At 40.1% G+C, this 72,089-nt stretch overlaps 2 protein-coding genes and 1 pseudogene across 2 annotated transcripts; 1 reads left to right on the top strand and 2 right to left on the bottom strand.

Annotated features, from left to right (window-relative positions):
- Positions 1–993: 993 nt before the first annotated feature.
- On the bottom strand, positions 994–2,372 carry LOC130725138 (spermidine coumaroyl-CoA acyltransferase-like). The gene is made up of 2 exons (XM_057576391.1): positions 2,210–2,372; positions 994–2,126 (listed from the first exon to the last, which is right to left on the bottom strand). Exons 1-2 carry the CDS (start codon positions 2,370–2,372, stop codon positions 994–996), a joined length of 1,296 nt encoding a protein of 431 aa, XP_057432374.1.
- A 39,848-nt stretch (positions 2,373–42,220) lies between these two features.
- Positions 42,221–43,600, bottom strand: LOC130725137 (spermidine coumaroyl-CoA acyltransferase-like). Its single transcript, XM_057576389.1, has one exon. The coding sequence runs from the start codon at positions 43,598–43,600 to the stop codon at positions 42,221–42,223; it is 1,380 nt and encodes a 459-aa protein (XP_057432372.1).
- A 6,946-nt stretch (positions 43,601–50,546) lies between these two features.
- LOC130723880 (uncharacterized) lies at positions 50,547–50,965 on the top strand (annotated as a pseudogene).
- Positions 50,966–72,089: the final 21,124 nt, after the last annotated feature.

The following is a 72,089-nucleotide window of genomic DNA, read 5'->3' as shown; positions in this document are numbered from 1 at the left end:
ACCATCGGAACATCTGAACCTTCAGTGTTTCTTGGTTGTCAGAACTTCTGGATCATCAGAGCTTCTAGCGACTGAGTCCTCATCAGAGTTTGTATAGCTTCAGATCTTCTGAAGCTTTTCCACTGTTCATACTGAACATGGTGAATGCGAAAGCGTTGCTTGGGTTACCCTTTATACACAGTGCTTCTGATTTGTGTGAAATTGAGTCAGGGTCAGAGCCTGTAAATAGCACACTCAGAAAAACACGTTAGAGTACCACAATTGTTCATATCAAAAGGTTAACTTGTAATCATCAAAACATAGAGTTGTACTACTAGATCAAAACTTGATCTTACAGAAATCACCTTAACGGGTGGACTGGAGTAGCTTGAGTGATTTATCAAGTGAACCAGGATAAAATCCTTGTGTGCTTTTCTATCTCTTATCTTTAGCACTTAAGTTCTCGAAAGATTTGTCAAAATCTTTAAGGTGGAAGCTTTATCTTGAAAACGTTATTCAAACCCCCCCCCCCTTTCTACCGTTTTTCATACCTTCAGTGATAACAAGTTATTCATTCTTATCATTTTTAGAGTTCTATTTGAATTCCTTAGAACGTCTCTTAGACGCACAACTTAAGTGTCGTAATGTCTTATGCAGGTACATTTCCACGCCATAGATCTTGAAATTCTGCGGTGACTTTCAAGACCACCATCATGCAACTTCTCTGTGATTCAAACACCTCAACTTACATATAATTTTCGAAAATATATAAATATGAAACGAGTGTAAAATGCTAAACAAAGCTTGATATTAAATTCAATCCAACTTAACAATATTTTTTCTTGATGAATAACGATCACTCTCGGAAACGAAGGAGTACACGTTCTTCTGCTTATTAAGTCAATCTCCTCACACACCCTAACTAGTTTCTATGCACCAAATCACAAACTCATTAAAGCGCAACAATAATAAATCACAAAGAAAAAAAAAATAAAGATATGATACATCTTATGCTCAGATCGCATTCATGGCTTCCATTTCCTTCCTGAACTTTGCCACAGCATCAACTGGGAGCGTGGTGAAAATTCTAACTCCTCCTTTCATTGACGGATCATCCAATTTGTTAGGAGGCGCGAAGATGCACGAAGGCGGACCGCCAAACAAGCCGCTAGGGGCAGGTACCATATTCACAGCTTCATTCCCTCCAAAATCTACATCTTGTGAGAAACCCACATGCTTCCACTCAGTTAGAAATATGATTGCACCGTTACCATACAGGGTAAAATCCACTACTGGATTGGACTCCTTAGTGTTCATAAAGTTTTTAACATAATCCGCAGCAAAAGCAGCTTTTTTAGCTTCTTTGATACGTTTCACAATATCAGAGAGCGACAGTTTGTTGAGCTCCTTTACTGTCAGTACTACGTACGCATCCACAATCGCGTTCCCGTAGTACCCTTCTAGTAAAGGAGACTCATGCAACAAGTGCTTTCTTGCTCCCACAAGGAAAGAAAACTGCGTTTTACCGTCGTTGTTTTGTTCCAAAGCTCTCGTTCTCGACCTCCACACGTAGGCTCCAAGTGATTCGAAACTCGTCGCGATACTCCCATCATTACTTTCCTTTTCCAAACTCCACTTGAGTCTTTTTAAGGTCTCGCCGCTCACCTTAAAACAGACTTGAATGAGTTCATCTTTTGGCAGAAACGGTGAAACCGCCGAAGATGCGTTATCCATGGGTTGCCGTGTCAATGTTTCTTCATCTGTGATTGATTTTAATCCCACCAGTCTGTGTCTCTCCCACACAGGCTTCACGGAGGGCTCGCTTCTTCCGCTCGCGAGTTCAACAACCGCGCGGAAGAATTGAAATCCTCCGATGCCGTCAACAACACTATGTGACATTCCCAATCCAATTGTGAAACCTCCACAAAGAAATTTGGTCAACTTGATCACCAATGGGTATTGGTAACCTTGTTCATCCTCAGTAGGAAGATCAAACACCAAGTGTCTTGCAAATTCAGTGTCAGCACCATCCAAGTAATCAACAGAAGAAAGGCTGCAGCTAGCAACTGCCTCTATGAATGGAACACCATATTCTTCTTCATCGCAAAGGACTCTGAGTTTTCCATCAGCATGTCTTACTAGCCTCCCTGCAAGAGGGTAGTAATAAATCAAAGCCTTTGAGAGTGCTTCTTTGACCACTTGAGCAGGGTCTATTGAATCAGAGTCATGCACTGTTGGTCGGTATACGTGAACAGTTTGGCATAGGAAATGACATCAGGTCTATTGTCAAGAGTGGACAGAGGAAGAACAGAGGAAGGAGTTGATTTTGATGGTTTGATGAGTACAACATCTTTCTCTTCAAGCTTCAGAAGTGGTTTCTGAGCTGGCGCCATTAAAAACAATCTGGGGGAAAATGTGGGAAGGGAGTTAGGGAGGTATGATATGGCTTTAGAATGAACCAAATGAACTATGAAGATGGTGTGGGAAAATATGAAGGAGGGGAAATCCTTATATAAGCGTGCGTGTGTATGCAAGTTGGCATATTAAGATAAACTATAACTGATCTGCCGCCTTCTTTTAAAAATAGAAGATGTTCATATCATGAACATGTTAACTAGCAAGTAGCTACTAAGAATTTTTTGGTTTTTCCAGCAATTTTTCATTTTGTGATATTCCATGAAATTGAAAACGGAGAAGCACATCAATAAATATAAAATTGTGAATGTTTAAAATTAAGCTGTCTAACTCACATAAGGGTAAATTTTTTTTTTTTTTCAAATCGGAAAGATAAATGTCACCCAGCACGAATCAATCTATAAACCTCCTCCTACCCAACACATATGTCCCCTAACTCCTACACTTGAGCTATCATACGGGGACAAATTATCCTAATTTAGGTGGTTTAATATTTTGATATATATGTATCTTAGAAAATTCTAGCTCAAAACACATCTTAAAATATTATTGGACCACCCTATTGTGGTGATTTAACTCATGGCAATATTTACATTGGGTGATTTAAATGAATAAAAATCCTCTATCTTCAAATAGAGTCTCATCACATCAATAAGATTAAGTTACATCAATTAAAAATTACACATAGACAGGGAATAAGTTCATTGGTTATATAGAATAGAGAGAATGAGGCATCATTATTGTTCATCCAATTGAGACAAATCCTTTAAAATAAAATGAAGGACTAAGAATATGGTGTGATTGAAGGAGAAGAAATCCTTATATAAACTTGTATATAAGTTGGCCTATATATTAAGATAATCCATAATTGATCTATAAGTGATCTATTTAAAAATAAAATGTCTGTGTGAACAAAATGTTAAGGCTAAGAATATGATTTGTTTTTTTATTTTTCATTTTGTGACATTCTAAGAAAATTAAACTGGAAATACATAAATAAAGATAAAAGAAATGGAGCATATTTCTGGTCCATAAACGTTCAAACCCTTTAACATTTAAGAAATTTTAAAACACGCTAAGGAGTGCATGTGTTTTTTTCTTTTTTGATAAGCATTAAGGAGTGCATGTGTGTTGTTATATCATATATGGTATTTGTTAAAAAACATTTAGGTCGACCTCATTCTTATGATTGGATTTCCCTCGGTACTGCTAACTAAGAGCTACGATCGAGATGGTGTCTTCCCTTCTTGTTCCCTGGTTTCGCGTTTAAGAAGTGCTATTTGGCATATGAGACTAAGTGCACATGTTCGTAAATTATTCTGCACCTCAGATCTAACTATTCTTTAATTAGTTTCTTGAAATCATCATGTTAGAAATGAAAATGCATGGTATTAAGATTGTTCGGGTATATAGAATCTCCACACTTTAAATGGATAACTCTGACTTGAACTCCTCCCATTATGATGGGAACTCCTCTACGAAATGTCTTCTTAATTCGCCATACAGTTACCACGGTGAGAACTGGAGCAAGACACTCCAATACTTATGTACCGATCGAGAATAAAAGGGAATTACGATTATGGTAGAAAAGGTGTGTCTCCCTAAGAGAGCACTCATTTGTAAATTTGGAGAGAATCAAGTATAGAGGTCATTTTAAGCTTGTTTTCATAAACAAGCTTATTAATAACAATTTACCCTACCTAAACATTTTTAAAGCTTATTTATATATGTAAGCTTCTCAAATTTAAATATATAAATAAGTGTTTGTGTTATGGAATCCTAATTTGTATATACGAAGGCGAAAAGTAAGAATATACATAACACTCATTTGGTATATTGTATAATATATATATAAGTTTAGAACACAGTATTAGGCCTGATATGATAAAATCAAATGAAAAATTAATATTATTCAATGTTTCGTCATACATTGTATAATTAATATTATAAAATTTTAGCTTTTACAACCATATGCTTGGTGAAGGGTGGTGGTGATGATGGTGGGTGATAGTTGAGGTGATTGTGGTGGTGACGGTGGTGGAGGTGGTGATAGCTGGGGTGGTAGTTGTGGTGGTGACCGTAACGCACTTTTTAATTGCAGAAAAAAAAATCTAAAAACGACGATGACTTAACAACAATGACGATGGTGATGGACAACGAGCGACGGCAGCAGAATGAGGAGAAGATGGAGGTTGAGTATGATGATGGGTATGAAAATAAGTATGGGTAGTGGTGGTGGTGGGGTGAGAGAAGAAAGAGGAAAGAGGAGAGGATAGATAATGTGAAGATATGGGTGGGAAATTATTATCTTTTTTCATTAAAGATATTTTAGTATTCTCACCATTTCAAGGGAGTTGAAATAGATGTGAGGTGACCAGGTTTGAATAATAATTCTCTATTGCAAAAAGACAGAAAAAAAAGTCAATACAATGATCATCCGAACTTAGCCAAAAATTAGATGGGAAAGCCAAAGCAAGAGCGTTCCACGGTCAGGCGGCAATTGTCAACTCGGCCGCAGAACAAAGGAAGAGGAAGTTAAGAGGGATATCAGTACAAAAGCAACTGGTGCCACCAGACCACAAATCTGAAGTGTGAACTTTTTTTTCTTCATAATGTTACGTGGCTGTCTTCAAAGCATAGAAGTGGAGGTTGACTTTTTTTTCAATGGGTTTTGACGGTTGTCTTATTTCATGTACAATGTGAAAGTAATAGTGATAAAGTAGGTGGTTTTGATTTTCAGTTGATACATGGCTTGAAGAAGATCAGCAAGACGCTAATGCTGAATCTAACGAAGCTCATTATACAGCTCATCGAAGAACATTAATTTGATAGTTCATGAGCCCCAATAAGGGTGTTGGTTTTCCCACCCAACAACACTTCACCTGCTTTTTAAAATGTCAAAATTATCGGACTTCCATGTCTGAAAAAGTAAACTACTGGATTATATGAAACTATGTCACAGACTCATCATATTCATGAATTCCTGCCGGGTTCTAAAACCATTAAAAATGTGTTTATCAAGTTATCACTTTTTTTTTGGCTCTTCTATCCTTTATTTCTAAATCCCAGTTCCCAATTTCTATTCACAGACAATTTTTTTATTGGAGTAACTAATCTTTACTTTTCCACAGATTGGGCTTGGATCTAAATCAATGTTTGGGTCAATCCTCACACATCATCCACCATTCAGCCTAACATGTCTGACGTCGTCCTTTCCCACTGCTATTCATTTTCCATCATTGTGTAGCACTGCATTACCCAACAATCCTATTCTATGTTCATCCCTTTCTAGGTTGCTAGGACTTACAGATCGGAGAGATGGGGTGAAGCTTTAATAGCAGGCCTACAATTTGCGTCATTGACACAACTTTAATGTCTTTTTCACGCACATAGTTTCTCTTTCTCCTACAACCCTAGCAGCTTCAACACCCTGTTTCGTTTGCGAATCGTCATCTACCCATATCCTTTTGCAGGTTTACCAGGTAAAGCTTCATCACCCTTCCATCGTCGTCGTTCCTTCCATCTTCATCCACGCGAGTCGTCCTTCATGAATCTATTGCTGTTGGATTTCGGGATAAAGGGGTGTGCTACATGCCTATGGATTCTGCCTTTCCTCTCCTTCTCTATAATACCCCGATTTCGGTGGCGTCACTTTAGTAACCAAAAATCAAATAAAGTGGAAAAGCAGGTATTTTTTTTTTCGATTTGTTTAAATAAAAAGACTTTTCGAATTAAAGACTTAACCCAATCGCGATTAACAGCGACTAACATACAATATAAGTACAGCCCTCGCTGCAACTAAAAACATCGTCACGAGTGTCCTCAAGTGACGGAAAGTAACTGAAAGTGGTGCCTGCAGGCTAATAAGTGCGACCCATAGTCAGAGTCATAACCTTTATAAATACAATCCTCCAAGAAAGTAAGTGAGCCCAGAACGGCCTCCAAAAGACCTCCTATGTCCGACAAACTATCTGTGATCCTCATGGAAGGTAACCACACAAAAAGCTAATAGTCGGGGACCTACCCTTCCTCAAAATAAGAAATGACAATCAGAGCTATGACAACGACACCCGATATACTACACCCCTAACATCGACCCTCATCCGATCCTGCATGAAGTCCGGGTTCACGTCGAAGGCTCAGTAGTAGTCATTTCGCTCCGGGTCCTCCCCGAACAACGAACCATCACGAATCAACTGTTGAGCGTCTGGCAGCAGGCCGACTGCCCAAACACAAACATGAACACAAAGCCAAGGCGCGAGGGTCAACTCACAGAATATAATAGATAATACAAGCAACATGTGAAGAATAGGGGGGGTATATATATATGTTGTATATATACATACAAGTTTTGTATTGCCTACCCTAAGGTATATACATAGCATGTTATCGAATCTCTAATACATTTCAATCATCAAAACACATAACGATGTTTATCAACATCAAATCATCAAGATCCCAACAACTATAGTTATAGTGCATGATATGTCATGCAACGTCAATCCAAAAATGTTCCAGAAGAAGTAGGTTGGGCACAATCGAGTCGGTCCTAACACTGGCCTTGTGTCGACCATATCCCTCGGGTGTCGCTTACAACCTAGACATAGCCGGATCAGTCCTAACCTTGTGGGTCGACTTTTTCCTCCGTTATGCCCAACATCAACAGGTCGATCCTAACTGTGCAGTCGATCATATCCCCCATCGAATGCCTGAGGTACCCGAAGGCACCTTTCACGAATAATTGCATGAGTGCAATATGGTTAGCCAAACAACGACCGTCCTCACCAGGATACACGTGTCTAGCTAGAGTATATTGTCTCTATTGTACCCGAAGGCATATTGTACCCGAAGGTAAACTGTACCCGAAGGTATACTATGGTCATTGACCAAAAACTTGCATAATCAGCAAAAGTGTTAGAGTTTATTGGCTCTACTGTACCCTAAGGTAAATGTCGATTCTGCGACAAAAGACAGATAAATATAAAAAGAGTGCAATCACCCTTGATGACTTCTTGAGGCATCTGACTCATCAAATTTCGATGGTCAAAAACTGCTCAGTGAGCGTAAGAGTACCAATGTACTCGGAAACTTATAGTCCCCTGGCTTGTCTTTTAGATAGCAAAACAAATAAATTGTTCATCGAGCGAAGAGTACTTATGTACTTGGAAACCTATAGTTCCCCGACTTATCCCTTTAGATAGTCAAACCATAAAACTGCTCGTCAAGCAAAAGAGAATAAACATACTCAGAAACTTATGAGTTTCCCCAAAACTTGGATTCGGCGACACTTCTCATTTTCCAAAACTAGTATCCAAGCCCTAAGCTTTTATCTGAGATTGTTATCATTACTTAAAGAGTTCAGATGTTGTTTAGTAAATTATAAATTTTTCTTGAAAATTAGTTTTCATTTATGTTTGTCTCTAATCTTATGAGTTTAAAAGATCCCATCATCCCAAGTGACTCCCAGAGAAGGTCTCGATCCACTAAAATAATAAGGGTCCGATCCTCGGTTCGTCCCATCAAACTTTCCAAAATCTCATCATGAGTACGAGATAACTACCCGTTTTCCCACACTCTAACGTACAACAGATATATGTATAATTGCACAACCAAGTTAGCAAAATTCAATCATGAACACAAATACATCAAGCTCTATCGAGCGATGAAACATTAATGCAGTGTTGTAAAACATAAACTTGTCATATCCACTAGAAAGCAGTAAGACAGAAACCAGTAAACGGCCAAAGCCTCTCAGAAAACGGAGACACAAGTCTCATATAAGTTCACTCGATCGAAGCCTTCAGAAAACATTTTCAATCCAGACAGTTCATATGCATAAACAATAAATCAAGTCGAATTTATCGACGCCTACAAAGCATTAGCTAGCAAGTAAGTTTCCCTCACCTCTAATTCCTCCAGAATCACAGTGTAAGTCACACTCGCAAGCTTGCTCAGTCAAGTCTAAGGTTCCCACAACCGAACCTTAGAGTAAGCAAAGCAAAAATCAATCAAAATAAGTCGGTACAATCGAAACAATACTAACTAACGTTAGACAAAGCTCAAGAAGCTTCAGAGTACAACATTTAGGCACGATTGGAAGGGCTTTCCCCGAATGGATGAGTTTTGACTCGAATCAAGTTTTGTACAAAAACACTTTATTCGTTAAAACGTGCATAATTCGAGCTACAGAACGCGGAATGACACGAAACCAAAACCAAAATTTCGAGAACGGAGAGAGCTACGCTATAACTCAGGTCATACAGACCCAAAAATTATTTTTGGACACGGTACCATACCAAATAAGTTTCGGCCACTATCAAAATAGGGTTTCCCGAAAAATTATCGGGTCGAAAACTAACATAGGGGTATTTTGGTCAGTGTCTTTATCCCGAAAACTCAAAGTCGGAATTTTGAAAAATAAATTTGATGAGCGTGTTCCTAATGACATTTGTAACAACTAATCCTACTGACACTAAGCTCAGTCGAGAGTTTTTAATCCAAAGAATGAAGCTTTGGTCAGAAAATGAGTATTTTCACAGAATTGAAGCTCCGCGACGATTCGGCGAGATTCAGCAGAAAACAACCGGATATTCGTGTTCTTAGGCATGTAGGCAATAAGTTTAGACACTGAAATCAAGTTATTTTGACAGTTTTACAAAAAGCTCGAAACTTTAAACACAGAAAGACATAGAGAAAAGCGATAAAATTTACGATAAGAGGTAAGGAAAAGTATCAGTACCTCGAGGCCTACGCGTAGCAACGAACAGAGCGACAATCAGACTAGAATCGGCGAAAATCACTTCCCCCCTTTCTCCTCTCAAGCTCGCGGCCTCTTGGTGATGGTGGTAATGAATTTTTTATCATTTCTCTCCTATTTATAGGTGTGGGAAAATGCGGAAAAATCAAAATTTCGCGATTCCGATTTTTCCTGCGCGTTCCTCTGTTAATTCTAAGATAGATTCTGGCGACAGAATTCCAGAACTCGAAACAGGTTTCTTGGAATTTAAGCAAATGATCCAAAGTCGGTGTAAATCGATTTTACCCGAAAAAACTACTTTTTGCAGTTGATGTCGGATGAGAAAACTTCTTTCTGAAGAAAGATTATAAACATCGAAAGAAATGGGTGTACGCGTGTGGAATCTTCGTTTAAAGCTCCGAATAGAAAAAATCTGCATCGACAATTTATTTTAAGGTTCTTAAGCTATTAGAGATTCAGTTTCGGCAAACTTCCGAGAATTAGATTCGGCGTTCGTACATTCTAGGGTTTCGTATCAAAACTCTTGTCATGGAAAGGATTAAGAGAAGTTCTAACATTCCTCTGAAGATTTTTGGAATTAGTTCCTATAGTGCCTTAAGAGTAAATTAATCGTTTACTAACGCTCTTGCCCTAGGCGTAAGCGAATAAGACTCGCGTTATAACTTATATCAATTTTAATACTATTCTTAGTCTTTTCTTGAACTTTCTCCTTCATAAATTTATTCCATTCGGTAAACACTTGTTCATGTTTCCCATCACGATACATCGAACCTAATCGTGAATAGGAATTTCATTAATTTATTCTAAGCTTAAAAACTTGGGTCTCACATTACTACCCTCCAAAACGAAAGTTTAGACCTCGAAACTTAAAGTTCAGTAAAAAGCTCCGGATATTATTCCTTGATCTTTTCCTCTAACTCCCATATAGCACCGTCCATGTCTTTGTTCCAAATAACTTTCACAAAAGCACTCTGTTTTCCCCTCAATTGTTTCACTCTTCTAGCCCCAATGCTGACCGACGGCGTCTCAAAAGACATATCATCTTTCACCTCTATGTTGTCCGGCTCGACCACTTGCGTCGGGTCTACGTTTGAAATAATACTAGTTGGCACTCCGTGCAGTCGCACAATCTTAACCACTTGCTTCTTACATTCGGTCGTCCGAAATTCTTCTTAAACTCTGTACATCTCTGCCATTTCAAAGTGAATGTTCAACCTGTCCTCCTGATCTGCACTCATGACCCAAAACTCAACTCGATCGCTTGATAACTCCTAGACGAACTATTCACTTGGAATCTACTAGTCCATTAACGTCACTTCCAACTTCGTAACTATCCTCATTCGCACCATGAAATCAATATTCTACTTAGTCACCATTCAAATTAAAACTCGACTTGAGCCTTAATACCTTGTGCATCACTAGACTCGTTCCCTTTAACATCAATTCATAAACAACTGATAAGCTAATCATCATCTTAATATCTAACAATCCATTATTGTCATTTCCTTCCTTAAAACTATCCTCACTCAAACCAATTTACACTTACTGAAATCCTTAACACTTCACACAAATAAGGACTCATCCCCTAGAAGATCAAATCATAACTATACCTCAAGGGACTTAACTAGTCATTTTATCATCCGATCCTCCAACCTTCCGAGATTTAACTGTTATCGTAACCGCTAACACCACTAAATCTCTTATGCGTACATGAATCTCAGCTCACTGTAGGATCACGCGCTTACCACTACGCCAAAACCAATTGGTGTTAGTGAGGGCGCAACGTTATTTCTTATAGCGTAGCAGACAGCGCCCCGTTTCGAATGCTACCTGCAGGCAGGATGCTGGCCCACCTGACCCAACAATCCCCCCCCCAGCACCTGCCAGCCAAACTAGCTGCACAGCATGCCTTCCGTGGGATTCGAACACGGGACCTGGCTCTGATACCACTTGTAGGATCACGCGCTTACCACTACGCCAAAACCAATTGGTGTTAGTGAGGGCGCAACGTTATTTCTTATAGCGTAGCAGACAGCGCCCCGTTTCGAATGCTACCTGCAGGCAGGATGCTGGCCCACCTGACCCAACACTCACTAGATCAACCTTAGCCCTAGGATTCTCATTCAACTTAGTAAAATTCACTTGTTAACCCTAGTATGCATCATCAAAATCCATAACAAAGTTCCATTCACTCTTAGACTCTAAGAAACTTGTCCAAATATGATACCTCAAGTATTCATCTTGATACTAACACTTTCCTTTCTGTAACTTGATCACCATCTCGTCAATCAACTTCTTAATCTCTCAATCAAATTCTGACAAACTTCGAGTCCTACGCACTTTAGACAAGAATTCATAGACTTAAAACCGAAACCTTCACCAAGTTTGGACCTCTAATGTCCTTTAATTCTTCAACTTTCTTAAATGCATATCCATTTCTTAAAACTATAACTCCTTCGCAAGAAAACTAATACTTAACGCGAACTTTTCCTCCCAAACTCGACTAATCCTCGATCCAATCAAGTTAATCTTACCAATCCTTCTATCGAAGGTGGGAATTTAGAAAAACCGACTAGAACAGTCTATGAGTTCCTATCATCCAGTATACTACGCACGGAACTACGCACCCTCAACATAACACGTATACTACCCATAAGAAATCTCTCTAAGATTCGTTCTTCAACTACTAGCTTCCTTATAAACGCATCGGTGCAAAACTACTTTCTAGGCTTAGCGTGCTATTCTAAACCTCGTGTACCTCTATAGTTTAAACACGAGCAACCATCAAATAAAGTCTTAATAGGTGTAATAACTATAAGGTCAAAGCTCAAACAATATAAGTAAGATAAGTGTGTTACATGCGCTACGAGAGTAATGGAACGTATTATACTAGAATGAGAAAGAATGGTTAGAAGGTTACCATCGTTCTTGCGCTCTCCTCTGGCAAACCCCTCAGCTCCCTCACTGTCCATGGTGTAAACCCTTCCTCTAGCAGCAGGGTGCTTTCCCCTTGCAGTGTTAACAGATGGCTTCCTCTTTGGCGCCTTACAATCCACGGCTAGATGCCCCACTCGGTTGCAATTAAAGCATCTTGGTCCAGTTGTTGAGCACTTGTCAGCAAAATGCCCAGTCTTCCCACACCGGAAACATGTCACATTTTTGTTGCCGGCTTGATTCCCTGCACCACCAGTAGCAATGGTCATCGATTTGTACTGTCCTAGGGTAGAAGCTTCCCCCATAGGGCACTGATAAGGCTTCTTTATCTGAAACTTTCCTTTTCCCAGGTTGTCTTGGGAGCTCGACCTCATTGGTCCCCTAGTTCCCCAACGGCCTCACTGAATCCTCGATGTCTGCTCTCAGCCCATTCAGAAACCGCTTACTCATGTAGCGTTCATCAACATGGTTGTTGAAAAGCGAAAAGTGCTTGGCCAGGGACTCCAACTTGGAAGCATATTCCGGTATGGACATGCTCCCCTGACGGAGAGTCAGAAATTGTGCCTCTCGCTCGTCTCGAGCGCTAGTTGGAAAGTACTTTTCCATAAATGCAGCACGGAAATAGTTCCAGTTCACTTCTTCATTGTTTGCTTCCATGAATCCTCTGGCGCCCCTCCACCAGTACTCAGCATCTCCTAACAACATAAAAGTTGCCATGCCCACCTTGACTCCTTCAGCAATTTGCAGCACACCAAAAATCTTCTCAATCTCTTGGATCCAGAGATCCGCTTTATCTGGGTCAGTCCCACCTGTGAACTTGGGTGGATCCTGCCTTCTGAAATCATTCAATCCCCTGTTCTGGTCCAGGGCTGCTTCTCTCGGAAGCCGGTGTAGCTCGCGTGCATCCTCAGTAGCACGCCTATGTGCATTGTCATTCGTCTGTACAGTCATTGCTTGGACCAAAGTGGCCACCATCTCAGCAAGTTGGTTAGAGTTCACCATGTTCTGTTTAGTTAAACAAACAGTTAGTACTAATCATAAGATAGCATTTACCATAACTATACAATATGATTAATCAATAACTTCAATCAATTCTAAGCGAAAACTCGCTTGGCAGAAAATCAATTTTTACTCTTTGCAGAGTCACACAACCTAGCACAGAAGACCCATTCCCCAAAGACTCCCGAAAGACTGGACAAGCTCTGATACCACAATGTAACACCCTGATTTCGGTGGCGTCACTTTAGTAACCAAAAATCAAATAAAGCGGAAAAGCAGGTATATTTTTTTTTGATTTGTTTAAATAAAAAGACTTGTCGAATTAAAGACTCAACCCAATCGTGATTAACAGGGACTAACATACAATATAAGTACAGCCCTCGCTGCAACTAAAAACATCGTCACGAGTGTCCTCAAGTGACGGAAAGTAACTGAAAGTGGTGCCCGCAGGCTAATAAGTGCGACCCATAGTCAGAGTCATAACCTTTATAAATACAGTCCTCCAAGAAAGTAAGTGCCCAGAACGGCCTCCAAAAGACCTCCTATGTCCGACAAACTATCTGTGATCCTCATGGAAGGGAACCACACAAAAAGCTAATAGTCGGGGACCTACCCTGCCCCAAAATAAGAAATGACAATCAGAGCTATGACAACGACACCCGATATACTACACCCCTAACATCGACCCTCATCTGATCCTGCATGAAGTCCGGGTCCACGCCGTAGGCTCAGTAGTAGTCATTTCGCTCCGGGTCCTCCCCGAACAACGAACCATCACGAATCAACTGTTGAACGTCTGGCCACAGGCCGACCGCCCAAACACAAACATGAACACAAAGCCAAGGCGTGAGGATCAACTCACAGAATATAATAGATAATACAAGCAACATGTGAAGAATAGGGGGGTATATATATATGTTGTATATATACATACAAGTTTTGTATTGCCTACCCTAAGGTATATACATAGCATGTTATCAAATCTCTAATATAATTCAATCATTAAAACACATAACGATGTTTATCAACATCAAATCTTGATGATCCCAACAACTATAGTTAGAGTGCATGATATGTCATGCAACGTCAATCCAAAAATGTTCCAGAAGAAGTAGGCTGGGCACAATCGAGTCGGTCCTAACACTGGCCTTGTGTCGACCATGTAAAGCACCGATTTCCAAGGGTTACTTAGTGATTCAAAAGCCAATTAATCATGCTAATGAACTTTCGAAAACATAAAATTGCAGGTATTTTTTTTTGAAACATAATACTTTGTAATACTTTCGAAAACATGCTCTAACCAATGCATACATAATACCCATCATAATAAATACCCTTACATCAACGAATATAATCACAAAATAAACTCCAAAAGGAATATAAACTAAAAGCCTCATATGCTCATCGAGTTCCCCGCAATCTCCACACGGCTAATCTCTGAATCGGTAGCTCGTCGTCACATCATTTCCTTGCGGCGTCTCCTCGCATGAGTCCATCAGTCTCTTGCTCATCCTTTAGAGCGGGGTCATCGAACATTTATAACAGAGAAAAGGTGCAAGGGTCAACTTCTTATACCACAAGGCCATAATTAGGACGTGCACACATACGAGCAAGTAAGAGCATGCATATTCACATATATAATCACCTATCAAGAATCTTCCCAAACAGCATACTAATACATCCCTAAGGAATTCTAGATGTAGCATAAGATAAGGAAAACACTTCAACAAGCAAGGTACAAGGCCCACAACCACACGTTGCACCTTATAGGGAATTCAATCGTCTAACACAAGCCACAAGACAACAGCCAATGTTCTTACGTCAACGACGTTCAAGGGAACCTATGTGTCTCTATATTGTTAGCGTATGCTATATGCTCAATGCTCAATGCACACCTTGATCCGGATAAACGCCAACTCCATACCAGGCAGGCGGGACAAAGACCCATCCAGCAGTCAATTGCCACTTATTCTAATGATCCATCCAGCAATCATTAGTAACCAGCTCACGGTACCCATTCCAGCAGTACCCTTAGACTATGCAATGCTATGCTTCATGATTAGTCATACAACGTAGTTATAGTCTTTTGTCGTTCAATGACGACTTCACCACACCTCAACATGAGTGGTCGGGATCACCAACTCATAGGTGTCACCAGCTATCCGTCACAACGGTAGCCCCACCATCATATGTTCCACTTTCGATCTCATTCGATCAACATCACCCATACAACGCATACCATTCGATAGATATCTGGGCATACTATATCATGCATCATGGGAACATAATTCAAGACTTACGTTCATCATAAACATCCTAAAAGTTCATCATGTCATATTCAACAAGTAGTCATGTACTCAACAAGTAAGCATGTTCTCAACAAGTAATCATGTTCTCAACATCAAGGCACTTAAGCATGTTATCATTCATCATGTTCATAAGAAATTTCTCATGTTAATCAAGCATTCTTAACTCATAAACTTCATGTATATCACGCATTTAATTCGGGGCAACAAAACAGCAGAAAATGGTAGAATTAAAATTGAAAACTGTATTAAACTAGCAATATAAAAATTGTGAAACTTTCAAATATTTAAGAACTTTAAGTTAGCTTTCAAATAAAATTGGTTTCACCCGATTTGGACTCATATCCAATGAGTTATGCCCAAAACATTACGAACTTTCCAGCTTACTCGGCAGCAGAAATAGGGGTGGAATAAAATTCAAAACTGTATTGAAATAGCAATCCAAGAATTATGAAACTTTTATAGATTGAAGCCCTTTAAGTTAGCTTTCAAATAAAAATTGGTTTCACCCGATTTGGACTCATATCCAAGGAGTTATGCCCAAAACAGTACAAAGTAGCAAAGAAAACGTCACTTGGCTTTGGAGGGACAGAAGTCCCACGCATGTGCGCCAACAACCCACGCACATGCGCCGCGGTTCTGTACCTCTTCCGAGTTTCATGCTTTTTCTCACTTTTAACTTGATTTTTAGCCCGAGACTTAACCTTTAAGTTTCCATCCATGATTATAAGGATCATACAACATACTAAGCTCATTTACATAATTCTTCCAAGGTCTTAACATGTTCATAGTCATCATACAAGTTCATGCAATCCTAACACACAGTTCGTGCACGCTAAAGTCCAAGACCCGAAGTGCCCTTACCTCGATCGTTGTCTTTCTCCTTAGCTTCTTTGATCTGAGTTCTTCCAAGGTGCTCCTCACCTTCACACAATCACACAATACATATGACCATTAATCACTCAAATCACCTAGTAATCACATATATACTTAACCATGCCTAGAACTTTTCATGGATTGGCTTAGCTTTAAGAGTTCATGGATTTTGAGTTTTGAAACAACACTTGAAATGGTTTTAGGGGTTAAATACTTAAACTTTCAGCTCTCAAGGCCTGAGAAACAAGGCTCACAAGTCATCTCTTGAAGTCTTTACTTCATGAGAACATTGAAACATCAAGATTCAACCTTTTGAACAAGAAAAGGTTTTATGATGAGTAGTTGTCTTCCTTGGCTTTCCATTTTCGAAATCTAAGGTTCAGAACACAAGAGCATGAAGCCCTAACATCAAGCTTCAACCTTTTTTCCAAAAATCTTTTCACAAACAAGAAGCCAAGGAAACCACAAGCTAACCACAAACATGCAACAACAACAACCTAGTTTTTAGAAAAGGTGAAGAGAAAGATAACTCCTTTTTGAATTTGGAGACCATCACCATGATCCTCACCTTGAATGCTAACTCGTTTGTGAAGGAATGGAAGACAAAAGATGATTTCTTGGTGGTGTTTAGAGATGATGAAGATTTCAGTTTTTTGTAAGAAAGATGAAGATAAGATGAAGATAAGATGAAGATGATGTTCACTTTCTCTCACTTGTCTCCTTTGGTTCAGAAATCTAATGGGAAGCTTCTATGATAAGAATATGGACAGCTCCCAAGGTCAAAGGATGGCTTGTACTTGTGGTTTTGGTCCGTTTTCCCATGCACACTACTTTGACAAAGTCATCATGCTACTAGTCTTTTTATCTTGGTTCAAGAACCCTATCTTGTTAGCCTTTCCCTCCAACACTCCAAATCTGAACATGCAACCTCACAATCAGATATTTTCTAGCCAATTTCGTGATTGGCTCGTTTACAAGTCGAACTCGACTCGTTTTCGAGCCGAAAACACTACCGGGCGAGTTTCTCGACCCTATATCGATATTACAGTCAAAATTCTCGAAATTACGCGTGGATCATCGTAATGATAAGGAAAATATTTATTTCACACACGAATAATAATTCGATGACAAAAGGTGCTCTAGGCGAAACGCGTCGGTTCGACCGTTTTCCGTAGTGCAGCCGAATCCTCTGATGAACGAAGAATGAAACACTTGGAAAACAACTTCGATATTAATAATCAAAATATTACATTCATTAGATAAAATTCATCATACAAGGTCACACCCATAAAGATCACATTAACCGAGCATTAAAGCACTAAACCGAGAAATTGACCGAGTTTATTTCTCTTAAACTTTCACAGGTCTTACATTTCTACCCCCCTAAAATTAGTTTCGTCCTCGAAACTACAAGTCGTAAGGTAGCCTTGTCTACCGCACTCTATACTAATCCATCTCAAGGATCATCCGCCCCTAACTCTCGATAACACTTTCGCTAAATTACTTGCACGGTTGCTCCATCCACCACCTTGGTCCAACCAACGACTTGGTCTATCAGGTCACAGCTCACAACGCACACAGTCCGGCTCAAAGCTCCCGCAGTCCGCACAATCGCCCACGCAGTTCGGCTCATAGCCCACACAGTTCGGTGCAAAGTTGATTGGCGGACAACCTTGACGTCCCTAATCCACCACGACACAACGATCCTATGCGTAACGATGATACTAGTGCCTCAACAACCAAGAATAATGTCCCACGCAATCGAGGTATTCAACTAAGATCCATTCCTTGTCTTTTTATCATACTTCGCTCGACCCTAAGTCTCTCGTACTTATGGAAAGATTCCTCAAGCCCTATGATCTAAACCATTCTCAAGTCCAAATCTCTGTTATCCCCTCACCTATCAACTTCTAACGTGAATCCATTTCTTAACTCCACAACCTCTTCCATAAACATCAAGAACTTAATCCCCAACTCATTTTCCACTCTCTAACAATCAAAAACAATTAATGCCAACTTTCTCACTCATCTAATCACAAAGGAATACACTTAACTCGAAATCGAATCTTCTAAGCTATTCATCCTCTAACAATTTCCCCTCGGATTTCACACAACCAAACATTGAATCCCTCGACTTAGTCTCTCTCTACTTGGAGCAAACGTGTGAACTAATCAATTACGGATCTCACAACCAATTGTACAATTACTTCGTCATCAACTTCTATACTTAGGTACTATTTTCACGGACAATCAAAGACAACACCGAACGACAACTCCGAAAATTGCTTAAGTCATATAAAGGATTCTACACCAAAACTCGAACTCAAACAAAAGAGGTTTCAAATATTCACTTTCCCCATTCAACCTTCTAAACATAAGCCTTTTCCCGCAATTAATCACTCGACTATAGCCATTCATCGAACTTCCAAGTATTCAAATCTTAATCCCCTATAACCAATTACTTATAACGGAAGCCCTAAACTTCTCAACTCGAGATTCCAATCCTAAAATGCAACTCCATCCTCTAGTCTTCCATCACAACTCACTCAATTCACAATTCAGTAATCCGACAAGTTGGCATAAGCCCCAACAATCTTTTAAATCGGCCTAAACCTCCATCGTCCAAAGATTCAAAACTTATCTCGTCACTAATAATCCAGTAATCAAAACCTCCCAAAATTCAAATTCTTATTCAAGAATCCATAATCTACTTCCCTTATCTCAAACCCAAGAATCCTCAAGTCTCAACTCTTCGAATTCCACTTGTACGCAACATGACTTAGCTCACTTCTGAACACCCTAACCGGTAAAAATTTGGATCCTTCCTCTCTTCAAAGTTCTTCAAGAAAAATCATCTGCTTAACTCTTGAGATCCATATGCCTAAACAACTAGAACTCGATCTAATTCTGATCCTTACCCACGTCTAAGAACAATTTCCAATTACAACCCTTCTAAGGATAGAACTCGAGCAACCTTATCCATATGAGGTCACCTCCTAGGATTAATTCCTAGCCCTGCCTTCACGTAATCAATACGTATAATCACATCACAAGCCTCTAACCTAGTAGAGTTATCTCGTCCTTCGTCAGTCGGGTGAGTCCCCCGTGTAACGCACACAGCTGGCTCCACTTTTGGTGGCCTACAGTCTCTGGCAAGATGTTCCGGCTTGTGGCAGTTGTAGCATAACGGTCCATCCTCCTTGCAAGCAGCGGAAAAATGCCCAAACTCTGCACACCTGAAGCACTGAACACCACGGTTCTGGGCTTGGCTCCCTTGTCCTCCTAGGGCTGTAGTCATGGGTCTATACCCTCCCTTAGACTTCTCATCTTCTTGTTGACGATGGTAAGGCTCCCTCTGTTGTCGTTTCCCCTTGTCTCGTCCTCCTTGGCCTTGGCTTCCGAATCTCATCGATACAGCTTATCCTTCCTCTTGTTCTTTATTGCTTCTATTTCCCTGCACTTCTCCACCAGCAGTTGGAATGCACGTATCCCCAAAGGTTGTACCGACTCTTTCATCTCATGTTGGAGCCCATTCGTAAACTTAGCGCATAGATACGCCTCATCCACACGGCTGGTAAGGAAACGGTGCTTCGCCAAGGATTCCAGCTTAGCGGCATACTCTGCCACCACCATATTCCCCTGAAACAACTTCAAGAATTGTGCTTCCTTTTCTTCCCTTGCGTTAATCAGAAAGTACTTGTCCAGAAAGACAATGCAGAAAGCATCCCACGTCACAGGCACACGGTTGGATTCCATCATCATGCGTGTTCCTCTCCACCAATATTCAGCTTCTCCCATCAGCAGATAAGTTGCACAATCTACTCTTGTCTCAGCTAGGGTCCTCAACACCGTGAAGATCTCCTCGATCTCTTGAATCCACAAGTCGGCCTTCTCCTAGTCGGCTCCTCCAAAGAACTTAGGCGGGTTAAGACGCCCGAAGTCAATGAGTTTCCTAATCTGAGCTTGAGCCTCGTCTCGTTGTTGCCGGTGCGCCAAACGCTTTTCCTCGGCGGCATTCCATTGAGCAGTTGCAGTAACCCATGCAGCAGCATTAGCAGCTTGTAGCGCCACCACATTCGTCAAGTTCGCCATGGCCTCCGCCATACGGCTCATGTCCACCATAGTTCGTCGCTTTGGGTCCTGTTTTTGAGGCATCATCTTCCCTTCGCAAAGCAACAAGTTTTTCCCAAGATAAGAAGCATAACCAGCGCGTCAGCCCAACTAAGAAGTCACACATAAGTCAAACAATGGGTATGGCTCACGCAAACCCATCCACAACATACAACACAGAGATCACACAACCTAGCACAGCATACCTATTCCCCAGAAGCCTTCGTATCCCTAAACCAATGCTCTGATACCACAATGTAACGCCCCGATTTCCAAGGGTTACTTAGTGATTCAAAAGTAATTTAATCATGCTAATGAACTTTCGAAAACATAAAAATGCAGGTATATTTTTTTTTTTTGAAACGTAATACTTTGTAATACTTTCCAAAACATTCTCTAACCAATGCATACATAATACCCATCATAATAAATACCCTTACATCAACGAATATAATCACAAAATAAACTCCAAAAGGAATATAAACTAAAAGCCTCCTATGCCCATCGAGCTCCCCGCAATCTCCAGACGGCTAATCTCTGAATCGGTAGCTCGTCGTCACATCATTTCCTTGCAGCCTCTCCTCGCATGAGTCCATCAGTCTCTTGCTCATCCTTTAGAGCGGGGTCGTCGAACATTTATAACAGAGAAAAGGTGCAAGGGTCAACTTCTTATGCCACAAGGCCATAATTAGGACGTGCACACATACGAGCAAGTAAGAGCATGCATATTCACATATATAATCACCTATCAAGAATCTTCCCAAACAGCATACTAATACATCCCTAAGGAATTCTAGATGTAGCATAAGATAAGGAAAACACTTCAACAAGCAAGGTACAAGGCCCACAACCACACGTTGCACCTTATAGGGAATTCAATCGTCTAACACAAGCCACAAGACAACAGCCAATGTTCTTACGTCAACGACGTTCAAGGGAACCTATGTGTCTCTATATTGTTAGCGTATGCTATATGCTCAATGCTCAATGCACACCTTGATCCGGATAAACGCCAACTCCATACCAGGCAGGCGGGACAAAGACCCATCCAGCAGTCAATTGCCACTTATTCTAATGATCCATCCAGCAATCATTAGTAACCAACTCACGGTACCCATTCCAGCAGTACCCTTAGACTATGCAATGATATGCTTCATGATTAGTCATACAACGTAGTTATAGTCTTTTGTTGTTCAATGACGACTTCACCACACCTCAACATGAGTGGTCGGGATCACCAACTCATAGGCGTCAGCAGCTATCCGTCACCACGGTAGCCCCACCATCATATGTTCCACTTTCGATCTCATTCGATCAACATCACCCATACAACGCATACCATTCGATAGATATCAGGGCATACTATATCATGCATCATGGGAACATAATTCAAGACTTACGTTCATCATAAACATCCTAAAAGTTCATCATGTCATATTCAACAAGTAGTCATGTACTCAACAAGTAAGCATGTTCTCAACAAGTAATCATGTTCTCAACATCAAGGCACTTAAGCATGTTATCATTCATCATGTTCATAAGAAATTTCTCATGTTAATCAAGCATTCTTAACTCATAAACTTCATGTATATCACGCATTTAATTCGGGGCAACAAAACAGCAGAAAATGGTAGAATTAAAATTGAAAACTGTATTAAACTAGCAATATAAAAATTGTGAAACTTTCAAATATTTAAGAACTTTAAGTTAGCTTTCAAATAAAATTGGTTTCACCCGATTTGGACTCATATCCAATGAGTTATGCCCAAAACAATACGAACTTTCCAGCTTACTCGGCAGCAGAAATAGGGGTGGAATAAAATTCAAAACTGTATTGAAATAGTAATCCAAGAATTATGAAACTTTTATAGATTGAAGCTTGGTGGTGTTTAGAGATGATGAAGATTTATGTTTTTGGTAAGAAATATGAAGATAAGATGAAGATGATGTTCACTCTCTTTCACTTGTCTCCTTTGGTTCAGAAATCTGATGGGAAGCTTCTATGATAAGAATATGGACAACTCCCAAGGTCAAAGGATGGCTTGTACTTGTGGTTTTGGTCCGTTTTCCCATGCACACTACTTTGACAAAGTCATCATGCTACTAGTCTTTTTATCTTGGTTCATGAACCCTATCTTGTTAGCCTTTCCCTCCAACACTCCAAATCTGAACATGCAACCTCACAATCAGATATTTTCTAGCCAATTTCATGATTGGCTTGTTTACGAGTCGAACTCGACTCGTTTTCGAGCCGAAAACACTACCAGGCGAGTTTCTCGACCCTATATCGATATTACAGTCAAAATTCTCGAAATTACGCGTGGATCATCGTAATGATAAGGAAAATATTTATTTCACACTCGAATAATAATTCGATGACAAAAGGTGCTCTAGGCGAAACGCGTCGGTTCGACCGTTTTCCGTAGTGCAGCCGAATCCTCCGATGAACGAAGAATGAAACACTTGGAAAACAACTTCGATATTAATGATTAAAATATTACTTTCATTAGATAAAATTCATCATACATGGTCACACCCATAAAGATCACATTAACCGAGCATTAAAGCACTAAACCGAGAAATTGACCGAGTTTATTTCTCTTAAACTTTCACGGGTCTTACAGACCATATCCCTCGGGTGTCGCTTACAACCTAGACATAGCCGGATCAGTCCTAACCCTGTGGGTCGACTTTTTCCTCCGCTGTGCCCGACATCAACAGGTCGATCCTAACCGTGCGGTCGATCATATCCCCCGTTGAATGCCCGAGGTACCCGAAGGCACCTTTCACGAATAAATGCATGAGTGCAATATGGTTAGTCAAACAACGACTGTCCTCACCAGGATACACGTGACTAGCTAGAGTATATTGTCTCTATTGTACCCGAAGGCATACTGTACCCGAAGGTATATTGTACCGGAAGGTATACTGTGGTCATTGACCAAAAACTTGCTTAATCAGCAAAAGTGTTAGAGTTTATTGGCTCTACTGTACCCTAAGGTAAATGTCGATTCTGCGACAAAAGACAGATAAATATAAAAAGAGTGCAATCACCCTTGATGACTTCTTGAGGCATCTGACTCATCAAATTTCGATGGTCAAAAACTGCTCAGTGAGCGTAAGAGTGCCCATGTACTCAGAAACATATAGTCCCCTGGCTTGTCTTTTAGATAGCCAAACAAATAAATTGTTCATCGAGCGAAGAGTACTTATGTACCTGGAAACCTATAGTTCCCCGACTTATCCCTCTAGATAGTCGAACCATAAAACTGTTCGTCAAGTAAAAGAGTATAAACATACTCAGAAACTTATGAGTTTCCCAAAAACTTGGATTCGGCGACACTTCTCATTTTCTAAAACTAATATCCAAGCCCTAAGTTTTTATCTGAGATTGTTATCATTACTTAAAGAGTTCAGATGTTGTTTAGTAAATTATGAATTTTCCTTGAAAATTAGATCCCATCATCCCAAGTGACTCCTAGAGAAGGTCTCGATCCACTAAAATAATAAGGGGCCGATCCTCGGTTCGTCCCATCAAACTTTCCAAAATCTCATCATGAGTACGGCATAACTACCTGTTTTCCCACACTCTAACGTACAACATATATATGTATAATTGCACAACCAAGTTAGCAAAATTCAATCATGAACACAAATACATCAAGCTCTATCGAGCGATGAAACATTAATGCAGTGCTGTAAAACATTAACTTGTCATATCCACTAGAAAGCAGTAAGACAGAAACCAGTAAACGACCAAAGCCTCTCAGAAAACGGAGACACACGTCTCATATAAGTTCACTCGACCAAAGCCTTCGGAAAACATTTTCAATCCTGACAGTTCATATGCATAAACAATAAATCAAGTCGAATTTATCGACGCCTACAAAGCATTAGCTAGCAAGTAAGTTGCCCTCACCTCTAATTCCTCCAGAATCTCAGTGTAAGTCACACTCGCAAGCTTGCTCAGTCAAGTCCAAGGTTCCCACAACTGAACCTTAGTGTAAGCAAAGCAAAAATCAATCAAAATAAGTCGGTACAATCGAAACAATACTAACTAATGTTAGACAAACCTCAAGAAGCTTCAGAGTACAACATTTAGGCACGAATGGAAGGGTTTTCCCCGAATGGATGAGTTTTGACTCGATTCAAGTTTTGTACAAAAACACTTTATTCGCTAAAACGTGCATAATTCGAGCTATAGAACTCGGAATGACGCGAAACCAAAGCCAAAATTTCAACAACGGAGAGAGCTACGCTATAACTTAGGTCATACAGACCCAAAAATTATTTTTGGACACGGTACCATACCAAATAAGTTTCGGCCACTATCAAAATAGGGTTTCCTGAACTTTTTCTTCGATCTAATTTAATTCCTAGGTATTCTTAGGCGATATCTAGGTCAGGGAAACTCTCAGAAAAATTATCGGGTCGAAAACTAACACAGGGGTATTTTGGTCAGTGTTTTTAGCCCGAAAACTCAAAGTCGAAATTTTGAAAAATAAATTTGATGAGCGTGTTCCTAATGACATTTATAACAACTAATCCTACTTACACTAAGCTCAGTCGAGAGTTTTTTATCCAAAGAACGAAGCTTTGGTCAGAAAATGGGTATTTTCACAGAATTGAAGCTCCGCGACGATTCGACGAGATTCAGCAGAAAATAACCGGATATTCATGCTCTTGGGCATGTAGGCAATAAGTTTAGACACTGAAATCAAGTTATTTGGACAGTTTTACAAAAAGCTCGAAACTTTGAGCACAGAAAGACATAGAGAAAAGCGACAGAATTTACGATCAGAGGTAAGGAAAAGCATCAGTACCTCGAGGCCTACGCGTAGCAACGAACAGAGCGACGATCAGACAAGAATCGGCGAAAATCACTTCCCCACTTTCTCCTCTCAAGCTCGCGGCCTCTTGGTGATGGTGGTGATGAATTTTTTTTCATTTCTCACCTATTTATAGGTGAGGGAAAATGCGGAAAAATAAAAATTTCGTGATTTTGATTTTTCCTGCGCGTTCCTCTTTTAATTCTAAGATAGATTTTGGCGACAGAATTCCAGAACTCGAAACAGGTTTCTAGGAATTTAAGCAAATAATCCAAAGTCGGTGTAAATCGATTTTACCCGAAAAACTACTTTTTGTAGTTGATGTCGGATGAGAAAACTTCTTTCTGAAGAAAGATTATAAACATCGAAATGAATGGGTTTACGCATGTGGAATCTTCGTTTGAAGCTCCGAATAGAAAAAATCTCCATCGACAGTTTATTTTAACGTTCTTGCGCTATCAGAGATTCAGTTTCGGCAAACTTCCGAGAATTAGATTCGGACGTTCGTACATTCCAGGGTTTCGTATCGAAACTCTTGTCATGGAAAGGATTAAGAGAAGTTCTAACATTCCTCTGATGATTTTTGGAATTAGTTCCTATAGTGCCTTAAGAGTAAATTAATCGTTTACTAACGCTCTTGCCCTAGGCGTAAGCGAATAAGATTTGCGTTATAACTTATATCGATTTTAATACTATTCTTAGTCTTTTCCTGAACTTTCTCCTTCATAAATTTATTCTATTCGGTAAACACTTGTTCAGATTTCCCTTCACGATACATCGAACCTAATCGTGAATAGGAATTTCATTAATTTATTCTAAGCTTAAAAACTTGGGTCTCACATTTCTACCCTCCAAAACGAAAGTTTCGACCTCGAAACTTAAAGTTCAGTAAAAAGATCCGGATATTATTCCTTGATCTTTTCCTATATCTCCCATATAGCACCGTCCATGTCTTTGTTCCAAATAACTTTCACTAAAGCACTCTACTTTCCCCTCGATTGTTTCACTCTTCTAGCCCCAATGCTGACCGATGGCGTCTCAAAAGACATATCATCTTCCAGCTCTATGTTGTCCGGCTCGACCACTTGCGTCGGGTCTACGTTTGAAATAATACAAGTTGGCACTCCGTGCAGTCGCTCAATCTTAACCACTTGCTTCTTACATTCGGTCGTCCGAAATTCTTCTTAAACTCATTACATCTCTGCCATTTCAAAGTGAATGTTCAACCTGTCCTCCTTATCTGCACTCATGACCCAAAACTCAACTCGATCGCTCGATAACTCCTAGACGAACTATTCACTTGGAATCTACTAGTCCATTAACGTCACTTCCAACTTCGTAACTATCCTCATTCGTACCATGAAATCAATCTTCTACTTAGGAACCATTCAAATTAAAACTCGATTTGAGCCTTAATACCTTGTGCATCACTAGACTCGTTCCCTTTAACATCAATTCATAAATAACTGATAAGCTAATCATCATCTTAATATCTAACAATCCATTATTGTCATTTCCTTCCTTAAAACTTTCCTCACTCAAACCAATTTACACTTACTGAAATCCTTAACACTTCACACAAATAAGGACTCATCCCCTAGAAGATCAAATCATAACTATACCTCAAGGGACTTAACTAGTCATTTTATCATCCGATCCTCCAACCTTCCTAGATTTAACTGTTATCGTAACCGCTAACACCACTAAATCTCTTATGCGTACATGAATCTCAGCTCACTAGGTCAACCTTAGCCCTAGGATTCTCATTCAACTTAGTAAAATTCACTTGTTAACCCTAGTATGCATCATCAAAATCCATAACAAAGTTCCATTCACTGTTAGACTCTAAGAAACTTGTCCAAATATGATACCTCAAGTATTCATCTTGATACTAACACTTTCCTTTCTGTAACTTGATCACCATCTCGTCAATCAACTTCTTAATCTCTCAATCAAATTCTGACAAACTTCGAGTCCTACGCACTTTAGACAAGAATTCATAGACTTAAAACCTAAACCTTCACCAAGTTTGGACCTCTAATGTCCTTTAATTCTTCAACTTTCTTAAATGCATATCCATTTCTTAAAACTATCACTCCTGCGCAAGAAAACTAATACTTAACGCGAACTTTTCTCCCAAACTCGACTAATCCTCGATCCAATCAAGTTAATCTTACCAATCCTTCTATCAAAGTCCATAGCCAGCTGTGATTCCAAATATCACCCCCTCAGTATTAAGTTGATCGGGTCTAATACATCGAAGGTGGGAATTTAGAAAAACCCACTAGAACAGTCAATGAGTTCCTATGATCTAGTAGTCACAATTATCCCGACATCCAATCCTTAACGGTCTCGCTACGGAACTATGCACCCTCAACATAACACGTATACATGATGGAAATTAGAAACGCAGGTGAAAATTGGGGCATGTAGGTTTTGCGCTTTAGATGCTCATAAGCGGTTCGACTGGTGATGGAAATTAGAAACGCAGGTGGGGCGACGGCTAAAATTTGAATTTCCAGTGGGTTGACATGGGAAAAAAAAAACAGCGATCTGTTATAAATTTATGGGCCACCGCCTAAGAAACAAAGACTTGTATATTGTTCAAAGACAAGCCATTTATTCTGCAAAATTTGAGCACTTTTTTTTCAATTTCGTTGAAGGACATGGAATTGAACAGAGTTGTATCCATTTGGTTTATTTTCATTTAGTTTATTTTTTTTAATTCCTGGGAGCTCTAAGAAAAAACCAAATTGATAGTGTAAGACCCAGATTTCGGAACTAGATTAAATAATTATTTTCCCGACTCACGCGTAGGATCGGTGTAAGCGTGACAGGAGTTTGCTGTTTGGGAAAGTTAAATGAAGAAGTAAGTTCAGGATTTGCTTGAGGATAGTACCATAGTCGTTTTAGAAGTTAGTGCGAGTCGTCTGCACACCCGCCTTATGGCGAGAGTGTCTAGAATAGGCTAATTCCGCTCTTAAAGCACTCTTTAAGCGAAATTCAAAATCCTTGGAAAAATAAGAAGTTCTCTTTATTTTTCCCTCGACCAGCGTTTCATTTGGGAACTCTGGACTGTACGCACGATAGGTTTCACTTCTCGGAAGTCTGACGACGCTAAATTCTATTCTCTAAAAACTCCAAATTCAGACGCTGAATGATGACTTTTTCTATTCGGAGCTTCTAACGAAGTTTCCATCCGCGTTGCCAGTTTTCTTTAGACGTTTCCAATCTTTCTTCAAAACGAAGTTTTGTCATCCGACTTTCACAGCAAAAAGTAGTTTTTCGGGGCATTTTAGCTCACACCGCTTTTGGATCGTTTTCTTCAAATTCAAGAGACTTATTTTGAGTTCTGGAATTCTGTCGCCAGAATCTCGCTTAGAATTCACCTATGAACGTGCTGCAAAAATCGGAATCGCGAAATATTCATTTTCCCGCGATTTCACTCTCCTATAAATAGAAAAAAAAAAATATCTCCCATTCTCCACATTGAGGCCGCGAGCAAGGAGGAAGAGAGGGAGAGGATGAAAACTCACATGAGTTCGGATTGAAAACTCACATGAGTTCGAAATTTGGATGAGCAACCACCTTAACAAATTAACCTTATCTTCAAAATTTAATCTACTAACAACATATCTTCAATTTTTAACAAATCACAACATGTTCAAATACTAAAACAAAATAACAACGTATCTACAAATTAAAAATCAGAATATCACCAATAAGATTAAGGCATATCCCCTTAATTAAACAACAGCCAATGGACTGGGCGAGACCCCTGGGGCCCTCGCCCAGGGATGCTTGCCTAACGACGACGCGCGAGCCAGGGAATTGGGCCTCCCCCGAGAGGCCCAACCGGCCAACTAAGGATAGTTAGGGTCGCCAGGCCCAACCCCTAGCCTATAAATAGGGGGCAGTTACCAATTGTAGGAGACTCTTAGCTCATTTGATAAATAACAAACTTGAAATTTAGTTACACACTCTCTCTCTATGCGGTTACACGCTCTTTCTCTCTCTAGATTCTCTCATTGCAATCCTTTCACTCTAGGTACTATACCTTCTTTCTATGTTCTTGGCTGAAACATTTGGCGCCGTCTGTGGGGACTGGTAGATTTTGATTCCCAGACTACGTGGATCACTGTTTTGGTTGAGAGAAGTTCGGAATTCTGTGCAATTTCCTTTGATTTTTGTGTTTTTTGGTTGAATTTCTGGTTCGCGGTTGAAATCTGATGGAGACTCGCCGTCGTAGACGCAATGAAATGCTGGAGCAGAGGCGCGGTTCACCACCGCATCGTGTGAGGGGAAGGTCGCGCCGTAAGGAGGTTCGTCACGAGCAACCTAAGCAACCGACTCCGCCTCCGCCTCCGCCTCCACCGCCTCCTCCTCCTCCTTCTCCGACGCCTCCATTACCTTCTCCATCGTCCTCACCGTCACAGCAAGGATCTCCAGCTCGCTCGCCGGAGGTCTCAGGAGTTGGATCGTCGTTGCCTCAAGCTCCGATCACTCGCAGAGATTGGAGACGCTTGATCCGCAACGTGGACAACATACGGCAGCGGATTGCTTACTTGCAGGAGCATTTAGATTACTATCGCCTTGAGCAACAAGGCGAAGAAGAACGGGAAGCGGAGGCTGTAGCGGAGTTTAAGCCATTCTCGGCGGCGGTAAGGGAGGTAGCCATACCTGACAACATGAAGAATCTTGTTTTGGAAACGTATAGTGGAAAGACTGATCCGAAGGATCATCTGCTTTATTTCAACACAAAAGTGGTGATAAGTGCAGCATCTGATGCGGTGAAGTGCAGGATGTTCCCGTCAACATTCAAAGACACGGCAATGACTTGGTTCACGACTTTGCCTCGTGGATCCATTACGAACTTTCGCGATTTCTCGTCGAAGTTCCTTGTTCAGTTTTCCGCAAGCAAGATCAAGCAGGTTACGATTGACGATTTGTACAACGTTCGCCAGTCAAAAGGTGAAACTCTGAAGTAGTACGTGAGGCGGTACGGTGCGGCATCTGTTAAGATTGAGGAGTCGGAACCACAAGCCTGTGCGCGCGCATTCAAAAATGGCCTACAGCCAGGAAATCTAAACAGCAAGTTATCTCGGAGGCGCGCAAAGGCAGAGAAAGAAGGCAGCCAAAATGACATATCGTCGGCAAACAGGCAAGGTCGGGAGAAGGGAGAAAGCAGCAAGCCAAGGGATGAGAAAATAAAGCCACCAGAGAAGCTTGCGAAGGAACAACTCTATCCAAAGAAGGTAAGTTTTGAAAGTCGGCGCTCGTGGCATCAGGCCGACTCTCGCCGGCGAGAGGGGACAGGCAATAGTCTGAGCGCACATTTGACCGAACTACTCCAGGAAGTAAGGGAAACGCATTAAGTCGAAGAAGGCGAGAGGGAAGTTAACCCGCCGCGGGTGGTAGTACACAAAACCAAGTGGTGCGAGTATCATCGCTCGGCTGGCCACGACACCGAAGACTGCTTTACGTTGAAAAATGATATTGAGAGGCTGATCAGGGCGGGGCGCTCACAATTGAATGATCGCGGCGATCGCTGGCAAGGCGATCGCAAACAGGAGAATCGCTACAAGGGAAACCGACAGCAGGATGGTCGCAGGCGGGATGGTCGTCGTCAGACACCAACGGTGGAGAAGAAGGAGACACTGGCGACAAGGAAGAAAGGGGCTGAAGAAACCTTCAACAGGGATCTCGAACTGCAGGTTGGGACGATCAATACAATTGCAGGGGGCTTCGGCGGAGGCGGAGACACGCCAGCAGCGAGACGCAGCTATGTGAAGGTCGTGAGTTCAGTTCAAGAGTTTCCAACTCCATTTGATTTTCAGCAATCGAACATAGTGATATCGTCGACAGACTTTGAAGGGATTAAGACACATAAGGACGATCCCGTGGTAGTAATGGTGAGGATCAATAGTTCCAATGTGCGAAAAGTGCTCTTAGATCAGGGTAGCTCTGCGGATATCATCTATGGCGACACATTTGGCTAGTTGGGGTTAGCAGATAAAGACCTGATGCCATACTCCGGGACTTTAGTAGGCTTTTCGGGGGAACAGGTCTGGGTGCGCGGCTACTTGGATTTGGACACCGTTTTTGGTGTTGATGAGAACGCAAAGCTCTTGCGCATAAGGTAATTGGTTTTGCAGGTAGTGGCATCGTACAATGTCATCATTGGTCGGAACACGCTGAATCGCCTCTGCACAGTGATATCAACAGCTCACCTAGCGGTGAAGTACCCACTGATCTGCGGTAAGGTAGGAAAGATCGTGGTAGATCAACGACGGGCGAGGGAATGCTACAACAACTGCCTTAGTTTGAATGGGAAGAAGGGAGCTAGCGATGGGCACAGATGTCACGAGATTGAGATCTTGGAAGGTGATCGAGGTCAGCACGGCATACTGGGCCAGGGTCAAAGCGGCACGAGAAGACAGGGATGGCAGACTAGGAAAGGCCAGATGGTAGGACAGTAAGAGATGGGCAATTTACTGATGCTCATGCGGAGGAGCGCTGGGCAAATGTAATTGCGGACTTGGAAATGTACAAATTCAGTCGGGGAGTACTAGCGATTGAGCCCAGGCTTACAGTTGGTCAGGAAAGGCGTTAGGAGAAGTTGTTGGAGGACAATTTTGACCTCTTTAATTGGAGCCAAAAGGATGCAGCATTCTAAGGATTACCCAGGTTCAGGAAGCCAACTCTTTTGGGCATGTGACAAGAGGGAAGTGGAGAAAAGGAGGCAGTGATACAAGGTGCGGTTCAGCTAAATCCACAGCAAGGAGGCGGCGAGCAAAGTGAATCGGGAAAAGTTGAGTAACCCCGGGGCGAGCAGAAGAAGGTAGGGAAGCGGATCCAAGCGCGTCACCGCAGGAGCAAATGAAAAGGGAAGGCGGAGTGTTGGAAACCAGTAGGGACTGCGATTTTTAAGCCTTCAAGGGCGGCTCGGCGCGTCAAGCAAGGAAACAAGTTAGGCAAGAGTCCTTTCTACCGTAGGGCGGCCAGGCGGGAAGACCGGCCTCACAGAGGTAAATAGTGGGAGACGAGCACATCGGGTTTGAAAGATGAGGTGCTTGGCACGGTAATCTAGTCGGAAGGGATCACTACTGGGAAGGCGGAGCGGATACGGAACAGGAGCAATGGCATGACGGGAAGGAATGAAGTAAAGGACAAAAATAAATATGTACTCTTTTTCTCCATTGCGGGAGTTTTTTAATGAGGCATCCCTCAATAAATGTAAAAATCTCTTTTACGATCAAATACAAAAGGATATTCTCAGCATTACTCCTAACTCACAACTGAATTATGACGGTCGCCCGGGGGGAAAAATGCCCTGAAGGTGGCGATCCCAACACGACCTTGATGTCTGGGGATCGCTCCGGAAAAGTCCGGCATGACCGCTGCTACTCGTTGGCGACGTGTGCGGATAAGCTTCTTATCCCAAAAGCCTCCCCGAAATATGGGCGAGCATTCCTAACTAGGCTAAGCCTCGGGCAACCCACATGGTCATTGGGACGCCAGCCACCGTAAGTCCTCGCCAAGAAAAAACTGGCAAGGCCACACCTGATCTTACGGGAAAAGCGTGTGAACAAAGCCTCAGTTCCACACTGAGCAAAAGTCCTAGTTAAAACCTGGCACACACTCAAAGTCGTCAAACGTAATTCAAACTTAAATCGTAAAACAAACGCAAAAGCAAAATGTGGCAAAGCGATAAGCAGAAGAGGACAGAAAAAGATGCAACAAATGTTTATTAACAACTAGCCTCACCGGGAGAACATAATTACAAAAGTGGTAAGGGAAAGTAAATACAAGTAGTCAGCCTGAATTAATATCTTCTTTTTCTTTTTCATTGTTAGCAGCCAGGAAGTACTCCGCGTCAAAGCATGGGCGGTCATTCGGGCCGACCAAAACGTCGGGGGTGACTTTTTTGAAGGCCCCCATCTCGCTATGGTCCAGCTGTTTGTATAGGTGCGAGATTTGGGCCTTCGCAAGAAAGAAGTCACGACCACGCTCTTCCACAGCCTTTGCAGCCGCTTCGATTTTCAGCTTCATTTCGAGGGTTTTGGCATCAGAGGATGCTCGGGTCTCGGCCTCTGCAATGGCTTTGTTCTTAGCCTCTATTTGGGCTCTTGTTGTGGCGAGGGCCTCGCTCGCCGACACCAGTTCGTCGCGCAAGCTCCCTATATTTGGCGGCACAAGCTTCCCTGCCCGCAGCAATCGCTTGGGCCCGAGCATCCAACTCTTTTTGCACGCCGTCAAGCTCATCCTCCAACACCTCGACCCTCCCCTCATAGACGGACAAGTCAGATTCGCGTTCATGCATTTCAATGCCCAATTTGTTCAGTCTGGTCTTCTTGTCCACCACCTGGGCTAACAACCTGTTGCGTTCGCCATACGCTTGGAGCATGGCAGTACGATACCCCTCCGCTTGCCGACGAAGCTCTTCGACCTCAGCAACGTTGGTCACATCCTTGGAGAGCTTAGCGAACAAGCAGTCGGTGCGAAGGAGGTTGACAACAGCTTCCTAGGCCACGGTGTCAAGATCAGGGTCCTCGACCTCCTTCAAATTCCCAAAGAAAGGATCGGTCAACATAAAGTCGACGGGGGTAAGGCCCTAGACTTATCTTAGTGCCATTTTTGCAAAACTTTGAATAAAATGAATTTTTAAGTTAAGTTTGAAGGTTGACAGATTCTTCCCGTCAACTTGTATGAATTTTTAGAGGGTCTTAACGACCTCATTTAGGAAAACTTTCTTCATGAGCGTTGTAGCCCTTTAAGTTAAGAAAATTCTCCAAGTAGTTTTGCGTTAATCCGATGTCTATAGCTCCAGATATTCATGATTTAATGGACAAAGGTCCAACTGTCCATACCTTGCGAACTCTAATTTAAAACTTTGGGTTAAAGCCTTGTTTAATGTGTTAATTGGGATGATTAGTGGGCTCAGGAGATCATAATCATAAGATTAAGAGGAAGCTTAGTGGGCCAAGTGTGTTTGGATTGCAAAAGAGGGAGCTATGGTTATGCAAACCCTAGCCACACTAACAAAAGGGGGGAAATCCTATTTCTTTTTTTTTCCCTACTGTGCAAAACAGAAAACAAAACACGTGAAACACCAAACACTACAGAGAGCCATCATCACCATCTCCTCACCATCACCGGCTGCCACCCCAGCACCCACCCAACCACCGCCGGCCGCCGCCAGCAAGAGAGGACGAGGGAGCGACTGCGAGAGAGAGTTCGACGCGAGCGAGAGAGGGAAAGGAAGAGGAACGCGTGGAGAGAACATTGGACAGCAAGGGGAGTCGACTTTTTGAACCTTACTTCCTCTATATTCAGATCACCCTCAAGGTAAGGGCTGGTCTAGGATGGGTAGCTTCATTAGGAAATTGTTTGCCATGACTTGATATGAAAGGTTTGTGTTGGAGGGTTTTGCATGAGGGTTGGATATTGGGATTAACTTGCTGGATTCTTCTTATGATCATGTTCTTACTGGATTTGCCATGAGCCATGTGTTATTCCATATGCTATTCGTGCTTTAGTTCTTGATGCTTTAATTTGTGAAGATCCCATGCAATACTTGCTAAGTTTGACATGAAACTTAATTGTCCAACATGATGTTTGAGATGTGTTAGGTTCTGAAATCTTTTCTATGGATGATTTCACATGATTATAAAATGTTTTAGTTGCTGGAAAATGGCTTTGAAACCTTGTACTTGCATCTCCAAAATTTTAACTTAGGGCAGAAGTGACTCTGCCAGTTTTCTGCACTGGACAGCGCACTTCACGGCCCGATATCACCTATTTACGGTCTTCAGATGAAAAAGTGTTAAACTAGACAGTTGTGGGATTTTGAATTAGCTTTCCAGACATGTCTATTACGAAAGTTTTGGTTGAGAAACGAGCTCTATAGGTCGATTTTAGTGAGCGTTGTTCCTGCTGTCTTTTTAAAAAAAAAAAAAAAATAGCCGAGACACATGGTGCTGTGATTAATTTCACCTTCCAAGGGTTTTGGTGAAATTATTTCTTCCGATTTATGCACAAGATCACATGGTGCTATGATTAATGGAATTGCTATGACATATGTGTTGAGATGCATGAGATTTATATTCATGATACTTCTTAAGTAAATTATTGTGTTTATTAATTAATTGAATAAGGGGTCGCTCACCTAGCCGTAATTCCCTTTATTCATTGTGAATGTGATATTGTGCTAACATAGTTGAGACAAGATGTAATAAGACTCTAGGATAACCATAGAGCCAAACTTTAAAGAGAATGAGACATAACTCGCATGCAAGTGTAATTTTTAATGATGAGATTTGAGATGGGCATAGGTCTAGAGTGGACTATGGGCCATGAGAACGATGGTACCTTGCACGCGAGGGAGATTTTCTTGAGAACTGTGCCTCTGCGGACGCACGTGATGTGTTTTGTGGATACTGTGGATCCACGTGATTGAGGTCTTGGACGGTGAGTCCCCCTCTGAGAATTGTGCCTCTGCGGACGCACGTGATTGGCCAAGGAGTTTTGGTGGGTTGTGTGAAGCGAGGAATCCGTTAGCATTGACTAATTAACTTGAAACTTTCCATAAGAGATATGTTATATATATAAATATATTGTTCCTTACTGTGATTTGTTATTGTTTTTCTGTTTGACCTGACCCCTTTCTTGTTTGCTATGTGTTTATTTGGGGGGGGGGAGGGGGCGTAGATGACGAGAACGACGACGATGGCACATGTCCATCGGTGGACCATGAAACTTGAGGACCAGTACGATGACGAAGCCTGGGGGACCGACACCTCTGGGATTCGGAAGATCTATGTCGGAGATGTGTGCATCATTGGGGAGGACGAGGACGGTAGCATAGTGGAGAGTCAGATGATTCGGGGAGGGATCTATGACATGCCATACCCGCCAGCGAGGTTCCTTCAACCCAAGGATGAAGAATCACGAGTGTCACCGGTTAAGCACGAGGATAGTGAAGAGTCCGTCGCTTCAGTGAACGCGGATGCTGGAACGAAGCGACGTCCTTATGGTGGTGGTGCCCGTTGGATATTCAACACGAAGGTTGGTCCAAGGCCGAGGAAGAAAGCACGGGGTGGCGAGGTCGAGGTTCCGAAGAAGGACTCTGCGGGGCAAGAGGGGCAGTGAGTGCATGGGGGTCCCAGTGAGAGCGCATATCTGTCCTTGGAACTTCATTTATTTATTTATTTTCTTATTTTGCTAAACTTGAGGAGGCAATTGACTATTTTATGTAACCGGATTACTTTCACAGTGGGTTTTTCCGCACATGGGTGTGGCCACGACATTATTTTCTACGGTTGTTTTATGATGATGTTATTTAATGTTCGACGTTGATTATGACGTTATTTCAAGTTATCATTATTATTCCGCTGTTTATATTTATTGTTCTTTCGTCGGAGTTAGGATAAAGAAGTTTTCTGGAGACGTGATAATAAAGAGTTTTCTAAAAAGGAAAAATGAACCCTTATCAGTAAGTAAAGAAGAGTAAATGAATCGGCGAAAATTATTTGCGAAATTTTGGTAATTACTTGACGCTTGAGAAATCGGGGCGTTACATTCAGGGTCGGGAAAAGAGCGGCGAGGAGAGGACAGGGGAGACGGTGCGGTGGCAGGAGCCTGACCCTCATCATGGAAGCTCGGTAAACGGACAGGGGAGGCCCGAGGAGGGCTCACTCCAACTCGCTGGGTCAAAGGGAAAGATATGGGGGCTGGCTGGGGGGCGACAGTAGTGATGCGCTCAGGCGAAGGTTGGCGAGCGTTGGACTCCTCGGGAGCGGACGGTGGATCGGTAGCCTTGCCAGATCTGGGTTTTTTGTGTTTCTTGCTTTTCTTTTTCGGCAAAGGGGCGACGAGCCTGTCCTCTCCAGCTAATGTTGATCCGCTAATTCCTTTGGACTTTCGGAGTTTCTTCTTTGGGGGGGGGGGAGGGATAGCCTCGTCGGTGGCACTCGTCGCTAGCTCACAAGACCCGGGAAGGACGGCCTCGCCGATGGTGCTTGACACAATAAAAGTAGTGATCGAATAAGTTAACTCAAATCTTAGTTGTTGAATTTTATTTTGAACTTGTTTTTGCGGTTTTTATTGTGATTAAAGCGTAAAACCGATATTGTTTGATGATGTAAACTTATCGGTTTGGAAAAATGGAGATGGAGATCCCTTAAGGAGCCTATAAGTCTTTGGAATAAGGTTCAAAGAGACCCAGCCGCGGGATTGAAGGGACTTAGAGTCAACGTCATAAAAGTGAAAGAAATGAGCGGGTGACAGCTCGAGTTTGATCGCGCCACAGAGCACCTCAAAACATCTTATGATGGCCCAAGCGTTGAGATGCAGTTGACAAGGAGCGGCGTTGATCTCACTTAACACCCGGCAGAGGAAGGGTGAAAAGGGGAGTTTCACCCTAATCTCTGAAAATAGATACTCGTAAACATAAAAGAAGTGTGACTTCTTGATGTCCCCATCTGCACGGTTTACCCACGGGCGGTCATGATCTGTACAGCCGACAGCCCGGAGGACGTTTGCAAAATATTTCTCGTAACAAATTCCCCCAGTTTTGTCCTCTAAGATGGCAATGGGGTCGTAGGAGCCATAGTCCGAGGTTTGGTCAATTGCATCTTGAGGAGGAGAAATCTGAACGGAGCGTTGAAGGGATCTAAAGGTTTTGAGCCGGAAAGCCGTAATCTTCTCAAGGTCAAGGAGAGGGTTCCTTTCGAAGGGAGGGATCCCATCTGACTTTTCCGGCGTCGACTCACATTGAGAAGAAGAGGTTGGGGTGTGACAGTGGGTGTTATGTTGAAGTATTAGAACAGTGAGTTCGCGGACGACGTCCGAAGAATAAAGGTTTCACCGGAGATAAATGAAGAGCAAGTTTGTGAGAGGTTTGTGAAAGAAGCAAAGAATTGGAGAAGCATGAGTTTTATAGGTATGAAAGGGGAATGAGAAGGGACGTATGGAGGGCCGCAACGATGGATGGGGGAGCGCGCCACATAATTAGGAAAGAGAGTGGCAGGCGACGTACAATTATTGCGCGTGATTGACTCAAGCCTCGTGACACTATGACGTGAGGTGACGCTTCGAAAGTGACAGTTGAGATTTCAAAGATACGCTGACTTTTCCACTTCGATGACATGTCGACGCACTAGGCGACCAAACTCACCACGACCGCCCTTCAAGCGTGGCGACCAACACTCCCTGACCGCCGCTCGTGGACTTGTGAAATTTTATTGCTTTGAACGTCATGTTGGCGATTTAAATACTCTAGCACAATAGTATTTGTAGTTAGTCATTTTGGTCTTTAAAGACACACTTAGCCATCATGCTTCGTGCTCGGTGTCTTGGGGACTAGTGGACTAGGCGAGCCCCTAGGGGGCCTACGCCCAGGGGTTACCCGCCAAGTGGCGGTCGCCCGACCTACAGATTGGGCCTCCTCCCTCGAGGCCCAACCGGCCCAATAGGGGCAGTTATGCGCGCTAGGCCCAATTCCCCTACTATAAATAGGGAGCGTTTACCATTTGTAAGGGACTCTCATTTTATCAATACACACTTGATATTCAGTTATTTTCTCTCTCTAAGCAGTTACACTCTCTCTCTAGATTCTCTCCCTTAGTGCAATCTCTCTACCATTGGTACAACACTCTATCTCAGTGTTCATGGCAAGAACATCATGTATAAAAAAATCATAAGATCTATCGCGTTAAAAATTGAAAATAATTCTTCTTTAAATAATAAGAATAGTTGTTATAGAGATTAGAGAGGCACTGCTTGAAATCGAGCATATAATTACGATGTAGGCAAAGTGATTAATGCCTAGTAATTATTATTAAATATTCACCCTTTTTTTTTATTACATAGGAAAACTAAACAATAAACCATCAACTACTATATGGCTAAACGATCTCTCAATAAGAGGATCTCTACTTCAGGAGGAGCTCCAAGTATGCAAAGATCTAAGGTTGGGGAAGAGGCCCCCTTCCTAGCTAACCAATCAGCAGGCCAGTTACACTCTCTACTCATAGCACACAAAGTAACAGACCAATTCCTTTCCCCATCAATGCCAGGATTTCATCTAGAATTGGGAAAAAGAGTCTGCTCTCATTATCATCCAAGGCCTGCCCCAACTCTACACAGTCCACGTTGCATTGTAGCACCTTCCAGTCCTTGTCCCACGCAACCTAGAGTCCAATCTCCAGCGCCCGAGCTTCTGATAGAAGCACGTTTCCTCCTTTCTGATGACCGTGAAATCAAACGAGCCACCTTCCCTACGAATCTCGAACTAGGCCACCCGATCCCATGCAATTCCACTCCTTGCTAAAGCTCTCAACGACACACAGGTTCACGGTTCTGTCCCCTTGCGGGTTCCACCTTTTGTCCATCATAATATGATCATCTACACCTTGGTCCCCATCTGAAAACCTCACGATTTCGTCATCCTCATCACAAATTCGCCGCCACACCTCATGAACTGGCTACGGAGAAAGACCATATTATAGTCGATACTGTCATTTGTAAAAAACAATAAATAGTAGTGATTGTAAGAATAACTGTCACTAAACGCAATTTTTCCTCAAAAAGACTAAAATCAAACTCACTTACATACTCAAAGACTAATTTAACCATTAACATCAATAACATTATGAATTACAACTTCTCGTCAAAGAAATATAATTTACAACTTTCCCGTATAGCCTCTCACTTACCTTTACCTTATGGTCATTTATTTACTTTTCACCCTTTAAACTCCAAGTCTTTTGGTTAAAAAAAAAACTCCAAGTCTTTATTCTATTTACTCAGCTGTTTATTCATTTCTTACTTTTTTTTTTGAAACAGCAAAATAACTTTAATTAAATAATTAAATCTTGATAACAACTCTCTCAAGTGTAGTTAATAAAGCCCAAAACACCTGGACTATTGAATAATAGCCTTCACCCCCACAAGAAAACCCATACATAAACAATTGCCCAGTATAGCAATCAGAAACATAAGACCATTCACAATGGATGGTTGAATGGGGTGTTTGATGTTGTTGAAAGTTGTTTAATAGGTTTAATGGTTTGTTGAAATTGGTTGAAAGGGGAGAGAGTGTCAAATTGTTGAAAATATTCAACATGTTTAAATAGCCTGCGGTGTGCCACGTGGCGCGAGGCCAGTGGCCACCGCAGGCGCGTGTGCGTCACGCGCAGACACGCGCCTTGTCTGCAGGAGAGAGAAACGACTTTTTCTCCTCCCCTGCCACGTGGCTTCCTTTGGTTGGTCAGTCCGGATTTCGTTTTTTCCTTATCTTTTGAACTCAATTATTTCATCAAAAAAATATTTTCTGAAAAAAAAATTATACCAAAATTCATGATTTTTTTTTCTCTATAAATAGAGACTTGGTTCGTTTGATTTGGACACAGAAAAAAAAAACCAAGTTTTTTCACTCTCTCACCATCTTATTTATCTATCTATTAGCATTTGTATTAAAATTATAGTCTATATTTAAAAAAAAAATATTGTTAAGTGTTTATTGGTTAGTTTTAATTTAAATCGATAATTGTAATTTTATGTAATTATAAAAACAAAAATATAAAATTAAATAAAAATGTGTAATAAAAAGTGGTGGGGTAGGGTGAGTGGTGAGTGGTGGGGTAGGGTGTTGAGAGTTAAGTAAAACCATTGGAGTGGGTAATTGTTGAAAGTTTGTTGAATTGGAGAGAGAAGATTATGTGGAGTGTTGGGAAGAGAAAAAGTGGGGTAGAAAAGGGTTAAACAAAACATTTTTTGTTTAACCATTGTATATGGTCTAATGTTATATCCAATAGCAAAAATTAAGCACCGCTAAATAATCAAAGAAAGCGTTTACAGCTCAAATCAGTACCTGAGACACTTGCCCGGAAAAATGCAACTCGGACACCTAGATTAATGCAAGCCGAACGTGGCACAATCAGCGCCAACAAGCAAATTAAAGGCGAAACTTCAACAAGGAAAATAAGGATGATTACACCGATCCTTTCAATCTTGACCCCACGATGACTGCTTCGATTTTTATTAGAGAAACACCAAAATTGCTCAGCATGCTTAGTATCTCCAAATGAGAGTTGCTTAAATTAGTTGCCGCACTTAAACAACGTTATTTATTTTGTAGCACCATTGAAGCAACATAATATGACACTTAGATTGTTTAAATTTAAGCAATTAAGCAACGGTTGCTTATTCTCTTTCTTCTTACTTAGTAATTAACAAATTATATTTTCTCTTACTTGAATAGTGTCATAACCTTGAAATAATATAAATATATGAAGTATATTGGATCCAACTAAAAGTACAATAAGCAACCATGGTTGAAGCGAATTATGTTTGGGTTGCTTAAATCATATATGACAGTCTGGGTCCACCAGAATAGTGTTTAAGCAACCCAACTAGCAACCTTGCATTGGAGATGCTCTTATAAAGAATTTCTAACAGTTTTTCTTATTGCTAATCTTTCAAATCCACTTATTTCTCGGGAAACCCATGTACCCCCGATATCGACCTGTTCTCGGCTTCCTAACTGGCCTAGGTAGTGATAACAAGTTATTCATTCTTATCATTTTTAGAGTTCTATTTGAATTCCTTAGAACGTCTCTCAGACGCACAACTTAAGTGTCGTAATGTCTTATGCAGGTACATCTCCACGCCATAGATCTTGAAATTCTGCGGTGACTTTCAAGACCACCATCATGCAACTTCTCTGTGATTCAAACACCTCAACTTACATATAATTTTCGAAAATATATAAATATGAAACGAGTGTAAAATGCTAAACAAAGCTTGATATTAAATTCAATCCAACTTAACAATATTTTTTCTTGATGAATAACGATCACTCTCGGAAACGAAGGAGTACACGTTCTTCTGCTTATTAAGTCAATCTTCTCACACACCCTAACTAGTTTCTATGCACCAAATCACAAACTCATTAAAGCGCAACAATAATAAATCACAAAGAAAAAAAAATAAAGATATGATACATCTTATGCTCAGATCGCATTCATGGCTTCCATTTCCTTCCTGAACTTTGCCACAGCATCAACTGGGAGCGTGGTGAAAATTCTAACTCCTCCTTTCATTGACGGATCATCCAATTTGTTAGGAGGCGCGAAGATGCACGAAGGCGGACCGCCAAACAAGCCGCTAGGGGCAGGTACCATATTCACAGCTTCATTCCCTCCAAAATCTACATCTTGTGAGAAACCCACATGCTTCCACTCAGTTAGAAATATGATTGCACCGTTACCATACAGGGTAAAATCCACTACTGGATTGGACTCCTTAGTGTTCATAAAGTTTTTAACATAATCCGCAGCAAAAGCAGCTTTTTTAGCTTCTTTGATACGTTTCACAATATCAGAGAGCGACATTTTGTTGAGCTCCTTTACTGTCAGTACTACGTACGCATCCACAATCGCGTTCCCGTAGTACCCTTCTAGTAAAGGAGACTCATGCAACAAGTGCTTTCTTGCTCCCACAAGGAAAGAAAACTGCGTTTTACCGTCGTTGTTTTGTTCCAACGCTCTCGTTCTCGACCTCCACACGTAGGCTCCAAGTGATTCGAAACTCGTCACGATACTCCCATCATTACTTTCCTTTTCCAAACTCCACTTGAGTCTTTTTAAGGTCTCACCGCTCACCTTAAAACAGACTTGAATGAGTTCATCTTTTGGCAGAAACGGTGAAACCGCCGAAGATGCGTTATTCATGGGTTGCCGTGTCAATGTTTCTTCATCTGTGATTGATTTTAATCCCACCAGTCTGTGTCTCTCCCACACAGGCTTCACGGAGGGCTCGCTTCTTCCGCTCGCGAGTTCAACAACCGCGCGGAAGAATTGAAATCCTCCGATGCCGTCAACAACACTATGTGACATTCCCAATCCAATTGTGAAACCTCCACAAAGAAATTTGGTCAACTTGATCACCAATGGGTATTGGTAACCTTGTTCATCCTCAGTAGGAAGATCAAACACCAAGTGTCTTGCAAATTCAGTGTCAGCACCATCCAAGTAATCAACAGAAGAAAGGCTGCAGCTAGCAACTGCCTCTATGAATGGAACACCATATTCTTCTTCATCGCAAAGGACTCTGAGTTTTCCATCACCATGTCTTACTAGCCTCCCTGCAAGAGGGTAGTAATAAATCAAAGCCTTTGAGAGTGCTTCTTTGACCACTTGAGCAGGGTCTATTGAATCAGAGTCATGCACTGTTGGTCGGTATACGTGAACAGTTTGGCATAGGAAATTGACATCAGGTCTATTGTCAAGAGTGGACAGAGGAAGAACAGAGGAAGGAGATGATTTTGATGGTTTGATGAGTACAACATCTTTCTCTTCAAGCTTCAGAAGTGGTTTCTGAGCTGGCGCCATTAAAAACAATCTGGGGGAAAATGTGGGAAGGGAGTTAGGGAGGTATGATATGGCTTTAGAATGAACCAATGAACTATGAAGATGGTGTGGGAAAATATGAAGGAGGGGAAATCCTTATATAAGCGTGCGTGTGTATGCAAGTTGGCATATTAAGATAAACTATAACTGATCTGCCGCCTTCTTTTAAAATAGAAGATGTTCATATCATGAACATGTTAACTAGCAAGTAGCTACTAAGAATTTTTTGGTTTTTCCAGCAATTTTTCATTTTGTGATATTCCATGAAATTGAAAACGGAGAAGCACATCAATAAATATAAAATTGTGAATGTTTAAAATTAAGCTGTCTAACACACATAAGGGTAAAAATTTTTTTTTTTTTTTTTCAAATCGGAAAGATAAATGTCACCCAGCACGAATCAATCTATAAACCTCCTCCTACCCAACACATATGTCCCCTAACTCCTACACTTGAGCTATCATACGGGGACAAATTATCCTAATTTAGGTGGTTTGATATTTTGATATATATGTATCTTAGAAAATTCTAGCTCAAAGCACATCTTAAAATATTATTGCACCACCTATTGTGGTGATTTAACTCATGGCAATATTTACATTGGGTGATTTAAATGAATAAAAATTCTCTATCTTCAAATAGAGTATCATCACATCAATAAGATTAAGTTACATCAATTAAAAATTACTCATAGACAGGGAATAATTTCATTGGTTATATTGAATAGAGAGAATGAGGCATCATTATTGTTCATCCAATTTAGACAAATCCTTTAAAATAAAATGAAGGACTAAGAATATGGTGTGAAAGAAGGAGAAGAAATCCTTATATATAAACTTGTATATAAGTTGGCCTATATATTAAGATAATCCATAATTGATCTACAAGTGATCTATTTAAAAATAAAATGTCTGTGTGAACAAAATGTTAAGGCTAAGAATATGATTGGTTTTTTTATTTTTCATCACTTTGTGACATTCTAAGAAAATTAAACTGGAAATACATAAATAAAGATAAAAGAAATGGAGCATATTTCTGGTCCATAAACGTTCAAACCCTTTAACATTTAAGAAATTTTTAAACACGTTAAGGAGTGCATGTGTTTTTTTCTTTTTTGATAAGCATTAAGGAGTGCATGTGTGTTGTTATATGGTACTATTTTTTAAAAAACATTTAGGTCGACCTCATTCTTATGATTTGATTTCCCTCGGTACTGCTAACTAAGAAGTGCTATTTGAGTATTTGGCATGAGACTAAGTGCACATGTTCTGAAATTATTCTGCACCTCAGATCTAACTATTCTTTAATTAGTTTCTTGAAATCATCATGTTAGAAATGAAAATGCATGGTATTAAGATTGTTCGGATATATAGAATCTCCACACTTTAAATGGATAACTCTGACTTGAACTCCTTCTCCCATTATGATGGGAACTCCTCTACGCAATATCTTCTTCGCCATGCCACGGTGAGAACTGGAGCAAAACACTCCAATACTTATGTACCGAGAATAAAAGGGAATTACGATTATGGTAGAAAAGCTGTGTCTCCCTAAGAGAGCACTCATATGTAAATTTGGAGAGAATCAAGTATATAGGTCATTTTAAGCTTATTTTCATAAACAAGCTTATTAATAACAGTTTATCCTACCTAAACGTTTTTAAAGCTTATTTATATATGTAAGCTTCTCAAATTTAAATATAAATAAGTGTTTTTGTTACGAAATCCTAATTTGTATATACGAAGGCGAAAAGTGTAAAAATACACATAACACTCATTTGGTATATTTTATAATATATATATATATATATATAAGTTTAAAATACAGTATTAAGCCTGATAGGATAAAGTCAGATGAAAAATTAATATTATTCAATGTTTAGTCATACATTGTATAATTAATATTATATCATTTAAACTTTTACAATCATATGCTTGGTGAAGGGTGGTGGTGATGATGGTGGGTTGTAGTTGAGGTGATTGTGGTGGTGACGGTGGTGGAGCTGGTGATAGTTGGGGTGGTAGTTGTGGTGGCGACCGAAACGCACTTTTTAATTGCAGAAAAAAAAAATTGAAAACGATGATGACTTAACAACGACGACAACGATAATGGACGACGAGCGACGACAGCAGAAAGAGGAGAAGATGGAGGTTGAGTATGATGATGGGTATGAAAATAAGTATGGGTAGTGGTGGTGGTGGGGTGAGAGAAGAAAGAGGAAAGAGGAGAGGAAAGATAATGTGAAGATATGGGTGGGAAATTGTTATCTTTTTTCATTAAAGATATTTTAGTATTCTCACCATTTCAAGAGAGTTGAAATAGATGTGAGGTGACTAGGTTTGAATAATAATTCTCTATTGCAAAAAGACAGAAAAAAAAGTCAATACAATGATCATCCGAACTTAGCCAAAAATTAGATGGGAAAGCCAAAGCAAGAGCGTTCCACGGTCAGGCGGCAATTGTCAACTCGGCCGCAGAACAAAGGAAGAGGAAGTTAAGAGGGATATCAGTACAAAAGCAACTGGTGCCACCAGACCACAAATCTGAAGTGTGAACTTTTTTTTCTTCATAATGTGACGTGGCTGTCTTCAAAGCATAGAAGTGGAGGTTGACTTTTTTTTCAATGGGTTTTGACGGTTGTCATATTTCATGTACAATGTGAAAGTAATAGTGATAAAGTAGGTGGTTTTGATTTTCAGTTGATACATGGCTTGAAGAAGATCAGAAAGACGCTAATGCTGAATCTAACGAAGCTCATTATACAGCTCATCGAAGAACATTAATTTGATAGTTCATGAGCCCCAATAAGGGTGTTGGTTTTCCCACCCAACAACACTTCACCTGCTTTTTAAAATGTCAAAATTATCGGACTTCCATGTCTGAAAAAGTAAACTACTGGATTATATGAAAGTTGAAACTATATGTTAATGTCACAGACTCATCATATTCATGAATTCCTGCCGGGTTCTAAAACCATTTAAAATGTGTTTATCAAGCTATCACTTTTTTGGCGATTTCAGAGTATCTTCTATCCTTTATTTCTAAATCCCAGTTACTATTCACAGACAATTTGTTTTTTGGAGTAACTAATCTTTACTTTTCCACAGATTGGGCTTGGATCTAAATCAATGTTTGGGTCAATCCTCACACATCATCCGCCATTCAGCCTAACATGTCTGACGTCGTCCTTTCCCACTGCTATTCATTTTCCATCCACTACTAGAATAAGGACTTTTCACATCAGCGTTTTCACATCGGTTGATAAATTACCTGATGTAAAAGCTAACGCGGTGGCAATATTGAAATTATATTGAACTTTTATGAGAGTTTTCACATCGGTTGAGAATATGTCTGATGTGAAAAGTAATTAGTAAACATTTTTTACAACGGTTGTTAGAATAAGCGATGTGAAAGCTAAATGCGGTGGCATTTTTGAAATTTTAATGAAATACTTTTCACATCGGTTATAATATAACCGTTGGGAAAAGTCCCTCTTTTCTTTAGTTTTCACATCGGTTATAATATAACCGATGTGAAAAGTCTCTCTTTTCTTTAGTTTTCACACAGGATACAAAGGATTAGAAAACGTTGAAAGCTTTCTTCCTCTTTCGCCGTTGAAAACCTAAGTCTCCCACGCTCTTGCTCCTCTTTCGTCGTTGCTCGCCGTCACTCGCCGTTGCTCGTCGTCGCTCGTGCGTTGTGCAGCTCCTGTTTCGCCGTTGCTCGCCGTCGCTCACCGTTCACCTCACTCTCATTCTCTCTCGGTCTCCAATTCCCTTGCTCCACTTCCGCCGTCGCTCGTCGTCGCTCGTGCAGCTCTGTGCTCCACTTTGATTCCTTGCGTTAAGGTGCTTTGCTTCCTTGTTCTTTGTTTCTTTGAAGGTTCATGGATTGGAGCATATTGTTTGATATGGGTTTTGATTATAGCCATGTGGGTTTAGTGGTTTTTAGGTCAATTGCTATGCAAGTGAAAGGCCAACAAATGACTAAAAACTAACTTCCTACCTCACATAACTAACGCCAACAAATTGAAACTATTAATCTGGTAATACCCCACAAGCTGGAAAGTATATGGTAAGTATATGGAAAGAAGAGAAAAGGGATGGGAGTTTAAGGGTTTAGGAGCAAGTCTGCCAATTGAGCATGAATAGAGATAGGTAGTAATATTAGTAAGTGAAAAAGACCAACTTGTAAATAGATAGGCAGTAAGTGGAAAATGCCAACTTGTAAACAAACAACATGATAATCAATTTCGATATGCTCTGTGAGTTCATGAAAACTTGGATTGAAAATGATGTGGCAAGCAGATTGGCTATTACAATCAGTACAATTTAACAGGCATAAATGTGGGCTTAGTGGTTTTTAGGTCAACTGCTATGCAAGTGAAAGGCGTACAGGTATTTTTTGTTAGGTATATATGGTCATGGGGTTGTTTTTTTCCATCAGTTATTAGCTTGTTTGTGGTGGGGTGTTTGGTTTCTGGTTCTTCTTTTGGACCTCTTTGCTTTGGAAAATTTAAGTATATCCTGTTTTAATCTCATTGGCATGACTGTCAAATTTTTACATGTGTCAGTGTTTTTGATTTGTTATTTGAGCAGAGTTTTGTCAAGTGAAGACTTCACACATTGGTGCATAATCATATTCAGGGGAAAATAAATATCCTGTTAGAGAGAAGAGAGGGAAAATACTACTAGGGGGAGTATAAAGTATCATGTAAGTTAAAGAAAAAGAGAGGATACAACAAGGAACAAGGGCATAGACTGCCCATTCTGTTTTCAGATGGTAGCTCCCTTGAAACAGCTAGGTGCAGAAAACTAAAACTAAAAAAACACTATATCATGCCATCATGGGGAGAAAACGTGATTTCTGATAGCAATGCTAGTGGGTGGGGGGGGGGGTTCCTCTTCGATTAAGAAAGCTGAAAGCATGAACCATAGATAGAAACTGAAAATCGAAGCCAGATTGATTTAGTGTTTTCATGAAAATATAGCTATTTTTTAAAATAAAAATCTCTTTTGTTAATTTTTAATGTGCTTGTTTAAGCTTTTGGGGAAAACTGAAATCTGGTAAAATCGAACCCAAACGTTGTGGCAGTACTCAACAGTTGCTCGTGTTCTTTGTTTCCTTGCGTTGCTTCCTTGTTCTCTGTTTCCTTGCGTTGCTTCCTTGTTCTCTGTTTCCTTGCGTTGCTTCCTGTGTCTTGTTCTTTGTTTCCTTGTGCGTTGTGTAACTGAACGCTCTGTGTTCTTTGTACAGCATCCCTTGCAGAAGCTGAAGCAGAAGCTCTGAGATTCACTGGCTTCACTTGCAGATTGTAAGCATCCCAAAACAACTGAAGATTTTCTTAAGCCCACAACCACAAGAAACCCCAAGGTTTGATACCTCAATTTTGTTTTTTTTTTTGTTAATTCTCACTTGATCTAATGAAAAAGAAAAACCAATGAATCCAATTTTTCCTCTTCATTTCATCTTGCAGGCGAAGCTATTGAGATTTGGAAGCTTCTCTGAAATTCTTCCTTCATCTTGATTCACAAGGTAAGGCTCCCTTCATCCTGATTCAGCATGTATGTGTGTGTGTGTATCTCAGAAAAATTGAGGTTTTAAGTGGCTTCCCAATAAAACTGGAAAATAGTAGTTTGGTGTTTCTTACCTTGATTGGTGTGAATGTTGCGTGTCTCTAGATTGTCTTAGCCTGTAACATTCCTGATATGACAATCTCAATTAAGATGTAAGTTGTATAGCCCATATATCCCATGGTGAGGGTACCCCTGTAGCTATGTTGCATCGTTGGAAGCAAATGTCTAATGGTAGCTGCTATTTAATCTGGCGATCTTATTTACATTAAATCCAAGTAGTTCCAACTTTTGCTATCCATCTGCGAAGTGATGTTAGTGATAAGCCATAACTACATAAGATGATATTTATGTGATAGTGATAAATGACAAAAGAAACTGATTGGTACTTGTGCCCCTGTACAAGAAACTAATTGGTACTTGCTATTTTATATAGCATGTAAAGCACACAATGTTGCTATGGTTTTTGCCACAAACATGACACAGGTTCGTTTAAGCCTTGCTGACTAGTGTTGGGTCATTTTCTTATCTGATAGCGGTGGGCAATAGATTATGCAATTAGAATGTGTTGTGTAATTGCTAGGTTCTATCTTTGTTTCTTTGTTGGGTTATTGTGTCACTGCGTTAGTTTTCCAGATATTAGTTGGCTCTTATGCTAACCTTTTCTTCTCATTTTCATGAACCTTGCCTCTTCATTCAAGCATCTTCTTAAAGTGATTCTTAGAAGTGATTATGATGCTTTCTACATAAGAATCAATTAGATTTCTGATTCAGGAGTGATTTAATTTCACTTATTGTGGGTGGCATGACAGGATTTCTGGTGAGAACAAGAATTATGGGATACCAACCAATCCTCTGCTGTAGTCTTGCATTCCTTGAGGTTCTTCAAGTGGTTCAGCTCTAGCGGTTGCTGCTAGCCTAGTTGACTTTGCTATTGGTGAGTTTACTTGGTTACCACTTTCATGTTCCATCATTCATTTCAAAAATGCTAATCTGTCCATTTATTTATTGCCATTCCATGTTTTTGTTATTTATCAGACGTCTCAGATTTACACCTTCCTCTTCACGAATTCGGCGAACTCTTCCAGCCACTCTACCTCCGGCAAACTATTCCGGCCATTGCAAAACTCTTCCATCTTGCTGTAAGTTTGTTTTCACTTTAAAACTATTTTCTAAAATTGGCTCTGAATTCGTGATTTGTTTTTGGCTTATTTAATTTGAATGCTTGTTCATGTTCGATTTTTTACAATTAATTTTTAGGTTGTCTTTAGCTTATCATTTGAAAAATGTTGATGAGTTTGGTTCTAGGGTCACAATTCTTTAATTTAGTATGTGATAATTTGCAGAACGTAGTTATGGATCGTAGTTGGATGAGAGCTAATCGATTAAGTGATGAGTTTGATAATGGAGTGGTTGAATTTCTAGAATTTGCTGAAAAGAATCTTCCGAACAATAAGGGACTTTTTCCATGTCCTTGTGTTTCTTGTGGGAACCGGGACCCAAAACTTACCAAGGATGAAATACGGGACCATCTAGCTCGGAGAGGGATTTGTCAAAATTATACACTAGATATGGCATGGTGAAGTTGTAATGCCAAGTGTATCACAAAGAGAGAAAGTATGTGTAGATATGGATGATCGGCTGGAAGACATGATACATGATATTGGAAAAGAATCATTTAAGAGAGCGCATGTGTATGATACTTTATGTAAAGACAAGGAAGAACCTTTGTACCCGGGATGCACAAACTTTACACGGTTGTCAGCTATGTTAAGATTGTTTAATTTGAAGGGGAAAAATGGATGGAGTGATAAAAGTTTCACTGATTTGCTTGGATTGTTGAAAGAAATGCTTCCAGAAGGTAACACAATGCCAAATCGTCATTATGAAGCCAAGAAAGTATTGTGTCCGATTGGCATGGAGTATGAAAAAATACATGCATGCCCTAATGATTGCATCTTATACAGAAAACAGTTTGAAAACTATGATCATTGTCCGAAGTGCAAGGCGTCACGCTACAAAAAGAAAGATGGTGATTCCAGTGATGATGTGAGCACAAAGGGTCCTCCTGCAAAAGTGTTATGGTACCTACCAATAATTTCAAGGTTCAAGAGATTGTTCTCTAATGCAAATGACGCAAAGAACCTTAGATAGCATGCAGAAGAGAGAAATGAAGATGGAAAAATTCGCCATGTAGCTGATTCTTTGCAATGGAAGAAAATTGATTTGAAGTTTCAAAGTTTTGGCAAAGAGTTTAGAAACCTTAGACTTGGACTTGCTACCGATGGAATGAATCTGTATGGTAGTCTAAGTTGTAACCATAGTTCATGGCCTGTTCTCTTGATAATTTACAACCTATCTCCTTTGTTGTGCATGAAGTGTAAATATATGATGTTATCTATGATGATTCCGGGCCCAAAACAACCAGGAAACGACATAGATGTTTATCTAAGTCCATTGATTGATGATTTAAGATTGTTGTGGGAGCAAGGAGTTGATGTTCTTGATGCGTATTCTGGTGAACATTTCAATATGCGTGCCATGTTGTTTTGCACCATCAACGACTTTCCGGCATACGGTAATTTGTCTGGTTACAGCGTTAAAGGGCATAAAGCGTGTCCTATATGTTAGAAAGATACAAGTTACCATCAGCTTAATCATGGAAGGAAGACCGTTTATCTTGGGCATCGGAAATTTTTAGACCGTCATCATCCATATCGTAAATTGAAGAAAGCTTTCAACGGAAAATCAGAGTATGGTGTTGCGCCAAAACCCTTGACGGGAGAGGAAGTTTATCAACGACAACAACATGTGAAGGTTATTTTTGGAAAGAAACAAAAGAAGTCTGCTGAAAAAAATGTATGGAAAAAGAGGTCGTTGTTCTTTGATCTTCCATATTGGTCAAGTGTTGATGTAAGACATTGTATTGATTTGATGCATGTAGAGAAAAATGTTTGTGAAAGTCTAATTGGCACACTTCTTCACATTAATGGCAAGACAAAAGATGGGTTAAGTGCTCGTTTAGATTTGGCTGAAATGGGTATACGGCAACAGTTAACTCCACAACAGATAGGTAACAAGACATATTTGCCTCCAGCATGTCACACTTTGTCTAAGAAAGAGAAAACAAGTTTTTGTGAGTGTTTACAAGGTATCAAAGTACCGCGAGGTTACTCATCAAATATCAAGAGACTTGTTTCAATGAAAGATCTCAAGTTAATTGGCTTAAAATCTCATGACTTTCATGTTCTGATGCAGCAACTACTACCAGTGGCTATTCGTGGAATATTGCCTATTAAAGTTAGGAAAACTATAACTAGGTTGTGCTTATTCTTCAATGTAATATGTAGTAAAGTCATTGATCCATTGAAGTTAGACGAGTTGGAAAATGAGGCTGCAGTCATATTGTGTCAGTTGGAGATGCATTTTCCTCCTTCATTTTTTGACATTATGGAACACTTGATTGTTCATTTGGTAAGGGAGATTAAATTGTGCGGTCCAGTTTGTTTAAGGTGGATGTATCCGGTAGAACGGTACATTAAGATACTAAAAGGGTATACTATGAATCCACACCGTCCGGAAGCTTCGATCGTTGAAAGGTACATTGCAGAAGAAGCTATTGAGTACTGTTCAAGCTATTTGTCAGAAGCGGATGCTATAGGGGTTCCAAAGTCTCGTCATGATGGAAGATGTGAAGGTAAGGGTACACAAGGTTTAAATGTCAAGTGCATGACTTGGAAGTTACGTCATCCAGCGCATTTGTATATATTCAATAACACTGATGAAGTTCAACCTTACTTATCTGCCCACAAAAGCTTTATAAAGGAAAAATACCCCAAGATGAATGAAATAGGGTTGTTAAAAGAGCACAATTAAGAGTTTCTCTAAATGGTTTAAAGAAAGAATTGCTAATGATGAAAGTGCTTCTGATACAATAAAATGACTCTCATTTGAGCCTAAATGTAATGTTATGACTTGGAGTGCTTATGATATTAATAGAACTACCTTTTATACAACATCAAAAGATGATAGAAGTACTATGCAAAATAGGGGGGTTATGGTTGTGGCCGAGTCCATGCACTTCTCTAGTTCAAAAGATAAAAGACCTATAATGGCATCTACACCGTACTTTGGGGTGATTGAAGAGATTTGGGAGGTTGATTATGTTACATTTACAGTGCCTGTATTTAAATGTAAGTGGATTGATATTTCCAATGGTGTAAGAATTGATGAATTTGGATATACACTGGTTTATCTTTCCAAGGTGGCTTATAGGGACGAACATTTCATTATGGCATCCCAAGCAAAACAAGTGTTTTATGTCACAGATCCTTCTAACAAAAGGTGGTCGGTGGCTCTACAACCAAAAACCACACATGGTAGTGAAGAATCCCTTCATATTTCTGAGATTTCGTCTTCTGCAACAAATTTGCTTACCTCCAATGAAGAAAATGAAGTAGACGATGTGCAAGTTACTTGTTTGGATCATGAAGAAGGGATATGGGAGAGCTAGTGAGTTTCTATTCTTTGTTGAAATAAGTTAGTAAATTCAGTACCCATGTATGCCACATGTTATATCTATTTGATTAATTAGTTTATATGTCATTCGTTTATATGCTTATGATGCTTATATTATTGCATTTATTTGTGCTTTGATTCTGAAATCTTTTTGTTTTCTGTAAACAGATAAATGGCTGATTCAACCAACACCCCTCTTTCATCTAGTGGACCTAATCATTCGTCTAGTGAAGATAAAAAGAGAATGGTTAGAGGTTGCACTAAGATGCTTAAAATTGCTAAAGTTCGGAAAACGGGTGTGAAATTGAAGATTGAGTTTGATCCACAAACTGGGGATTGTATTGGTGAAAATTCAAATGAGTTTAGGAGTTATGCAGATTATCTTGCTCGAAGTACTTGTAGTATTTTAATAGATGAGTGGCGGTTGGTAGATGTAGACTCAAAAAATTCAATTTCGGATGATCTTAAGGTATTATTGTTGTATTCTTAATTCACTACTGTTTACCCATTAATTCTTTGGTACTAACACCAACTTTTTTTATGTGTATAGCTTCATTTTGATATCACAGAAAGTGATGATTCAAATAAGTGTGATTTGAAGAAAAAATGGTTGAAGTATTTGGGGGACCGATGGAGAGCTTTTAAGACACAACTCACTTCCGATTATATCACTAACCCCAACCCCAATCGCCTTCCTCCGTATGAAGTGTATCCTTATATTAAAAAGATGTATGGGAGAAGTTGTTGGAGCATCGAAATACCCCTGCATTTAAGGTTAGTATTAATAATTTTTTTCTTTTCTTGCATTGATTCTTGTTTCAGTCATATTCATGTCCTAAAATTGATTTGCTTTCTTTTCATTTCATTTCTTCAATTTTCTTAATTGAAATGTTTACTATGTAAGTAGTCTACTACAGTTTTAGGACACCTTGTCCTTGAACTCACCAAACTAGTTTCCAAACTTTAATAGTGCCATGGCATAAGTCACTTGATAATCTATCATATGCTTTGGTCGTTTATCTAGCCAAAGCATATGATATTTGACACTGTTTGCCCATTACTCTATTCCATTAAAATTTGGTAAATCAAAACTAGCATGTGGCACAGAAAAACCAGCAAATATCACAGCCAAACCAGCAAACTTTGGACGTTTATCTATGCTTATTTTTATGCTTACTTCTTTAGCTTGATTTATAATAGGAAAAAAGTCAAAAGGGTAAGGATAATGTGGCTAAGAATCTTTACCCACATACATTATCTCGTGGAGGATATGAATTGCTTGAGAAGAAAATGATTAATGAAAAGAGACAAGAACTAGACGCATCAGGAGAATTAGATCGTATTCCATCTCCACCGTCACGTCGTGACAAATGGAAGAGAGCAAGACAAAGGCGAGGAGGGGAATACACATCAGAGGCTACCCGAGTTGTTGCTGAGAAAATTGTAAGTGAAATATTTTTTCCATGATTACTTTCTCATTATGGTTGTCTGTGTTTCTTGTATGCGACATCCTTCTTTACCACTAATGAAATATTAAATTTATGTGCAAATGTAGGATTCACTGGCTGAAGAGACTGAAAAAGGAACCTTTGTTTCACAAGGAAGTGACGATATCTTGACAAAGGCAATTGGAACATCCGAGCATGGTGGTCGTGTTCGTGGTGTTGGACGATTTGCTAATCTAAGCAACTACTTCGGAAGGTCTTCACGTCCAACACAGTCCATAGATGTTAAGGAGATTGAAGCACAACTTGAGGCGAAACTTGAACAAAAACTTGCAGCAAAGATTAAAGAAGAATGTAAAGAAGAGTTTGAACAACAGTTGATCATGGCGAGTGAGAAGATGCAACAATCATTTATGGAGACGCTTAAGACTATGGGTTTATCTGAAATCTCCCCAACAAACCAACAAGGAGAACAAAATGTTCTTCTGCATGGAAGCACAAAAGGTTCTTGTACCGCCGCACAAGAAAATCACAAGGAGGACTCGACCACTGACAATGTTCAGAGAGTGTTATTCATGTTTTTGAAACAGCAAACACATATATGTTTACCATTACAACATGATCTTGCTGTAAAAAACTTTTGGATTTCACCAAAGTGTATCAAAGAGTTGTTGGTGGGTGATGCTTGGCTTGACATCTCTATTCTACAAGTTTGGTGCACGTAAGTAGACTTTCATTTTTACTATAATTTTTCATGATTGCAATAATCAATATTAATTTCAAAATCTGAATTTAGGGATTTTCATTTCTATCTAATGCATATCCTGCTACATGTGATTGAGTGCTTGGATTAGATTTGTGAATGTGCATGCCTTTAATTAGATCAGTAAAGGGTCAATTTTCTTGTCTCACTGTGTGATTTAAGGGTTTCAATTTAGGTTGAATTTTTTTATTTTTGAAAATGTGAATTTATATGTGTGTTTCTATCTGAACAAGTGAGTATGATTGCATTATGGCGCGGATAGTAATTTTGAATGCTTATATATTTTAGTTATCAGTTGCACTAGCTGAATTGTGAAAGTGAAGTTTGAGATTATGGATCATTGCGGGCGGGCAGCTATGCAGTTTGCTACCCTTGATTTTTGTACAGCTAATTTTTTTTTGTTGGAAATTATCTCTTTACATAGATAGATGAGATATAGGAAGAGATGAGTGTGAGTATATCAAAGATGGATTTTTTTGTCCTCACACATTAGTACTATACCAAATGGTTCTGAACTATTTGATTTTGACATTTCTGAGTTGCTTCATTTTTTAGCTTATATTTTAGATGTATAGCATGTTTGGAAACTCATTCATATTTTCATGATTGCAATATTCAATATTAATTTCAAATTTAATCAGGTATATCCATCGTCTATGTGACGAAAGTAACAAATCAGATGTGTTTGGAATTCTGGACCCAGTAATCTTCAGTTATCCAGATTCCACAAAGTCTAAAAAGAAAGTTCTAACATACATACAAGAAAAGTTGCGTGATTTAGACAAAGTGTGTTACTTAGCACCATATCTTGTAACGTAAGTATATGTAAATTTGTATTTTCTCTTATTTATTTTTATCCATAACTCCATCTTACTTAACACACTAATTGTTATTCCACGTGTATAGAGGGCATTGGCAATTAATAATCATTTGTCCTAAAGACATTACTTAAGTTCTCCTTTGTTCATTACACAATGATCTTCATTCACAAATGAAGAATATTGTTACACAGTAAGTGTATATTTTATGTCGCTTTTGTTATATATTATTATGTCCTTTTACACTAAAATGTATAACTTACTTCGATGATTGTTTTTTATATAGAGCTATGGCGGTTTATCAATTGGCTGAGGGTAATAAAAAAAAAGACTCAATGGCTTCGTCCCAAAGTAAGTGTAGTGTAGATTATGGTTGTTATTTGATGTTGCTATTTATACTACTTAACACTGGCTGTAATATGTACTGTTTTGATATATATATTCAGTGTATAAAAATCTATTCATTTGTAGGCAAGGTTGCAGCCTAATGGGAATGATTGTGGATATTATGTGATGAATAATATGGTTGACATTGTCTCTGCTAGTATTACTGTAACACCCCGATTTCGGTGGCGTCACTTTAGTAACCAAAAGTAAACTTAATGCGGAAAAACGTGAATATATATTTTTTTCCGATTATAACTAAGACAAGACTGAAATAAATAAAACCCAAGTGCGAAAAGTAATAAAACTAATATACAATATATAAACAGCCCCCGCTGTAAGTAGCAACCTCGTCACGAGTGAACCTCCAGTGACGGGTAATAGAAGAGTAGCGCCCGTAGGAAAAAGTACAAACCAAAAGAAAAGGTTAAGTGTCCGCAACACTATCCCTCAAAATGAGAATAAGCTGGCCCATCGGCCTGAAACAAGACTTCCTAAGTCCAACCAACTCTCTGTGATTCCCGTAACGAAACCACACAAAAAGCTATAGGTGGGAAACTACCCTGTCCCGAATGAAACAAATGATGTTCAGAGCTAAGACTCTACTCCTACATTAATCCCATCTCGAGGAGCTCACACTAACACTCAATCCTACATGCTAGTGTGATCGTCGTCCGAATCTGAATCCAGAACGACTAAGTCTAGGTACATCCTCCGTCCTCCGCTCGCTATCGCGATGCGCTCCTGTTCCAGCATCCCAACTCTAGTTTCCCCCGAAGGGTGAACCGTCGTGAACTAGTCCGCCAAAGACATCTGACAAAGGGCGTTTGTTCGCCAAAGCACACACAGAAGACGCGAGGGTCAACTCCAAAGAATTATGTAAATAATAGCAAGGATAGATACAGATAATAGGATAGCCACTTAGGCTTTTAGCTAGGGATAACATCCTAGGGTTGCATATCTCATGATGAATATAAACGACGATAAATCACAGTTAACATGCCTCAAATAGAATTAACAAGTATCAAACACACTCATCACTAAGTCAGTATGCATGTTGCATGAAATGATATGCAGGTTAACCCAGTTAACCACATGCATTCCGGAAAGGGATGGACATCAAACGGATCAGCCCTAACACCAGCCACGGTGGAACCATTTCGGCCCGCGTGCCTCTTACACCACACAAAGGTAGCCAGATCAGCAGTAAACCCGTAGGTCTGCCATTTCGGTCTGCTACAAGAGACGTCTACAAACGCTCTACCACGGCATTCCGGGTCTTATGACCATTTTGGAAACCGACGAGGTCCAGAGTACGTCCTGTGTTAATACCTCATTAATGTTGCATGAATGCAAGATGATTAGTCAATCAACGTCTCCGATCTCACTCGACACGTCGCCACGTGTTCTAGCTAAATTAATGTCTCTAAAAGCTTACCCTAAGGCAAAGTCGATTCTGCGACAAAAGACACACTTCATAACAACACATAGCTGCTCCAACAGCACAACAACAAACGCTGCTCCAACAGCACAACAACAAACGCTGCTCCAACAGCACAACAAACAAACGCTGCTCCAACAGCACAACAACAAACGCTGCTCCAACAGCACGACAACAAACGCTGCTCCAACAGCACAACAAACAAACGCTGCTCCAACAGCACAACAACAAACGCTACACTTGGATCCGACGACACTCCTCGTTTTTCCAAAACTATGATTTGACTTCCAATGCCTTCCTTCGAGATTGTTATCATTACTTAAAGATTTTGAGGTTATTTAAGGTCTTATGAATTTTCTTTATAAAATAGATTCCATTTTGTCTTATCGCAAGTCTTATACATTTTCAGGATCTCCCAATCCCAAGTCGCTTCCAGAGGATGTCTCGATCCACTAAACAAAATTAAGGCCCGAACCTCGTTCGTCCTATCAAACTTTCTCAAAACTCTCAAAATAAAATCGGCATGACCTGCCCGCTATTCTCACCATTCAGAATCTCAGATTCCAGTACAGAGCATATTTAAATCATCACAATCAACAACATGTCATATATCAATAAATCGCATCATAAACACTTAGCACTTAGCATATAAAGCATGCACCACACATCCTAGATTACCCACATAGCACATAGCATGTAAGACAATCTCAAAAACATTCAGTAGATGAATCATCTACATTGTCAGCCGAAGCCTCAGAAAACATTTTCCAATCACACACAATCCAGTGCATAAACAATAAACAATGTCGAAAACATCGACCCTAAGCATTAACTAGAGATTCAGTGAGAAGCCCTCACCTGTAGATTCTCTAGGACGATCTCCTAACACTTGTTCACAATCAAAGGCTTGCTCCTCTGGGAATTCCTCAAAATCACCTTTAGAGCAAAACCACAGAAATACTATCAGAATCTATCGAAAACTAAGCTATCGATACTTACTAAGGTTACTCGAAGTAATCTATACTCTAAGGTACGATAATCTAGCGCGAAAGACAAGTTTTCGGAAAAGGAAATTTTCCTCCTCCCCCCTAATAGGGCTCGGCCACTTTGTGCAATTATGGGGCTCGGTTTTTCTTCGATCAAACTTGGTTCCTATGCTTTCATAAGCCGTAACTAAGGGTATTCTGAACTCGGAAAAATTATCGGATCAAAAACTGTCGCAGGGGTATTTTGGTCATGATTTTTAACTTAGGATTTTTCAAAACTGAAATCCCAAAAATAAAATTTTGCAGGGACGTCACCAACGACGTTTATGACAACTAATCCTACTAGCACTAAGCTAAGGCGATAGTTTTTAGCCTAAAGGTTGAAGCTTTACTCCAAAAACTCCAAAAATGGGTATTTAAGGCTAAAATTGATCCCGGCGGAATTCCGGCGACATAACGGAAAATCTAACCCGGCAGAAGTGATCTTGGGCACATAAGGAAGAGGTTTAGAATCAGAAATGAAATATTCAGGATAGTTTTGCAAAAACCTCAAAACTATCAGCTCAGAAAAGTCTACAGAAAAGCTATGGAAAAAGCGATCAGAGGTAAGGATTAGCGACTATACCTCGAAGCCTTGAAGTAGCAACTGATTGATCGACGATCAAGCAAGAAATGAACAAAAGCTCTTCTTCCTTCTTCCTCTTAGCAAATTCGCAGGTTTTGGAGAGAAATGGTGGAAATTTGTGATATTTTCTCATTTCTTGGCTATATATAGAGGTTGGCAAAACGCGGTAAAATGAAAGTTTCGCGAATCTGATTTTTCCGGCGTCATTCTCCGTGAATTAATAGATATGTTTTGGCAAAATAATTCCAAAACTATAAAGAGGTCTCCTTGTATTTTTGGCAACTAATGCATAGTCGGTATAAAACTATTTTACCCGATAAGTTGCTTTTTGCATCGGATGTCGGAATGAAAAACTTCCTTCTGAAGAAAGATTGAAATCATCAAGAGAAATGGGTGTACGCGTGTAGAATATTCATTTGAAGCTCTGAATAGAAAAAGTCTTCATTGTCGAGTAATTCTAGGGTTTTGAAAAACCAGGGATTCGGTTTCGGCAAGCTTCCGATGATTGGAATCGGACGTTCGTAGATCCTAGAGTTTCGCCTCGAAATGATGGTGATATATGGAAAAAGAGAAGTTCTAATATTTCTCTAAAGATTTTTGGACTAAATTCCTACAGTGTTCCAAAGCTGGAAGTTTGTTGGAAATTATATTCCTATAGTGTTCCAAAGCTGGAACATAGTTTTGTTTCCTAAGGTTCTTGTCCTAGGTTTTAAATGCGAATATTAGTCGTGCTATAACTTAAATCGACTTCGATACAATCCTTTGACTTTTCCTGAACTTTCCCCTTCATAAATTTATTTCATTTAATAAACTTTCGTTCAGGTTTCCCTTCACATTACATCCACCCTAATCGTAAATGGAAATCTCTTCCACTGATCCTAAGCTTAAAATCTCGGGTCTTACAATTACTAAGTCTTGGATGGAGGTATTACAAATGTTTGTCTCCCTATTTGTCTCATTGTTTGAGTTTTCATCAAAATGTCACAAAATAGGTATTATAACCTATTCTACAAATTGTAGGTATTCAATGATCCAACGACATTAACAGAACAAGAGTTGTATGATTTGCGAAACAGTTTGGCAACTTGCTTTCTTGACTTGTATAAACCTTAGAATTTATTTGGTTTGTATTTAAAGTTTGTGCCTAAACAGTCTGAATTAAAGTTTGGGGAACTTGTCTTTTACATTATAACATGGATTGCTGATCTCTGTATTTATTGCATCTGTTTATAGGGTTCAAAGTTGCTCACCTCCGCTGCTCTCTTAATTTATGCTTATGGTGCTGGTGGATTTCCTGCTTGGGGCATTAATTTGCTGAATTGTTGTTGTGTTGCTGTTTAACTATTTTGTCCTAATTTCATGAGCTGTTGCTGTTTAATTTCATGGCTATTATGTTTTTTTTTTGCTGGGACCTTGGATGTTTAACTCACTTGAGAGAGTGTGTTCTCAAGATCTCCTTTTATTTTAATAAATTTTCATTAAAAAAATATGTATATTCAGGTCAAATTCGTGTAAAAAGAAAAAAGAAAAAAAATGGTTGAGCATTTACATCGGTTGATCATTGTGTAGCATTGCATTACCCAACAATCCTATTCTCTGTTCATCCGTTTCTAGGTTGCTAGGACTTACAGATCGGAGAGATAGGGTGAAGCTTTAATAGCAGGCCTACAATTTGCGTCATTGACACAACTTTAATGTCTTTTTCACGCACATAGTTTCTCTTTCTCCTACAACCCTAGCAGCTTCAACACCCTGTTTCGTTTGCGAATCATCATCTACCCATATCCTTTTGCAGGTTTACCAGGTAAAGCTTCATCACCCTTCCATCGTCGTCGTTCCTTCCATCTTCATCCACGCGAGTCGTCCTTCATGAATCTATTGTTGTAGGATTTCGGGATAAAGGTGTGTGCTACATGCCTATGGATTCTGCCTTTCCTCTCCTTCTCTGTAACACCCCGATTTCGGTGGCGTCACTTTAGTAACCAAAAATCAAATAAAGCACAAAAGCAAGTATATTTTTTTTTCGATTTGTTTAAATAAAACGACTTGTAGAATTAAAAACTCAACCCAATCGCGATTAACAACCACTAGCATACAATATAAGTACAGCCCTCGCTGCAACTAAAAACATCGTCACGAGTGTCCTCAAGTGATGGAAAGTAACTGAAAGTGGTGCCCGCAGGCTAATAAGTGCGAACCATAGTCAGAGTCATAGCCTTTATAAATATAGTCCTCCAAGAAAGTAAGTGAGCCCAAAACGGCCTCTAAAAGACCTCATATGTCCGACAAACTATCTGTGATCCTCATGGAAGGGAACCACACAAAAAGCTAATAGTCGGGGATCTACCCTGCCCCAAAATAACAAATGACAATCAGAGCTATGACAACGACACTCGATATACTACACCCCTAACATCGACCCTCATCCGATCCTACATGAAGTCCGGGTCCACGTCGAAGGCTCAGTAGTAGTTATTTCGCTCCGGGTCCTCCCCGAACAACGAACCATCACGAATCAACTGTTGAACGTCTGGCAGCAAGACGACCGCCCAAACACAAACATGAACACAAACCCAATGCGCGAGGGTCAACTCACAAAATATAATAGATAATACAAGCAACATGTGAAGAATAGGGGGGGGTATATATATATGTTGTATATATACATACAAGTTTTGTATTGCCTACCCTAAGGTATATACATATCATGTTACCGAATCTATAATACAATTCAATCATCAAAACACATAACGATGTTTATCAACATCAAATCATCAAGATCCCAACAACTATAGTTAGAGTGCATGATATGTCATGCAACGTCAATCAAAAAATGTTCTAGAAGAAGTAGGCTGGGCACAATCGAGTCGGTCCTAACACTGGCCTTGTGTCGACCATATCCCTCGGGTGTGGCTTACAACCTAGACATAGGCGTATCAGTCCTAACCCTGTGGGTCGAATTGTTCCTCCGTTGTGCTCGACATCAACAGGTCGATCCTAACCGTGCGGTCGATCATATTCCCCGTCGAATGCCCGAGGTACCCGAAGGCACCTTTCACGAATAAATGCATGAGTGCAATATGGTTAGCAAAACAACGACCGTCCTCACCAGGATACACGTGTCTAGCTAGAGTATATTGTCTCTACTGTACCTGAAGGCATACTGTACCCGAAGGTATACTGTACCCGAAGGTATACTGTGGCCATTGACCAAAAACTTGCTTAATCAGCAAAAGTGTTAGAGTTTATTGGCTCTACTGTACCCTAAGGTAAATGTCGATTCTGCACAAAAGACAGATAAATATAAAAAGAGTGCAATCACCCTTGATGACTTCTTGAGTCATCTGACTCATCAAATTTCGATGGTCAAAAACTGCTCAGTGAGCGTAAGAGTACCAATGTACTCGAAACTTATAGTCCCCTGGCTTGTCTTTTAGATAGCCAAACAAATAAACATATCATCGAGCGAAGAGTACTTATGTACTTGGAAACCTATAGTTCCCCGACTTATCCCTTTAGATAGTCGAACCATAAAACTGCTCGTCAAGCAAAACAGTATAAACATACTCACAAACTTATGAGTTTCCCCAAAACTTGGATTCGGCGACACTTCTCATTTTCCAAAACTAGAATCCAAGCCCTAAGCTTTTATCTAAGATTGTTATCATTACTTAAAGAGTTCAGATGTTGTTTAGTAAATTATGAATTTTTCGTGAAAATTAGTTTTCATTTATGTTTGTCTCTAATCTTATGAGTTTAAAAGATCCCATCATCCTAAGTGACTCCTAGAGTAGGTCTCGATCCACTAAAATAATAAGGGTCCGATCCTCGGTTCGTCCCATCAAACTTTCCAAAATCTCAGCATGAGTATGGCATAACTACCCGTTTTCCCACACTCTAGCGTACAACAGATTTATGTATAATTGCACAACCAAGTTAGCAAAATTCAATCATGAACACAAATACATCAAGCTCTATCGAGCGATGAAACATTAATTCAGTGCTGTAAAACATAACCTTGTCCTAGCCACTAGAAAGTAGTAAGACAGAAACCAGTAAGCGGCCAAAGCCTCTCAGAAAACGGAGATACACGTCTCATATAAGTTCACTCGACTGAAGCCTTTAGAAAACATTTTCAATCCAGACAGTTCATATGCATAAACATTAAATCAAGTCGAATTTATCGACGCCTACAAAGCATTAGCTGGCAAGTAAGTTGCCCTCACCTCTAATTCCTCCAGAATCACAGTGTAAGTGACACTCGCAAGCTTGCTCAGTCAAGTCCAAGGTTCCCACAACCGAACCTTAGAGTAAGCAAAGCAAAAATCAACCAAAATAAGTCGGTACAATCGAAACAATACTAACTAACGTTAGACAAAGCTCAAGAAGCTTCAGAGTGCAACATTTAGGCACGAATGGAAGGGTTTTCCCCGAATGGATGAGTTTTGACTCGATTCAAGTTTTGTACAAAAACACTTTATTCGCTAAAACGTGCATAATTCGAGCTACAGAACTCGGAATGACACGAAACCAAAGCCAAAATTTCGACAACGGAGAGAGCTACGCTATAACTCAGGTCATACAGACCCAAAAATTATTTTTGGACACGGTACCATACCAAATAAGTTTCGGCCACTATCAAAATAGGGTTTCCCGAAATTTTTCTTCGATCTAATTTTATTCCTAGGTATTCTTAGGCGAGATCTAGGCCAGGAAAACTCTCAGAAAAATTATCGGGTCGAAAACTAACACAGGGGTATTTTGGTCAGTGTTTTTAGCCCGAAAACTCAAAGTCGGAATTTTGAAGAATAAATTTGATGAGCGTGTTCCTAATGACATTTATAACAACTAATCCTACTGACACTAAGCTCAATCGAGAGTTTTTAATCCAAAGAACGAAGCTTTGGTCAGAAAATGGGTATTTTCACATAATTGAAGCTCAGCGACGATTCGGTGAGATTCAGCAGAAAACAACCAGATATTCATGCTCTTGGGCATGTAGGCAATAAGTTTAGACACTGAAATCAAGTTATTTGGACAGTTTTACAAAAAGCTCGAAACTTTGAGCACAGAAAGACATAGAGAAAAGCGACAGAATTTACGATCAGAGGTAAGGAAAAGCATCAGTACCTCGAGGCCTACGCGTAGCAACGAACAGAGCGACAATTAGAAAAGAATCGGCGAAAATCACTTCCCCCCTTTCTCCTCTCAAGCTCGCGGCCTCTTGGTGATGGTGGTGATGAATTTTTTTTCATTTCTCACCTATTTATAGGTGAGGGAAAATGCGGAAAAATCAAAATTTCGCGATTCCAATTTTTCCTGCGCGTTCCTCTGTTAATTCTAAGATAGATTCTAGCGACAGAATTCCAAAACTCGAAACAGGTTTCTTGGAATTTAAGCAGATGATCCAAAATCGGTGTAAATCGATTTTACCCGAAAAACTACTTTTTGCAGTTGATGTCGGATGAGAAAACTTCTTTCTGAAGAAAGATTATAAACATCGAAAGAAATGGGTGTATGCGTGTGGAATCTTCGTTTGAAGCTCCTAATAGAAAAAATCTCCATCGACAATTTATTTTAAGGTTCTTGAGCTATCAGAGATTCAGTTTCGGCAAACTTCGGAGAATTAGATTCGGACGTTCGTACATTCCAGGGTTTCGTATCGAAACTCTTGTCATGGAAAGGATTAAGAGAAGTTTTAACATTCCTCTGAAGATTTTTGGAATTAGTTCATATAGTGCCTTAAGAGTAAATTAATCGTTTACTAACGCTCTTGCCCTAGGCGTAAGCGAATAAGACTCGCGTTATAACTTATATCGATTTTAATACTATTCTTAGTCTTTTCCTAAACTTTCTCCTTCATAAATTTATTCCATTCGGTAAACACTTGTTCAGGTTTCCCTTCACGATACATCGAACCTAATCGTGAATAGGAATTTCATTAATTTATTCTAAGCTTAAAAACTTGGGTCTCACATTACTACCCTCCAAAACAAAAGTTTCGACCTCGAAACTTAAAGTTCAGTAAAAAGCTCCGGATATTATTCCTTGATGTTTTCCTCTAACTCCCATATAGCACCGTCCGTGTCTTTATTCCAAATAACTTTCACTAAAGCACTCTGCATTCCCCTCGATTGTTTCACTCTTCTAGCCCCAATGCTGACCGACGGCGTCTCAAAAGACATATCATCTTTCAGCTCTATGTTGTCCGGCTCGACCACTTGCGTCGGGTCTACATTTGAAACAATACTAGTTGGCACTTCGTGCAGTCGCACAATCTTAACCACTTGCTTCTTACATTCGGTCGTCCGAAATTCTTCTTAAACTCGGTACATCTCTGCCATTTCAAAGTGAATGTTCAACCTGTCCTCCTGATCTGCACTCATGACCCAAAACTCAACTCGATCACTTGATAACTCCTAGACGAACTATTCACTTGGAATCTACTAGTCCATTAACGTCACTTCCAACTTCGTAACTATCTTCATTCGCACCATGAAATCAATCTTCTACTTAGTCACCTTTCAAATTAAAACTCGACTTGACCCTTAATACCTTGTGCATCACTAGACTCGTTCCCTTTAACATCAATTCATAAACAACTGATAAGCTAATCATCATCTTAATATCTTACAATCCATTATTGTCATTTCCTTCCTTAAAAATTTCTTCACTCAAACCAATTTACACTTACTGAAATCCTTAACACTTCACACAAATAAGGACTCATCCCCTAGAAGATCAAATCATAACTATACCTCAAGGGACTTAACTAGTCATTTTATCATCCGATCCTCCAACCTTCCGAGATTTAACTGTTATCGTAACCGTTAACACCACTAAATTTCTTATGCGTACATGAATCTCAGCTCACTAGGTCAACCTTAGCCCTAGGATTCTCATTCAACTTAGTAAAATTCACTTGTTAACCCTAGTATGCATCATCAAAATCCATAACAAAGTTCCATTCACTCTTAGACTCTAAGAAACTTGTCCAAATATGATACCTCAAGTATTCATCTTGATACTAACACTTTCCTTTCTGTAACTTGATCACCATCTCGTCAATCAACTTCTTAATCTCTCAATCAAATTCTGAAAAACTTTGAGTCCTACGCACTTTAGACAAGAATTCATAGACTTAAAACCTAAACCTTCACCAAGTTTGGACCTCTAATGTCCTTTAATTCTTCAACTTTGTTAAATGCATATCCATTTCTTAAAACTATAACTCCTTCGCAAGAAAACTAATACTTAACGCGAACTTTTCCTCCCAAACTCGACTAATCCTCGATCCAATCAAGTTAATCTTACCAATCCTTCTATCAAAGTCCATAGCCAGCTGTGATTCCAAATATCACCCCCTCAGTATTAAGTTGATCAAGTCTAATACATCGAAGGTGGGAATTTAGAAAAACCCACTGGAACAGTCAATGAGTTCCTATCATCCAGTAGTCACAATTATCCCGACATCCAATCCTTAACGGTCCCGCTACGGAACTACGCACCCTCAACATAACACGTATACTACCCATAAGAAATCTCTCTAAGATTCGTTCTTCAGCTACTAGCTTCCTTATAAACGCATCGGTGCAAACCTACTTTCTAGGCTTAGCGTGTTATTCTAAACCTCGTGTACCTCTATAGTTTAAACACGAGCAACCATCAAATAAAGTCTTAGTAGGTGTAATAACTATAAGGTCAAAGCTCAAACAATATAAGTAAGATAGGTGTGTTGCATGCGCTACGAGAGTAATGGAGCGTATTATACTAGAATGAGAAAGAATGGTTAGAAGGTTACCATCGTTCTTTCGCTCTCCTCTGCCAAACCCCTCAGCTCCCTCATTGTCCATGGTGTAAACCCTTCCTCTAGCAGCAAGGTGCTTTCCCCTTGCAGTGTTAACAAATGGCTTCCTCTTGGGCGCCTTACAATCCACGGCTAGATGCCCCACTCGGTTGCAATTAAAGCATCTTGGTCCAATTGTTGAGCACTTGTCAGCAAAATTCCCAGTCTTCCCACACCGGAAACATGTCACATTTTTTTTGCCGGCTTGATTCCCTGCACCTCCAGTAGCAATGGTCATCGGTTTGTACTGTCCTAGGGTAAATCCTTCCCCCATAGGGCGCTAATAAGGCTTCTTTATCTGAAACTTTCCTTTTCCCAGGTAGTCTTGGGAGCTCGACCTCATCGGTCCCCCAGTTCCTGTTCTATTCATCCTTCTATTTTTCATCAGCTCCACCTATGTGGCCTTCTCAACCAAAGCTTGAAATCGCATAATCCCCAACGGCCTCACTGAATCCTCGATGTCTGCTCTCAGCCCATTCAGAAACCGCTTACTCATGTAGCGTTCATCAACATGGTTGTTGAAAAACGAAAAGTGCTTGGCTAGGGACTCCAACTTGTAAGCATATTCCGGTATGGACATGCTCCCCTGACGGAGAGTCAGAAATTGTGCCTCCCGCTCGTCTCGAGCGCTAGTTGGAAAGTACTTTTCCAGAAATGCAGCACAGAAAGAGTTCCAGTTCACTTCTTCATTGTTTGCTTCCATGATTCCTCTGGCGCCCCTCCACCAGTACTCAGCATCTCCTAACAACAGAAAAGTCGCCATGCCCACCTTGGCTCCTTCAGTAGTTTGCAGCACACCGAAAATCTTCTCAATCTCTTGGATCCAGAGATCCGCTTTATCCGGGTCAGTCCCACCTGTGAACTTGGGTGGATCCTGCCTTTTGAAATCATTCAATCCCCTGTTCTGGTCCAGGGCTGCTTCTCTCTGAAGCCAGTGTAGCTCGCGTGCATCCTCTGTAGCACACCTATGTGCATTGTCATTCGTCTGTATAGTCATTGCTTGGACCAAAGTGGCCACCATCTCAGCAAGTTGGTTAGAGTTCACCATGTTCTGTTTAGTTAAACAAATAGTTAGTACTAATCATAAGATAGCATATACCATAACTATACAATATGATTAAGCAATAACTTCAATCAATTCTAAGCGAAAACTCGCTTGGCAGAAAATCAATTTTTACTCTTTGCAGAGTCACACAATCTAGCACAGAAGACCTATTCCCCAAAGACTCCCGAAAGACTCGACAAGCTCTGATACCACAATGTAACACCCTGATTTCGGTGGCATCACTTTAGTAACCAAAAATCAAATAAAGCGGAAAAGCAGTTATATTTTTTTTTTTGATTTGTTTAAATAAAAAGACTTGTCAAATTAAAGACTCAACCCAATCGTGATTAACATCGACTAACATACAATATAAGTACAGCCCTCGCTGCAACTAAAAACATCGTCACGAGTGTCCTCAAGTGACGGAAAGTAACTGAAAGTGGTGTCCGCCGGCCAGTAAGTGCGACCCATAGTCAGAGTCATAACCTTTATAAATACAATCCTCCAAGAAAGTAAGTGAGCCCAGAACGGCCTCCAAAAGACCTCCTATGTCCGACAAACTATCTGTGATCCTCATGGAAGGGAACCACACAAAAATCTAATAGTCGGGGACCTACCCTGCCCCAAAATAAGAAATGACAATCAGAGCTATGACAACGAAACCCGATATACTACACCCTTAACATCGACCCTCATCCGATCCTGCATAAAGTCCGGGTCCACGTCGAAGGCTCAGTAGTAGTCATTTCGCTCCTTGTCCTCCCCGAACAATAAACCATCATGAATCAACTATTGAACGTCTTGCAGCAGGCCGACCGCCCAAACACAAACATGATCACAAAGCCAAGGCGCGAGGGTCAACTCACAGAATATAATAGATAATACAAGCAACATGTGAAGAATAGGGGGAATATATATATGTTGTATATATACATACAAGTTTTGTATTGCCTACCCTAAGGTATATACATAGCATGTTATCGAATCTCTAATACAATTCAATCATCAAAACACATAACGATATTTATCAACATCAAATCATCAAGATCCCAACAACTATAGTAAGAGTGCATGATATGTCATGCAACGTTAATCCAAAAATGTTCCAGAAGATGTAGGCTGGGCACAATCGAGTCGGTCCTAACACTGGCCGTGTGTCGACCATATCCCTCGGGTGTCGCTTACAACCTAGACATAGCCGTATCAGTCCTAACCCTGTGGGTCGAATTTTTCCTCCGTTGTGCCCGACATCAACAGGTCGATCCTAACCGTGCGGTCGATCATATCCCCCGTCGAATGCCCGAGGTACCCGAAGGCACCTTTCACGAATAAATGCATGAGTGCAATATGGTTAGCCAAACAACAACCGTCCTCACCAGGATACACATGTCTAGCTAGAGTATATTGTCTCTACTGTACCCGAAGGTATACTGTGGTCATTGACCAAAAACTTGCTTAATCAGCAAAAGTGTTAGAGTTTATTGGCTCTATTGTACCCTAAGGTAAATGTCGATTCTGCGACAAAAGACAGATAAATATAAAAAGAGTGCAATCACCCTTGATGACTTCTTGAGTCATCTTACTCATCAAATTTCGATGGTCAAAAACTGCTCAGTGAGCGTAAGAGTACCAATGTACTCGGAAACTTATAGTCCCCTGGCTTGTCTTTTAGATAGCCAAACAAATAAATTGTTCATCGAGCGAAGAGTACTTATGTACTTGGAAACCTATAGTTCCCCGACTTATCCTTTTAGATAGTTAAACCATAAAACTGCTCGTCAAGCAAAAGAGTATAAACATACTCAGAAACTTATGAGTTTCCCCAAAACAAGGATTCGGCGACACTTCTCATTTTCCAAAACTAGTATCCAAGCCCTAAGCTTTTATCTGAGAATGTTATCATTACTTAAAGAGTTCAGATGTTGTTTAGTAATTTATGAATTTTCCTTGAAAATTAGTTTTCATTTATGTTTGTCTCTAATCTTATGAGTTTAAAAGATCCCATCATCCCAAGTGACTCCTAGAGAAGGTCTCGATCCACTAGAATAATAAGGGTCCGATCCTCGGTTCGTCCCATCAAACTTTCCAAAATCTCATCATGAGTATGGCATAACTACCCGTTTTCCCACACTCTAACGTACAACAGATATATGTATAATTGTAAAACATAACCTTGTCGTATCCACTAGAAAGCAGTAAGACAGAAACCAGTAAGCGGCCAAAGCCTCTCAGAAAACGGAGACACACGTCTCATATAAGTTCACTCGACCGAAGCCTTCAGAAAACATTTTCAATCCAGACAGTTCATATGCATAAACAATAAATCAAGTCGAATTTATCGACGCCTACAAAACATTAGCTAGCAAGTAAGTTGCCCTCACCTCTAATTCCTCCAGAATCACAGTGTAAGTCAGACTCGCAAGCTTGCTCAGTCAAGTCCAAGGTTCCCACAACCGAACCTTAGAGTAAGCAAAGCAAAAATCAATCAAAATAAGTCGGTACAATCGAAACAATACTAACTAACGTTAGACAAAGCTCAAGAAGCTTCAGAGTACAACATTTAGGCACGAATGGAAGGGCTTTCCCCGAATGGATGAGTTTTGACTCGATTCAAGTTTTGTACAAAAACACTTTATTCGCTAAAACGTGCATAATTCGAGCTACAGAACTCGGAATGACACGAAACCAAAGCCAAAATTTCGACAACGGAGAGAGCTACGCTATAACTCAGGTCATACAGACCCAAAAATTATTTTGGGACACGGTACCATACCAAATAAGTTTCGGCCACTATCAAAATAAGGTTTCCCGAACTTTTTCTTCGATCTAATTTAATTCCTAGGTATTCCTAGGCGATATCTAGGCCAGGGAAACTCTCAGAAAAATTATCGGGTCGAAAACTAACACAGGGGTATTTTGGTCAGTGTTTTTAGCCCAAAAACTCAAAGTCAGAATTTTGAATAATAAATTTGATGAGCGTGTTCCTAATGACATTTATAACCACTAATCCTACTGGCACTAAGCTTA

Source organism: Lotus japonicus, chromosome 6, assembly GCF_012489685.1.
Source record: "Lotus japonicus ecotype B-129 chromosome 6, LjGifu_v1.2".
Taxonomy (NCBI): domain Eukaryota; kingdom Viridiplantae; phylum Streptophyta; class Magnoliopsida; order Fabales; family Fabaceae; genus Lotus; species Lotus japonicus.
Note: the sequence above shows the minus strand (reverse complement) of the source record. Positions and strands in the feature narration are given on the sequence as shown.

What these genes read in the sequence shown, in the direction of transcription:
- LOC130725138 (XM_057576391.1), bottom strand. Translation starts at nt 2,372, where the DNA reads ATGGCGCCAGCTCAGAAACCACTTCTGAAGCTTGAAGAGAAAGATGTT. An exon ending in CACGTATACCGACCAACAGT is followed by an intron (nt 2,127 to 2,209) that starts GCATGACTCTGA and finishes ACCCTCTTGCAG; the next exon opens with GGAGGCTAGTAAGACATGCT.
- LOC130725137 (XM_057576389.1), bottom strand. Translation starts at nt 43,600, where the DNA reads ATGGCGCCAGCTCAGAAACCACTTCTGAAGCTTGAAGAGAAAGATGTT.